The sequence below is a fragment of the Onychostoma macrolepis genome, chromosome 22, assembly GCF_012432095.1.
Source record: "Onychostoma macrolepis isolate SWU-2019 chromosome 22, ASM1243209v1, whole genome shotgun sequence".
In the NCBI taxonomy this organism is placed as follows: domain Eukaryota; kingdom Metazoa; phylum Chordata; class Actinopteri; order Cypriniformes; family Cyprinidae; genus Onychostoma; species Onychostoma macrolepis.
This window is the reverse complement of record NC_081176.1, coordinates 10610373-10667298: the sequence shown is the minus strand read 5'-3', so window position 1 is coordinate 10667298 and position 56926 is coordinate 10610373. Positions and strand designations below refer to the sequence as shown.

At 36.7% G+C, this 56926-nt stretch overlaps 4 protein-coding genes across 6 annotated transcripts; 2 read left to right on the top strand and 2 right to left on the bottom strand.

Annotated features, from left to right (window-relative positions):
- Nucleotides 1-3028: 3028 nt before the first annotated feature.
- LOC131529936 (hepatic and glial cell adhesion molecule-like) lies at nt 3029-7610 on the bottom strand. The gene is made up of 6 exons (XM_058759948.1): nt 7487-7610; nt 6898-7209; nt 6151-6453; nt 4948-5058; nt 4787-4860; nt 3029-3442 (listed from the first exon to the last, which is right to left on the bottom strand). Exons 1-6 carry the CDS (start codon nt 7524-7526, stop codon nt 3392-3394), a joined length of 891 nt encoding a protein of 296 aa, XP_058615931.1. The 5' UTR covers nt 7527-7610; the 3' UTR covers nt 3029-3391.
- Nucleotides 7611-8092: 482 nt separating this feature from the next.
- LOC131530982 (SLAM family member 9-like) lies at nt 8093-16215 on the top strand. Its single transcript, XM_058761534.1, has 5 exons — nt 8093-8096; nt 8488-8683; nt 12952-13070; nt 13814-14110; nt 16070-16215. The coding sequence occupies exons 1-5, from the start codon at nt 8093-8095 to the stop codon at nt 16213-16215; spliced, it is 762 nt and encodes a 253-aa protein (XP_058617517.1).
- A 6877-nt stretch (nt 16216-23092) lies between these two features.
- Nucleotides 23093-29557, top strand: LOC131529934 (uncharacterized). 3 transcript variants are annotated; one of them, XM_058759943.1, is made up of 7 exons: nt 23093-25257; nt 25477-25797; nt 26049-26390; nt 26802-26915; nt 27259-27564; nt 28405-28716; nt 29156-29557. In XM_058759943.1, the coding sequence occupies exons 1-7, from the start codon at nt 25179-25181 to the stop codon at nt 29218-29220; spliced, it is 1539 nt and encodes a 512-aa protein (XP_058615926.1). In that variant the 5' UTR covers nt 23093-25178; the 3' UTR covers nt 29221-29557. The 3 variants fall into 3 exon arrangements, with proteins under 3 accessions (XP_058615926.1, XP_058615925.1, XP_058615927.1); XM_058759942.1 differs by having other exon boundaries at nt 23095-23346; XM_058759944.1 differs by having other exon boundaries at nt 23172-23190.
- A 6319-nt stretch (nt 29558-35876) lies between these two features.
- Nucleotides 35877-42078, bottom strand: LOC131530980 (uncharacterized). Its single transcript, XM_058761533.1, has 6 exons — nt 42019-42078; nt 37665-37791; nt 36773-37084; nt 36232-36456; nt 36037-36156; nt 35877-35908 (listed from the first exon to the last, which is right to left on the bottom strand). The coding sequence occupies exons 1-6, from the start codon at nt 42076-42078 to the stop codon at nt 35877-35879; spliced, it is 876 nt and encodes a 291-aa protein (XP_058617516.1).
- Between the last annotated feature and the right edge of the window lie 14848 nt (nt 42079-56926).

Sequence of the window (56926 nt, the reverse complement as noted above, 5' to 3'; positions counted from 1 at the left end):
TTGTGGGATATGAGAGTGTAGAACAAAAAATGAGATTATAAAGCTGCAGCAAAGTAATATTTTAAGAAAATAACCACTTATGTGCAGTTAAAGTAGTTGTATGTGTTCAGAAGACTCATGTACAAGTGATATGGAGTAATTTTATGATGCATTTCTGTTGTCTTCCACATTTTTTGCTCTTTGTGATAGTCATGACAATATTTAATATGTCAATATGTCAAATAATGACAGATTTATATAGTGATATGATATGTGTCATGGTTTTTAGACAGATCTCCACCTCTTATATATAATATTTGAGTTACATACATTTATGTGTTTTCCTATGTTAACATTGTTGTAAATTGTTACAGCTCTTTAAGAAAAAGAGATGACGGACTGATTATTAGAAGCACACTTGAAGAATCACACAGCATCTTCTCAGTGTTTCTGACGTGTTCATCTGTTCATTCACTAATAATCTCATTTCTGTCTCTAAGGCAGCCCGGAAATTAACTGAAAAAATGTAAGTACTAATAGTTTAATTTGTATCTTGTTATTGTTTGTGCTATTGATTGTAATTAATTTATGTGTTCTTATTTTATTATTTACTATTTACTTAGTGTTTTTTAGTTAAAATAAATTCATTTGTAAGTGCGCGTGAATCTTGGGTGGGGAGGGGACGTGGTCCATGGCAAACAGTCCTGCCACCACAGCTAGCAAATATCCTAGAGGAAACACTGCATATATTTAATAAAATTAGAAAAATGCATTTACAAAGGTAAAAAGAAAATGCCCCTGTAAATCACTTTGAGTCAAATGTCACCTCATATTAAGAAGGCAATTTTTTTTTTTTTTTATCAGAATTGTTTTATTATTGATTAGAAGGTGCTCCTAAATTTCTTAAATTAGGAGGAAAAGCGCTTCTAATTACAAGAAGAAAAACACGGCTCTTAAACTGGGTGTGTGACAGGTATGGCATTTTATAACATATAACATTTTCAGTCAGAAGATTTTTTTTTTTTTGCTTTAATCCATGTAGGCCTGTTATGTTACACTTAAAATAGTGTTTTCTATTTAGGATGTTTTAAAATGTAAATTATTTCTGTGATCAAAGCTGAATTTTCAGCATCATTACTCCAGTCTTCAGTGTCCCTTCAGAAATCATTCTAATGCTGCCTAATTTGCTGCTTAATTATCAGTTATTATTTGTGATCAATTATTAATAATGGTTTTATTATTGGTATAATGGTTATCCATTAAAGAACAGCATTTATTTGAAATATAAGTACTTTGTAATAAGTGAAAATATCTTTACTGTCACTTAAATCAATTTAATCAAATGTTTGTATTCAATAATCTTTGTTTTAATGCAACATTGTTGAAGAAAAATATTAATTTATATTTTTTAATCTTACCCAAGACTGGTATGAATGGTATCACATTTTTCTCAAAAATATGAAGCAGCACAACAGTTTTCAACATTGATAATAATCAGAAATGTTTCTTGAGCAGCAATCAGCATATTATAATGATTTCTGAAGGATCATGTGACACTGAAGACTGGAGTAATGATGCTGAAAATTCAGCTTTGATCACAACAATCAATTATATTTTACTATTTAGTCGCAAGACAGCTGTTTTAAATTGAAACATTATATATTTCACAGTACTGTTTACTGTATTTTTCATCATCAAAATAATTTTTTATACTCTTTTCCACAATTGGAGCTCTATTCCTTAAAATGACAGATGTCAAGCTCCTGCAAAAGGACAAATACTGTATATGACCGTTAGAAAGGCACCATAAAAACAGTCCGCATTCTGCACTATTCAAGTCTTAGACGATACCAGAGCATTGTGTCACATGGACTGATAATATCGGTATTTAACTATTGATATTAAACTGTCCTCCGTAAAAAATTCTTTAAAATTATTTACTATTTGCCATATACACCAGAAAAGACAAATTATAACGTCAAGAATATGCCACTCATTTATGGTGTGGTGAGGTTTGGTGGGCTGCTCTGTGCTAAAAAGTTCAGGGCCACTTTTTTTTATTTAAATGTATGTCAATCAGATTTTAAGATTTCATGATTTCCCCATTCAAATAGGCTAGATAGGAATTGGTGTTGGATACCCAAAATATCTGCCCGGATGCTTTTCAAATATTGCTGCAGAGGGAAGACTTTCGTTGAAAAGGTCTTGGATTGATTAATATACAAACAATTCAAATAATTTATTATTGACAAATTTCCATATATCAGTGTTTAAAGACCTAAAAATATGTGAGAGTTGTTAAAACGTAATATGTTTTCATATTCACCAGGCAAACATAACAAAAAAAAAAAAAAAAAACTTTTCATGTTGTGAAAAGGTTGTGATAACGTTTTTATCCAACGTATTTAATACGACAGATGTCGGGGTTTTTTATAAATATGTTTTTTTCACAACGTTGCAGAAACGTATTTATAACGTTTTTTTATCACGTTATCATGTCTCCTTGCAACGTTTTAGAAACGTACTCACCACGTCCAAACTGGTAGCTATTTCACGTGCTGTCATCAAAATGCAGTCACAAGAGGGAGCTAAAGCAACATCACCTGCATTAGGAGAGCTCCTAGTGATGATTATCAGATCAAATCTTAATTCAGATCAAAAACAGGATCAGGCAGTGATCACATAACTCATAAAATAGTTTAGGAAAATATATTTGAACTGATTATTGAAATAGAATATTTAATATACACTTTATAAAAAAAAAATATAAAAAAACTGAAGTCTCCACATATCAGTTTTTATTTCAGTTTTAAGACCTTTGTCCCTATAAAATAACGCACTGTTTTTCCATGTTCGGTCACAGCAGGGTCTTAAATAGAGAGGTCTGTACACCATTAAACTGAGTTCAAATGAAACAAACGACACACCTGAATCTGATTTTAACATTTGAAAAAAAGACTGTGGAGATACTTGATCAGGCCAAACATCTGTAGATCACGAGGTTGAACAGACGTGAATAAATCAATGGGTTAAAATAGTGATGAGAGATCAAAGATCAAACTAAGAGCAGAATGGAATATGAGCTGAAAGAACTAAGGTTCACACTTTTGTTTTTGCGACCATGTGATTGTTGCAAAAATGCTACAAAATGCATGAAGTGATACAGTGGGACATGCTAGAGTCAAAAATTAGCAAATTTTTGGGTAAGAATGCAATCTATATATAACTATGCCTCAATGAAATGTGTAAACTTGGAAAACCCTTCAAATGATGGTGAGAAATGCATCACTTTTATAAATTTTTTAATGTGCATATGTTTGAATAGAAGCATGTGATTTCACCTCCTGCCCCGTAGTTGGGGTGTAAAAAGTTACTAACCCCAAAACAGAATCACAGTTTGATCAAGAGTTGGTCAGTGTTTTGAGAATCCAGCGTACACTACATTGTCCTGCTCTTGACGCCTCTGAAAGAAAACACAAAAGCATTTTCACTGACGTATATTTTTCCATGAAGACTTTAAAATGTAACCCATGTCCATACATTCGTTCTTGTTAAAATGCAGTTTTTAGCACTCTTACTAATTTCATTTCATTTCATTTAATACAGGCAGCAGCTTTCTAGTTTTTTGAGTTTTTGTGAAGGTTGGAGCAAAACTCTGCAGGACTGTGGCCACCCTGTTCTAGTGCGTAACCTGTACACACACAGTTCAGTAATTTACAGGAGTGACAACCGCATTCTAAAACCGAATTAACTTACCAAATTAACTTAAGATGACCTTAAAAATTCTATGCAGTGTATACGGGACCGAACAACTAGTTGTTAATGATTAAAACGCGTGTTTAAATGCGTATCAGAGTCGCATCTCTCTCTGTATCTGGGGCGCAAGAAATAACAGGGAACGTGGTAGCCTACGTCTTGACTCATGTTGCCAGATCTTGCTATCAAAATAAGCACAAATAAGAGCAAGCCTATAAAAAACTTTAACCCAAATGCTTTATTTTGGAAATAAGCAATATATGAAAGTACTGAGCATTTTAATACATGTCGGTTATTTATAAAAAGTGGACTTTGCACCCCTTCAAGAATGCGCTCTGCTAAGCAGCCGTCTAAACATTACCCCATTACAAATAATAAACATTATTTGACAGACAAGGCTTAAGGCTAGTCCCAGACTAAAATGCATATTTGAATTGTCTCAACTGAAAATATCTTGCTCTGACATATCCTAAAATATATCAGTGCCATAGCAACCCCCCTTATGAAAATTAACCATGTAATGTGAAGTAAGCATGTTTTTTTTGGTGTATTGATTACTATTTGAATAACCACAGTTTTACTACAAATACCATGGTTAAACTATGGTTAGTGTAGCAAAATCATGGTTAATTTGTGGTTACCATGGTTTAACTAGTGAACATGTTTTATTAGTTTTGTTTGTAGTAAAACTATGGTTAAGTTTTCATAAGGGCAAATGCGCAAGATGCCAGAATTGCTATATGAGTGAGCTGTGTTCCCTACAGACATACAACGATAATTTAGAGGATTCACTCCCTTGTATACATGCGGATGTAACTCCTGAAACTTTACAGTGTGTATGTGGCTTAAATGTATTCCTCAACATGATGGTCTTCAGTGACCCTACAATATAAAACCCATCAGAGCAAAAGACAAAGGGACAGTGGAATACATCTGCGGCTTTTATACGCTAAATGTCATTTGTGGTGCTGTTGTGTTTGTAAATCATTAAAAACACCCCTAAATCTAAATAATACAGGCACACACCATACACAGAAATAAATTCACCTACCGATTTCTGTGCTTTTCTTTTGTAGAGTGTTGGATCAGCGTAAGCGATCTCTGCATCAGTCTCAACTGTTTCTCCAATAATTATAGAAACAAAACACTAAATTAAATGATGTCTGAGAGTTAGATATATATATATAAAAGAGGTAGGTATATAATACTTGCTTTCTTGGTCTGTTTTTCTGTGTTTCCTGCAGATGCAGACGATCCCAACTGCAGCTATGATCAACAGAGATCCAGCAGCAGCAGCAGAAATCAGTGCTATCAGAGACACATCTGGAGGATGAGAAGCAGTGTTCATTTTGACAGCGAATTTTGATTTAGTTTTAGTCTAAAATGCCATTTAGTTTTAGTCATATTTTAGTTATCTGAATTGTTTTTAGTTTTAGTCAACTAAATATCATATGATTTTAGTCGACAAAATCTACAGTAAATTTAGTCGGCTAAAATCTAATGGGTTTAGTTACAGTGCATTTATTAAGCATTTCTCTAAAATTTCCAAACTCGGTTTTATCATGATAGACTGCGATTTAACTGCGGTGACACAAAACACGCTTTGTTTAACAAGACATATTTATTTCTATAAATAAATTTAGATTAATCTTTAGGGCTACTAAAGTGATTCAGTCAAGAGCAGTGAGTGACTTTCTGTCTTTCTTTTGTTGCTTGATTAACATCAATGACTTGGACAATAGTGACTAAATTAGGCTGCTGTCCCTTTAAAACCGAATGCACGGATGCAATGTACTGATACACGTTCTCCATACTGTTTACGTTCACTTAAGACGTAATCAACTGTGTTTACGTGAATGCTCATCAAAACGGACATTTCAACATCATTTTGTGTGTATTTCTCCATTCATGCGATGTGAAAGAGTACTCACGCGCTGTGAGACGCTTTCTGTGTGTGTATACTTCAGTGTCTGCGCTCAGAAAACCAGACCGAATCTCTTGCGTCATCAGATTTATCCATATGCCTGCTCTCCTCTTACTTCCACATATTTGCATTTTTGAACATTTTATGCACCGTGCAGCAAGTGTATGTTAGCTTATGTCCAGCCGGTTCATATGTTCACATCTAACCTCCTACCAGCAGATTCGTTTTGAATGAATCTCTTCCCAAATCGTCCCTCCCTAAGATTTTCGTCTCGTTTTTATTCGTTGACGTAAGTGTCAATAGATTTATGTCATAAATTTTGTCATTAAAAAAGAGTTTTCGTTCGTTATCATCTCCTTGTAGTCGGTGAAGATAATGTCGTTGACGAAAATTATTCGTCAACAAAATTAACGCTGATGTGAAGGAGACATTGAGTCATTGGTGCAAATTAATGTGTACATTAAAAAATATATATAATTTCACAGACATACCTGAACATGGCTGACAGAGCTCAGTGTTGTTGAGATGTCTCGTCTGGTTGCTGATGGGATTGTTCAGCACACAGCTGTAGGAATCATCCAGACACTCCAGAGATAAAGAAAGACTTCTGCTGAGATCAGACACACTGATGCTGGACGATAAACTGTTTCCTTTGTACCAGGAGAGAGTCGCATCACTCACATTCAACACTGAACACATCAGTGAACATCTGGACGTTGATAATCCTGATGATGATGATGATGGTGGTGGATTTTGTGAAGAGGTACTGCTGATGACAGGAACAGGCAGATGAGCTGGAAAAAAAGAGAATAAATGTAATTAACAGATGTTTATATTTGTTAGAATTTGATTGTTCAGTCAAAGTTCATCACATACAGAGGTCAGTGCTGGTGCTGACAGTATTGATCCTGATCTAAACCCCTCTCTCAACAGAAGGATGTTAAAAATTTTAAAATTAAAATAAATGCATTTTATGTTATGGAAATGTTCATGAATTTAAAAGAAAATAAAAAAAGACATATGCACGATGAACAGTGGGTCTCACTAATTCACTGATAATTCACCATTAGTTTTTCATAAATTTTGAATATATTTTAGTATGAAAGTTTTTTTGTTTGTGAAAACACTCACACTCAGATTTCACGCAAAGATTTGTGTGTATGCATGAGACTCATTGTGTTTTAAGTAGAGAAATTAAATTAATGAGAGTGTGAAAAGTAGGCCTATTTTTAACTCACCATAGACGGTAAGATTGAATGTGTTGAGCGGCGACTCTCTTCTGCTGCTGGTGACTTTATAAAGTCCAGAGTCTGTGGTTCTGGTGTTTGTGATGCTCAGAGATCCAGTCTGATCCAGCTTCAGTCTGTCTCTGAATCTCTCATCATAAAACTCTCTCTTATTGTCCTTTCTGTTGATTTTAGCTATGAGAACGAGTCCACATGTCCACATTATCAGATCATCTCTCTGCATTTCAGTAAGACCGGTATTTAGAGTGACAGAATCTCTCTCCGTCACTGACACTGACTTCACTTCATCAACACCAAACACACCTGAAGAACAAACAGGAATATTTACTCAATAAAATACTTTTTAGTCATGTTTAAGTTATTTAAAATGGTCATGGCAAAACAATCCTTCACCTGCACTAATACTTACTGAAAGGGACAGCAGCATTAATGCTAAGTATTTGCGTACATTAGTCTGATACAGTATTAGAAATATATATATAGGTAAAATATTAGAGTCAACACGAATGATGGAAATATCAGAATTATGTTTGAGGACAAATGATAATATAAACAGAACTGAAGCCATAAAACTACTCACCAACCAGACTCCATGAGAACAGACAGATGGAAATAAACATTTTCTTCAGTAGTTCGCAAAACAGTATCACAACAAAACTGATAATAATCGGGCCTCGCTGACACTCTTGAAACGAATGAAGCTGTTGGTCTGTTATGAAGAGGTTTAGTGAAGCTCTGCAGCGAGTGTTGAATAAACTCCTCCAGCAGCTCCTCCCTTCACAGACTCAAAATGACACTGTTTGATCTACAGAAAGAACAGAACGAAAAAAGAGTATTTATTATTACTGTTTTGTTGTTGTTAATATTAATAATAATAGTAATCACTGTAATTTAAAATCAGTATCACATTTACAGTCTTGCTGCCTGACAATCAGGGAAAAAACACTCCTGATATTGCTTAACTAATATTATCGGTGTAAACATCAGAAACTCGTTATTGTTTTATTTATTTATTTGCTCCCCTTAAACTTGAATTATGGAGGCACTTTTTGGCCTAAGCCCTTGTTCATTTCAGACCTTGGAGTGCATCAATCCAGATCCAAAATGAATTAAACAACAGAAAGGAAAGGAAACATTGTATAATTTTTTAAATGTCAGCAGGACATAAGCTTAAATAATTGCTGAAATGGGTCTGTCTGTGTGGGAGGAGCTACTGGAGGAGTTTGTTCATTGACTGCAGTGTTTCACTAAACCACTTTACACTTTACGCATTCGACTTTTATAAGAGTGCCAGGGCGCAATTATTATAACAATTCTGTTGGGAAACTAGTTGGAGAACTGCTGAAGAAAATGTTTATTTTCATTTGTTTGTGCTCATGGAGTCTGGCTGGTAAGTGTTTTTTTTTTTTTTTTTCAGTTCTCTTTATATTATAATTTGCTTACCTGCACATGATTCTGTTCTTTATTGATTCCATCAATAATCTTGCCTCTAATATCATCCCCTTGGGGACACAGTAAAATAACAAAAATTCCAAATGTGAATGTAAATCTCCAATAAGTAAATATTTGTTTGTTCTTCAGGTGTGTTTGGTGTTGATGAAGTGAAGTCAGTGTCAGTGACGGAGAGAGATTCTGTCACTCTAAACTCTGATGATACTGAAATGCAGAGAGATGATCTGATAATGTGGACATTTGGACTCGTTCTCATAGCTAAAATCAACGGAAAGGACAATAAGAGAGAGTTTTATGATGAGAGATTCAGAGACAGACTGAAGCTGCACTGTAAAAAAAAATCGGTTAAATTTACGGAAAAATACCGGCAGCTGTGGTTGCCAGAATTTTACCGTGAAAAATACGGTAGCTAAATTTTGGGATTTACAGACCTGTTTAAATTTACAGTGAAAAACCGTATCTCATTAACTGATACAATGTTAATACACAAACCTTTCAGTTAACTCCCTTTATTTGCAGAAACCGACTACGCTTAAATTATCCAACTGCCATTTGTTTATAAACTAATATTTATAATGTTTATATAATGTGAGCATAAGAGTATTGAGAACTATTTTGTTTAAGTCCTTGAAGAAAATCTTACTGATTTATGCAAAGTCATCAATTCAACTCAAATCTCTTGCAAATAACAGCAGCACACATACGTGATCAAAACTAGCAAATATATTCTCATTACATCAGTAACTACACAGTTACTGCCTTTAAATAAAGCAACATGCAGCATAACATCAGTGTCCCTCTCTCCATCCTTGACTTCAACACAGGCTCTACTCTCCAGCACAATGGTGACCCACAAAACACAACAGGAAGTTGACTGTTAGGTTTCACAGTATTTTGCTGTTTTTTTGTCTTGATTTTACGGTGAAACACCGGCAGCTGTGGTTGCCAGTAATCTACTGTTTTTTTCAGTTTGCTTCCGTAAATTAAATTTACGGTATATTTCTGTTAAAATTACATTTCACAGTATGTTTTGTCATCTCACACATTTAACCCCTTTAATCCCACAGCAAAATCCTCAGTTTTAAAGAGCACTTCTATGTGTCCACACTACAGAGTGTTGAAGTAACACTGAAGCAGTGATGAATTAATGAGAGAATTAAGTGACTAATTAAATTAGGATTGAGTTTATTGATGAACACCTGCTGTTAACAAGTAGAATCATTGAAGGAACGAGAAACAAGAGCAGAGAAACAAAACTTACAGCTAAAGCCACGATGAAATCAACTGAAATAAAAACATGAAATCTCTCAAGATGTCAGAAGAGGGTGATTAAACAACTCCACACCAGCATCTTATTACTAACCACTTTTACTTTATTTCTGTCATGTGTACAAAAGCTCTTATTGAGATTTTAGTTGTTGTACTTTCATTTGAAGTCACCATACTGGCGATCAGTGGGTGCTTTAGTTGGGATCTTGAATCGTGACTCTTTAACGTTGGTTTTTGTTTGGTTGCTTTAATTGGCTGTGTTTATTAAGCACAGTTTTAAAGCGAAAACACCAAACGAATCTATCATCATTGTAGACTGATGTTTATGATGTCAAAACCAACATGATCTAGTTTAATTCACTGATTGTCCCGTGTTAAGTCTGTTGTTAAACATGTAATATGTTAATTGCACCATTGATACTACAGTAATCAAATGTTGTGAAACAGCTCTAACCAGAATATGCACAAATGAATGTATTGAACTACGGCAGAACTTAAACACACACAGACATCAGCAATCGGCATATGAATCTCAAAATTGGTGACAATCAAAAATGATATAAAAAATAAAAACAAAACAGTTCAAATCTGAATATCACAAAACAGTCTACTGAAAAGTATCAACAAAAACAACACCAAAATAAAAGCAAATAAAGAAAATATTAAGAACATTCAGCTGCATAATTTATTCATGCTGCAGTGCATGCTGGGAGTTTTGTATTGGCACCCAGCATGCTTTGTTTTGTTTTTTTTATTATTAATAGTCACCATTGTTGAGGTTCATGTGCTGATGCTTGATGTCTGTGTGTTTCTAAATGGTGCTGTAACTCTGAAGGTTTTGTGCATAAAAGCTTTTAAATTCTTTCATGTTTTGTCGGCTTAATTTGTGGAGTAATATTACTACCATAAACAATGTGAAATTAATTACAGATCCCCATATTGTTTGACACTAACTGATGATGACCACCGCTTTTAAGTTTTAACCAAAACTACTTAACTACAATTCCTCTTGGCTTTTCTTGTCATAACGAATGTGTTTTACAAACACAGTTACAACAACCAAAGAAAAACTAACTTTAAAGAGTCAAGGGTCAAGAGCATAACTAAAGCAAACACCGATCACCAAGATGGTGAGGTCAAACAAAACATTTGAAATAAAATATAAACCTCTGTTAACTCGTAGATATATAACAGAAATGAAGTCAAACTGGTTAGTAATGAGTGGAGCTGGTGATGCTGTTTCTGGAGTTGTTTAATCATCCTCTGCTGTTTTATTTCAGTTGATTGCATTTAAGGCTGTGGCTGTATGTCAGTTGTTTTGTTTCTTGTTCTTTCCTTCAGTGATTGTGTTTGTTAACAGCAGGTGTTCATCAGTGTCTGAATTCACTCATATGTTCTCAATCACTCTGTCTAGTGGACTATATAGTGCAGTAATGTAGGACTAGTGAATGAGGGTGTAGGGAGTGGTTTCAGACACAGTCTATGAGTGTCGACTCTGAGGCTACTTTCTCGAAAACAAAGGTTAGTGTTGAAGTAACACTGAAGCAGTGATGAATTAATGAGAGAATTAAGTGACTAATTAAATTAGGATTGAGTTTATTGATGAACACCTGCTGTTAACAAGTAGAATCATTGAAGGAACGAGAAACAAGAGCAGAGAAACAAAACTTACAGCTAAAGCCACGATGAAATCAACTGAAATAAAAACATGAAATCTCTCAAGATGTCAGAAGAGGGTGATTAAACAACTCCACACCAGCATCTTATTACTAACCACTTTTACTTTATTTCTGTCATGTGTACAAAAGCTCTTATTGAGATTTTAGTTGTTGTACTTTCATTTGAAGTCACCATACTGGCGATCAGTGGGTGCTTTAGTTGGGATCTTGAATCGTGACTCTTTAACGTTGGTTTTTGTTTGGTTGCTTTAATTGGCTGTGTTTATTAAGCACAGTTTTTAAAGCGAAAACACCAAACGAATCTATCATCATTGTAGACTGATGTTTATGATGTCAAAACCAACATGATCTAGTTTAATTCACTGATTGTCCCGTGTTAAGTCTGTTGTTAAACATGTAATATGTTAATTGCACCATTGATACTACAGTAATCAAATGTTGTGAAACAGCTCTAACCAGAATATGCACAAATGAATGTATTGAACTACGGCAGAACTTAAACACACACAGACATCAGCAATCGGCATATGAATCTCAAAATTGGTGACAATCAAAAATGATATAAAAAATAAAAACAAAACGGTTCAAATCTGAATATCACAAAACAGTCTACTGAAAAGTATCAACAAAAACAACACCAAAATAAAAGCAAATAAAGAAAATATTAAGAACATTCAGCTGCATAATTTATTCATGCTGCAGTGCATGCTGGGAGTTTTGTATTGGCACCCAGCATGCTTTGTTTTGTTTTTTTTATTATTAATAGTCACCATTGTTGAGGTTCATGTGCTGATGCTTGATGTCTGTGTGTTTCTAAATGGTGCTGTAACTCTGAAGGTTTTGTGCATAAAAAGCTTTTAAATTCTTTCATGTTTTGTCGGCTTAATTTGTGGAGTAATATTACTACCATAAACAATGTGAAATTAATTACAGATCCCCATATTGTTTGACACTAACTGATGATGACCACCGCTTTTAAGTTTTAACCAAAACTACTTAACTACAATTCCTCTTGGCTTTTCTTGTCATAACGAATGTGTTTTACAAACACAGTTACGACAGCCAAAGAAAAACTAACTTTAAAGAGTCAAGGGTCAAGAGCATAACTAAAGCAAACACCGATCACCAAGATGGTGAGGTCAAACAAAACATTTGAAATAAAATATAAACCTCTGTTAACTCGTAGATATATAACAGAAATGAAGTCAAACTGGTTAGTAATGAGTGGAGCTGGTGATGCTGTTTCTGGAGTTGTTTAATCATCCTCTGCTGTTTTATTTCAGTTGATTGCATTTAAGGCTGTGGCTGTATGTCAGTTGTTTTGTTTCTTGTTCTTTCCTTCAGTGATTGTGTTTGTTAACAGCAGGTGTTCATCAGTGTCTGAATTCACTCATATGTTCTCAATCACTCTGTCTAGTGGACTATATAGTGCAGTAATGTAGGACTAGTGAATGAGGGTGTAGGGAGTGGTTTCAGACACAGTCTATGAGTGTCGACTCTGAGGCTACTTTCTCGAAAACAAAGGTTAGATCTATTACAGTTATTCACTGTATATAGTAAGGAAACTTACTCTTAATCATTTAACAGGTTATTACTGTGGTATTTTACAGTTTTTTACTGTTAAAATCACAATCATTTTTTACAGTGTGGATCAGACTGGATCTCTGAGCATCACAAACACCAGAACCACAGACTCTGGACTTTATAAAGTCACCAGCAGCAGAAGAGAGACGCCGCTCAACACATTCAGTCTTACCGTCTATGGTGAGAATTACCCTTTTTTACACACATCTTTTGACAAAAAACACTATCAGAATTATTGACAGTATTAATGATACGCAATTATGTAATTCACTTGTGCATTTTATGCATTCTTGTATTTAAATATATTTATAATCACCATTTCCTAACGTTTGCTTCTCTGCTACTTTCATTCAATTTTAAATATTAATGAATATATGAAGATGCAAAAGCCTCTAAGTGCCATCTGAAATTTTCGGTAACACTTTATTTTAGGGTCTCTTAACTAGTTGCTTATTAGCATGCGTATTACTAGAATATTAGCCATTTATTAGTAGCAATTAAGCACATATTAATGCCTTATTCTACATGACCTTATTCTACATCCCTAATCCTACCCAATACCTAAACTTAACAACTACCTTACTAACTATTAATAAGCAGCAAATTAGGAATTTATTGAGGGAAAAGTCGTAGTTAATAGTGAATAAGTGTTCCCTATTCTAAAGTGTTACCTAATTTTCTTCTAAAATTAGCATTTTTATCAGGCTCCTACATTTATGTTCAGTTATTTCACTTTAATTGCAAAGAAAAGCATCTATACATTGCCATTAGAGTAAAATTACTGAACCTTCACATAGGAGCCTGATAAAAAATGCTCATTTTAGAAGAAAATTAAAAAAAAAAAAAAATTTTATATTACTCTTCATATAAATATCACAGCTCTCTTGTTTACTGAATTAGCTTTATTCTCCAATATCTTCCAGCTCGTTTACCTGTTCCTGTCATCAGCAGAGACTGTTCTTTATCATCTTCAGGAACATCTTCCAATCAGAGTTGTTCATTGCTGTGTTCAGTGTTGAATGTGAGTGATGTGACTCTCTCCTGGTACAAAGGAAACAGTTTATTGTCCAGCATCAGTGTGTCTGATCTCAGCATCAGTCTCTCTCTACCTCTGGAGGTGGAATATCAGGATAACAACACCTACAGCTGTGTGATCAACAATCCCATGAGCAACCAGACCACACATCTGGACATCAGAAAACTCTGTCACACATGCCCAGGTTTGTCAGGAGCACTATATATATATATATATACAGTGGGTATGGAAAGTATTCAGACCCCCTTAAATTTTTCACTCTTTGTTATATTGCAGCCATTTGCTAAAATCATTAAAATCAAGTAAATTTTTCCCCTCATTAATGTGCACACAGCACCCCATATTGACAGAAAAACACAGAATTGTTGACATTTTTGCAGATTTATTAAAAAAGAAAAACTGAAATATCACATGGTCCTAAGTATTCAGACCCTTTGCTGTGACACTCATATGTTTAACTCAGGTGCTGTCCATTTCTTCTGATCATCCTCGAAATGGTTCTACACCTTCATTTGAGTCCAGATGTGTTTGATTATACTGATTGGACTTGATTAGGTAAGCCACACACCTGTCTATATAAGACCTTACAGCTCACAGTGCATGTCAGAGCAAATGAGAATCATGAGGTCAAAGGAACTGCCTGAAGAGCTCAGAGACAGAATTGTGGCAAGGCACAGATCTGGCCAAGGTTACAAAAATATTTCTGCTGCACTTTAGGTTCCTAAGAGCACAGTGGCCTCCATAATCCTTAAGTGGAATACGTTTGGGACGACCAGAACCCTTCCTAGAACTGAGCTATCGGGGGAGAAGAGCCTTGGTGAGAGAGGTACAGAAGAACCCAAAGATCACTGTGGCTGAGCTCCAAAGATGCAGTCGGGAGATGGGAGAAAGTTGTAGAAAGTCAACCATCACTGCAGCCCTCCACCAGTCGGGGCTTAATGGCAGAGTGGCCCGATGGAAGCCTCTCCTCAGTGCAACACACATGAAAGCCCGCATGGAGTTTGCTAAAAAAACACCTGAAGGACTCCAAGATGGTGAGAAATAAGATTCTCTGGTCTGATGAGACCAAGATAGAACTTTTTGGCCTTAATTCTAAGCGGTATGTGTGGAGAAAACCAGGCACTGCTCATCACCTGTCCAATACAGTCCCAACAGTGAAGCATGGTGGTGGCAGTATCATGCTGTGGGGGTGTTTTTCAGCTGCAGGGACAGGACGACTGGTTGCAATCGAGGGAAAGATTAATGCAGCCAAGTACAGGGATATCCTGGACGAAAACCTTCTCCAGAGTGCTCAGGACCTCAGACTGGGCCGAAGGTTTACCTTCCAACAAGACAATGACCCTAAGCACACAGCTAAAATAACGAAGGAGTGGCTTCACAACAACTCCGTGACTGTTCTTGAATGGCCCAGCCAGAGCCCTGACTTAAACCCAATTGAGCATCTCTGGAGAGACCTAAAAATGGCTGTCCACCAACGTTTACCATCCAACCTGACAGAACTGGAGAGGATCTGCAAGGAGGAATGGCAGAGGATCCCCAAATCCAGGTGTGAAAAACTTGTTGGATCTTTCTCAAAAAGACTCATGGCTGTATTAGATCAAAAGGGTGCTTCTACTAAATACTGAGCAAAGAGTCTGAATACTTAGGACCATGTGATATTTCAGTTTTCTTTTTAATAAATCTGCAAAATGTCAACAATTCTGTGTTTTTCTGTCAATATGGGGTGCTGTGTGTACATTAATGAGGAAAAAAAAAAGAACTTAAATGATTTTAGCAAATCGCTGCAATATAACAAAGAGTGAAAAATTTAAGGGGGTCTGAATACTTTCCGTACCCACTGTATATACACTGTAAAAAGTGATGAGTTGACTTAACTTAAAAAAATTGAGGAAACCCGTTGCCTTAAAATTTTTAAGTAAATGATAATTTAAAACAATAAGTTAATTGAATTGTCAAGTTCACTGAACTTTTTTTTTAAAAATTATTATGTACTTACTAATTTTAAGGCAACGGGTTTCCTAAATTTTTTAAGTTTAGTCAACTTTCACTTTTTACAGTGTATATATATATATATATATATATATATATATAAATGAACCACATTTCACATTTTACAAGTGTTGCTCATTTCTTCTCTCAGAAGTCTGTATCTACTGCTGTGGTTCTACTGAAGCTGTGATCCGATTGGTTCTCTCTGCTCTGGTGGGTGTGGCTACTGTTGCTGTGCTGGTTTATGACATCAGATCCAGAAGTCTTCAGCAGCAGAAATCACAATCAAATGCTGATTAATCAGATAGTCAGGAAGGGGTAGATGTTTTTGAACTACTTTGAGTATAGGCCTATATATCACCCATTCTAAAAATATATATGAATAAATGTAATTTAAGTGATTACTAATTCATTTTATGTAATGCAAATGCTCTAATAAAATTAGTTCCCTTTCAGGAACTCGAGCTGCGTCGAGACGATATGGGAACGCCTTCAGCGTGACCACGCTCTGAATCACATGTGTAATCAGTCCAATGGAAGGGCGAGACGTCACGGGCGGGTGACGTAATCGGCCAGGAAGCATAAAAGCATGTGCGGTGGAACCGGCGTCAGCTATTAGGTGCGTTTGACAAAAGCAATGCATTCTGGTTAGAACATTTGTCTGACTTTGATCGGCGCTGCAGCTGCTTTACGTCACATGTGCCATCAAAGTACCGCGAGAGCAAGTGTGGCGTGTTTATTCTATCAATTCAGTTCCAATAATGCTCACAAATCTGTGTTTTTTTTAACAGTAAAAGCATTGTTAGTGTAGTTGCACTGTTATATTGAATCACGTTTATCGATAAAACACTGATAAAAGCATATATACCCCCACTTTATTGGTATTTAAATAGTATATGGTAATGTTGAACTTTATTCATGAACAGATGGTGCTGTATTTGAAAAACATAGCATTTAATTCACTTCATCTGTGATAACAGTATGCAAACACCGTGAGAGCGTCACTACCTGGAGCAGAAAGTGTCCGACTTGATGTCTCGACTTTTAATTCCGCCTCGACTGCAAGCGGAGAGCAGCCGGCCGAGGAGCAAGCTGAGCCGCAGACAAGCAGACTGGATGAATGCTTTCTGCGAGCGAAGTGATCACCTCCAACACGGAGCCTGCTGTTCTTCCCCGATCTCCACACCGAGGTGTCGAGATCGTGGGCAAGACCTTTTTCTGCCCGCATCTTCATTCCCACCTCAGATTACTAGGGTAATGTGGTGGGATTGAACGATTGCAGTTATAGAGCGATGCCTTGGGTAGAACGGACGCTCGCGAGCTATCTGTCCCCTGATGCTGCGTCGTCTATAAAGGCTCTGTCCTTGCCCTCCAAGCCGCTGCGTACAACATCAGCACTGGTGGGCAAGGGCAACGCGGCTGCAGGTCAGGCTGGTGCGTGTCTGCACACCATGGCAGTGCTACAGGCGTACCAAGCCGACCTGCTCAGAGAGCTGGACGAGGGAGAGGAGCTCTGTTCCGATGATATCTCTGAGCTCCATAGGACCACTGATTTGTCTCTCCGCACCACCAAGGAGACCGCCCGCGCTATCAGCAGGTCCATGGCAGCTATGGTGGCAGCGGAGAGGCATTTATGGTTGACCCTGTCTGATATGAAGGATAAGGACAAGGTCTTCCTCTTGGATGCCCCGCTTGCGCCTTCTGACCTGTTCGGCAACACCGTCTATTCCGTTGTCGACAGGTACCAGGTGGCCCGTAAACAAACGACGGTATTCCGGCGGTATTCCAGCGGTTCCTCCCTCGCCGATCGCCAGCTCAGGGGGCTGCTGGGCGGGAGCTGCCCTCACCGCGTACCAGCTCCTCATACAGGGAGGCTCAAAAAGAGAGTGTTGCCACCTATGTTCCCCCGCGCCGGGACTGGGGTGCCAGGCGACGCTCTAGGTCGGGGGCTTCGAAGTCTAAGCCGGATCTGCGGACCGTCCTTCAGGCTAAGAGGTTCTCGACCAAGTAGCCCTCACGCCCATGGCCCAGGGCTTATGAGGGTAGGCCCGTCTGGGGAAGCGCGGCATTCACCACAGTGCACGGTGCCTGTTCCTCCTCAGTGCCCTCAGGGGATCGGTCTGCTAACCCTGCCACGTACAGTGTTCCAGGGTGCAGTGATCTCCAGCCAGCACACATCTCAGTTTCTTCTGCCCGAAAACGTAGCGGGGCTGAGATGCTGACCACCCTTTCGGGGGTCTCTAGAACAGCAGCTCTAAGTATACCAGAGGTCAGTTCAGGGGGTGGCTTGCTTTGGGGGCAAAGCATACCAATATAAATTCTTCCCCTTGAAACGGTCACTGCAGGCGTTGTAGGCCTCCTCTTGCTGCTGAGAGTTTTTAGAGGCCTCCGCTCGCCAGAGCTCCACTAGGACAGTTGTGTGAGTGGTAGGCTCTAAGTGAGTCTCCTTACAGGATGTCCAGCCTGTGGGGCGTAGTAGACCTCCTCTCAATTAGAGAGTTGGTATGCAGAGGTCTCTGCTCTGAGAGCTCGACTGTTTCGGTGAGTGTTGTCAGGTCTCCTTTCGCTCAGAGAGTTTTAGAGGCCTCCACTCGCCGGAGCACGAGGAAACTGTGCGCATTTTCCTCCACAGCTCTGCAGGCAGTATGTCTAGTGTAAGGAGTGTGGTAGGCCTCCTCTCAATTCAGAGAGTCGTCATGCAGAGGTCTCCGCTCCAAGAACTCAGCTGTCTCGGCAAGTGTTGTTAGGCTTTCTCTCGCTCAGAGAGTTTTAGAGGCCTCTGTTCGCCAGAGTCTGCGAGCGTCGTAGGTCTCCTCTCGCTCAGAGAGTTGCTAAGGCCTGCACTCGCCAGAGCTCCGCTAGGAAATGCCCAGTGTACGGAGTGTAGTAGGCCTCCTCTCAATTCAAGAGTCGTCATGCTGAGGCCTCCGCTCCAAGAGCTCGGCTGTCTCGGCGAGTGTTGGTAGGCCTCCTCTCGCTCAGAGAGTTTTAGAGACCCCCGCTTGCCAGAGCTCCGCTAGGACAGTCATGTGAGTGGTAGGCTCTGGGTGAGTCTCCTTACAGGATGTCCAGCATGTGGAGCGTAGTAGACCTCCTCACGATTAGAGAGTCGGTATGCAGAGGTCTCCACTCTGAGAGCTTGACTGTCTCGGCGAATGTCGTCAGGTCTCCTCTCGCTTAGAGAGTTTTAGAGGCCTCCGCTTGCCTGTGGTGGATGAGGATGCTTTCTATAGCCTCGAGTCATCTGCTCTCCCCTCTCTTGGGGACCAAGACTCACTTTCAGAAGTTGGCCTTTGGGACGCAGGCCCCGCCTACTTGGCCACTTGTGGCCCCTTTTTTCTCTCGCCCTAGCTGTGCTCTGTCCACACTGGGCAGGGATTTGGAAGTCCGGCGGCATGGGCATCTCGTTCCCATAGCGTCTCGACGGAGCTCAAGTTCCTAAAGGGGAACGTCTCAGGTTACGTATGTAACTATGGTTCCCTGAAGGGAACGAGACGCTGCGTCTCGGGGCCATACTTCCGGCATCCCTCAGAGCGGCTGCTTCATTCCTGAAGCTAACGCCGGTTCCACCGCACATGCTTCTATGCTTCCTGGCTGATTATGTCACCCGCCCGTGATGTCTCACCCTTCCATTGGACTGATTACACATGTGATTCAGAGTCTCGACGCAGCTCGAATTCCTGAAGGGGAACCATGGTTACATACGTAACCTGAGACGTTTTCCCTTAAAAACCCCCTATGATTAATAAGACAATAAAGAAAGCTAATGTTTTTCTGTGTATTCTGTTGTATTATTGTAAGATGAGTTGAAGGCTCAAAGACTCCCACTCAGTGAGAAAATGATCTGTACACCTGTAAATATCTTAGAGGGATCTGGAATTGTACAAAAGGCACATAAGTCATGTTTAAAACAGTAAAAATGCAGAAGAAAGTCATAGACCTGTTGATTTATTAGAATTCAACTGACTATTCAGTATTCTCCAATTATTATTATTATTTTTTTGAAACAGCGTGATTCTAACAAGCACTCAATATTTTTCAACAACAAAGTTCGATAACCTTCAAAAAGTTTCAAAGAAGCAAACTCGAATGCCATTGCTCAGTATAAAAAGCAAACTTTCCAATGCACTGGTCAGTTTCTGCTTTGGTTTTCACACTTTATTATTCTCACACACATCTGCATGCAAAAAAAAGCAGAGGTAACTGCAGCTTTTTGACACTTTTGGCTCCTGCGAGCTTTAGCTTCTGTAGGAAAGCTTATCAGCATTTACTTTAGCAGAAGCACATTTAAACCGCAACGCGTTTACAGTTAAAGTGTTTCTACACTTCTGTTCTTCTCTCCGCTCTCTATCTTCTGTCTGCTTTCAATTGATCACTTTCTATATTTGCACAAATATACACAGCAAAACCACATGTTAAATGAACACTGTTCAGTGTTTATATAATCCACTCAGAGTGTTAAAACCTAACACTAAGTAGTGCTAACGTTCATGAGATATACCCCTGGTTTCACAGACATGGCTTAAGCCTAGTCCTAGACTAAAATGTAAATCTGATGTTTCAACTGAAAGAAACTTAAACTGTCTGCTCTTAAAACATGTCAGTGCCTTTGTTCTGTCTTAAGATGCACATCAGTAATGCTTTTTTTTCTAAGGCATGTTTATAAAAATGATTTAAATGTCCTAATTAAACTATGGCCGAATCCTGGTTTAGGCTAAACCCTGTCTATGAACCCGGGCTATAGTGATTAATTATAAGTGATGATTGAGCATTAATGATGAACTCCTGCTGTTAACAAGCAAAACAAAAGAAAGAGAAACAAGAAAAACAGAAAAAGACAAGAACAGAAACAACAACCAACTGACTTCCAGTCACAGCCTTTTGCAAATAAAAGAAGAGGTTTAGCTATAGTCAGTGTTGATGTTTTATTGAAAATGTTTCCTATAGTTGGGCTCTCGACTTATGTTAGGATTTTTTGGTTGCTTATACAGTGTGTTTATAAGGCATATGTATTGTGGAAAAATGGAGCCAAAGTAAATTGAAATCAGATGATTTTGCCTACGTTATTGGTACAACAGTCTGATCCACTGATCGAAATTAATACTCTGTATTTTTCAGTATTAACCCTGTGATGACAGCATGTCTCATTGTTTATAGAGATATTAGTGTGATGCACTTTTGTCATATAGATAAACGATTTAGATTCATAGATCCTTGTACGTCTCACCTCTTGTTTTTTTTTCTGTTCTTTTTTTTTTTTCCTTCAATGATGATCTCATGAATTTATAATTATCTCATGAATTTCAACACTGAATTCAGTCTTACTTCTTGACACTCTGAGTTTGGTTAAACGCTGAGCAGTGCTCATCATGTTGTTGTATTATCTGTGGTTATCTTGCTGAAAAGCTTTTCGTTTGGTGATTTAAAACCTGCCCGTTCCGGGAAAATATTCAAAGCTTTGAGAGTGGAGAAAACAGCTCCATCTGGTGGATAGTAAATAAATAAATAAATAAATAATCCTCATAAACCAAATGGCTTAAAAAACATACTAAACTGTGTTTTTCGAAATTCAAAAAACTGCCTGTAGTTATGTTTAGACCCATGTCTAGGGTGGATTAGGGTAATGTGGGACACTTTCTGAAATTTTGACTTGTGCATCATATTTCCATATGAAGCCAAAACAATATATCAAAATGTTATATCATTATGAAATCTCCAAGATGTTCTCTATCTAAATCAGAATAAATGTATCAGTTATTGTATTTAAAGGAGAAATGGCACATATATTAGTGCTCCTTGTGCCAAATCGTTCAAGAATTTGTGGATTTTCTAATGTGGGACAGCTCATGCTCAAATCTGGGACACTATGTTTTGGGTTATAAACAGTCAAATTTTTACAAAGTAAACTTTACACTCATGGTTAAATGTGCATACCCATGTTTGCTTAATTAATTTAGTAGGTCTACAGTGTGTTTGCTGTCTTCATAAGTCTAAACAACTAGTAACCTATCTGTTCATGGAATGTTAAAAACAGTTATATAACACAGAATTGTATAACACATTTTTTATTTATTTTAAAAATGTCAGATGGCAGCAACAATAATAATAACCATGTAATAAAGTCAAAAATGTCAAATTGAACTTAATAAAGATAGCAAGATAATTTAATAATTGAAAAAAATATATATGAAAAGTGTGGAACATGGAATACCTTTAAAACTGTTATTAAACTTCTATCAACTTCTAATATTAAACTTTTTATTTATTTATTTATTTTTTTTTTCAGAAGCTTGTGTTAAGCAAATTGTAATGGTCAAAACACTTCATAACAGAAATAAGCAGCTCTAGCCAGTCATGAACTCATCACGGTCCAGGATCCCATTGTCCTCTCGTCTCTAAATTTTGAATCTGGATCTTAAAACAAATAATATTGCTGCATTATAAGCTCAAAAATACATGTATGATATTTAACTTTCTTAATGCACATTTTATCAATTGAATAACATAGTATATTTGACTGTCCCACATTAGTCAAAACATGCTGTCCCACTTTTGAAAACATCCTTTTCTAAAGTGGGACGACAAAGATTGCTTCAAATAGAAAATATTCTTAACACATTTTAACAATATTATTGCAAAATTTGATGTACAGCACAAATTTAATTTGATAACAATTTATAACATTGTTTTATTTATAACAGATTTATATCCTTAACATTAATTTTGTCTAAATCCTATGTCACTGTCATTTCAGTAAACTTTGCAAGAGGTACTTCCTGTTTGATGATTTTCATGACCACATTTCTGACATAATTTCCAGAAAGTCAAGCGATTTCAATAACTACTTGAATTCAACACCAAGCATGTTCACTATAATGTTGTAAAAGAAGAGATAAATGCACTGAAGCTTAGGTGTCCCACATTACACTAATCCACCCTATATATGTTGATTTTCTTTCTATAATAAATTAATTTGCACATTATAAATGCCAATGATGTAATAGGATAATGTAGCCTACAAGAGTTGCATATAGTATTTAGCTTTCTTGAATTAATTTATATTCTTCGTATTGCCTGTATGATTGTGTGTTGAAAATGTAACTGAATAAGATTTAGGGTTCGAATATTCGACACGCAAAGCGAACAGCTCTTTGGACAGAAAGACACGCTTCGTTTGCTGACTCTGAAGCCAAACACACCCAGATACTGGGCTTCACTGGAGATTGTGCTGCGTGCCTCGAAGCTTCAGTGTCATATGAAGCACTACTTTTGTGGGTAGCTATTTAGAGGTTTTGTTAACAGTCGTTGCTGTCCATCGATTGGGTGAGATGTAGAAACTAACAATGAGTAATATCCATCGAATTCAGATTTTGCTGGTATCTAATATGAAGAGCACTTTCAAATTCTTTGAAGTTTTACTGCTAATGTGCGGTAAGTGCGCGATTTCTGTTTAACTTTTTCGGTTTCACTTTGACACTGGAAACTGTGCTCTTTGGATGATGTTCTTTCATTCCTTAAGTTCATTACCTTATTAACAGAGATCGCATTCATCCATGAATTTGGACCACTTTGTTAGACGCTCGTTTTAATAATCCTTATTTGAAGGTGCAGGTAAATGTATGTTATGTAAGAATAAATTAATCGAAACCAGGTAAAGCAGTTTATGCTTTCCGAGCATGCGATTCTGAAGCAAAACTATAAATAAAGATGAGGTAATGGGCTTCAGTTGCCCCCCAGGCAGGGTGGGAAATTAACACACCACCAGCCTGGCAGTAGCTGATAATTTTGTCTTATCTGTAGGCCACAGTGGTGGACTCTTAAACAGCCCTTAATAAATAAATAAATAATAAACACGCACACTTGATTAATACTCTGCATTTCATTTAGATTTCAAAGTGTTATTTAAGTTTTGTTTAAATTTAAATAAAACCTATTTTTGTGCGCTTATTAGTAACATTAATGAATGACAGACATACTTCTTAACGTTAAGTTTTCTTTCCTGGTATGCAAACAGAACTTTGAAGATTTTTTACACAGCTCTTTTCCATACAGCAATAACTTGAATAAGCTGAAATGTACCTATTCATAAAAATCAGTCTATATAATGGTGTCAGAAGACTGTGGACTGTCTTTGCTTCCTTTGTATTTGTCCTTTTTGGATCCTGTCTCCTGTCATTTTATAAAATGGAGCTTCAGGTTTGGAACGGAGTGGATAAATTCTTATGTTTATGAAACACACTAGTCAGCTACAAATTTCTTGTTTAAATGTTGTGACGCAACTCCCTGATGTATTTTAATACGTGACACTCTTCTGAAAGTGAAAATCACCAGTTTTATGTTCAAGTGTACGTCTGAAGATGTGGGGCCCAAAGGGGTTGCATCTGGGCTCATATTTGGGGCCCAGCCATAATTGCCCTCAGTATGGGGGCCCCAATTGGGGTAGACAGATCGGTTAATGACGGGCTTTAATGGGCTCCAAATAGGGCGCATATGGGTAACCATAGATTTTTTCCATTACAGCCTGTAAACATTTGGAAACTTGATTTCTAAAAAAAAAAAAAAAAAAAAAAAAGAGAAAAATGCTGTTAAGCTACTGCAAGATTTTAGCTGGAATAACTTTTAACTTTTATTGTTTATATATGAAAACTCTAAAATAATGTAAATGTGAGCTAAATGTGACTGTTCCACAATGTGCATGTGCGATAATTGTTTATGGTTAATTGAAAAAGAATGGAAAAACATTGTTCCCTTTCCAATAAAGATCTGTAAAGTTTATTTGGACTTTACAAAATTATCTTTAAAATACATTATCATGACATTTCTTTTTTGCTGAGTTTATTATAGTTTTGTCAAGTAAACTGTTGTTGTGTATTACGTTTGATCTGTTTTATATTTTTGTTGTTAGTGTACATTAATATGATATTAACAATATTAATTTAAAGAGTTCTCTCTTATTTATTTAACGTTGACACAGTATTTGAATTCTGTTTCTCGTGACTTTTCCCTCTTTATAATTATATGTATTGGCAACAACTAAGCGATTGTGTACTGATTTTCAACGTAATGTCATCTAAACTGGACTAACTTGGGCAGTCATGCTAAAAGTGTGTTGTCTTAATATTTAAGGTGTTTTGGAAAAAAAGAGATTACATTTAATGTGTGACAGCCTATAACGACTGCAATCTTGTAATTATTCTTATTGTTGACCCTGTAAGTAAAAGTCGAGGAGTCGATTCCATCAACGTCTACAGCGGGAGTTGAGAATGAGAGTTAATGCTAAAATGAAGCATTATGCCCAACTTTTTTCTCGGTCCGCTGTCAATCCCTCGAACCACTGTGCAGGTGTGAAGCTCAACTCAATGAACTGAAATTGCCCTCTGCTCTACTCGATCCGTGCCAGCGGACCAACAGAGCATGTTGTTTCTCTGCTTTCTTTATTTACACCTTAATAAGTCAAATTTGTTTCTACCACCATTCATTTCAGTTTAATTTGTTTATTAACATTACCAGCAGTCTTACATTAGTTTAATCTCTGAGAAACTGTTTCTGTTTGTTCTGCAGGTGTGTTTGGTGCTGATGAAGGTGAAGTGAAGCCAGTGTCAGTGATGGAGGGAGATTCTGTCACTCTAAACCCTGATCCTACTAAAATACAGGGATTTAAGCTGATACTATGGAGGTTTGGAGATCCAGCCATTGCTCAAATCGATGGAAAAGAGATCTCATATCCCAGTCACATTGAGATATTCAGAGGCAGACTGCAGCTGGATCAGACTGGATCTCTGACCATCAAGAACATGAGAATTAAACACTCTGGACTCTATAAAATAGAGATCATTCAAAGTGCTGGTTCCTCAGATATGAAATTCACAGTTACTGTCTATGGTGAGGATATATTTATTTTTGAATATCTCTGAGTTTTTGAAAATAAATAGACGTTTCTTTTTGTTTTATTTATTAAACTAAATTAAACTGATATTCAAAGTACAGCCAAATATTACTTGTATTGTGTTCAGCAGTCCTACGGAATTTTAGTATGACAATATCACAGTTGCGATTACTTTTATTAATCTGCATATGCCTTGTGTTGTAACCAGAAGATGAACTAATCGTGTAACTTAATGTGATTTTTGCAGAGTCTCCATCTGTTATGGATGCTGGTGTAGCTGAAATGAAGCTCATGTCAGTGAAGGAGGGAGATCCTGTCATTCTTCAGACTGACGTTCCTCAACTAACCAGAGATGAGCTGATAGTGTGGAGGTCTGGAGATGAAGGAAAACTCATAGCTAAACATGATACAGAGGCCAAGAGCTCACCATTATATGATACTGATGAGAGATTCAGAGACAGACTGGCGCTGGATCAGACTGGATCTCTGATCATCACAAACACCAGAACCACAGACTCTGGACTTTATAAAGTGAAGATCAACAGCAACAAACAGACCTTAAACCAGAAATACATTGTTACTGTCAGTGGTGAGTAACTCAATTGAAGTAATGATTGTTTATCAGTTGTCTGAGAATAATTCAGATGATGTGACATTTCGAGGAATCAAACCTTCCTTTAAAATAAGAAACTTCAGTTTACATCGACGTCATACAGTAACTTCAAGAGCTCATAACTTCTTCTTCAGACCTTTTATTATTTAAAACAATTTGTTGTGAATTATAGAAAATTACTTACACTTGTAAACATAGAACTGTAATAATAACAGCTGCTGTCCAGCATTTGATAATTTAAAATGTTTTCATTGTTTATATGTACTATAAGTATCATAATCATTAACATAAAGGCTTACCTAACAGATCTACAGGTTATATAGTGCTGATGTTTGTATAGATCAGACACACATTCACACTAATGACTGTCTCTCTTTATCATTACAGTATCAGATCTGTCTCCAGGTGTTGTAGCAGGGATTGTTATTGTTGTTGTCGTTCCGCTGATGGCTGCAGCAGCTGCTAGTGTGATTTACTCTCGCCACAATATCGCTAAAACACGTAAGTATTACAGCTGATACAGCGACAGAAAAAAATTGTTTTATTGTGTGAAAGAATGAGATTAAACAGCTGCAGCAAAGTGGAATATTTGAAGGACTACGGACTGATTTATTTAGTGGTATGATATATGTGTAATGGTGTTTAGACAGATTTTCACCTTGCATACATTTATGTGTTTTCTTATGTTAACATTATTGTAAATTGTTACAGCTCTTTAAGAAAAAGAGATGACGAACTGATTGTTGGAAGCACATGTGAAGAATCACAGCATCTTCTCAGTGTTTCTGTCATGTTCATCTGATCACTCCTCATTTGTGTTTCTATGTGCTGCTGTGACATGAAGCGGAGGCAGTGTCAGAGATGGAGGGAGACGAAGTCAAACTAAACACTGGTGTTACTAAACTACAGACAGGTGACTTGATAAAGTGGCATTCTGGAAATAAAGACAATATCATAGCTCGAATCATCGGAGGGACCGGTGAGATCACAACATATGATGATGTTCTTCATGGGATATTCAGAGGCAGACTGAAGCTGGACAAGAAGACTGGATCTCTGACCATCACAAACACCAGAATTGAACACACTGGACCCTATAAGTTACTGATCAACGAGAAATACAAGAAGAAATTTATTGTTTATATCAGAGGTGAGTATCTCCAGACTTTCTGTGTAATAATAATCACAGTTCTTCATTCATTCTGTCTGTTTCTGTGGTTAGTTCAGCTCAAGGCCCTATAGAGTTTGTTCTGAAGTCTTCAGTGTGATGTCTCTTGTTAGATTTTAGAAACTTTATGCTTTAAAAATAATAAAAAAATATATAAATATATATAAAATAATAAAAAAAAAATTAGAAATAGCACCAGAGATACAGGTTCAGTTCTGGCCAGTGTCATGTTCCTTCTCTCTTCTACGATTTCCATAAATTTAGAAAGTGACAAAATTGTTGTAACTTGACATACATTTTTGTAGGACATCTGACGTTAATTGTAATCAGCGCTGCTATATGAACACATGAACGTCATCTCCATAAGAGCTAAAAGAGTTCACATCATGAGCATTTCACCATTTCATTTGATGAAACTCTCATCATATCATATACACACTGAAACTCAAACGTCTTCACAACAACCCCAAAATAACAGTTCAGTATAACTTAAAGAAATTATAACAGAAATATGTGTATTATTGCACAGTGGAATGTGCATCTTAAAGTAATAATAATAATAATAATAATAGTAATAATAATTTTTGAAAGTAAATGACTGAAAAAAATACTGTGAAAATACATTATTAATAACAATATTGCATTATTAATTAATATGACATATTTAAGGTACATGTGTAGTTCATTCTTACTAATGTTTGCTTTCATATATGTACAAACACACACACACACACCTTTAATGAAGCTTTACTCACTTACCATTGCTCCTCATTTCTCTTCTTTCTTCTTTCTCCTCGTTCTGTGTGCTGCTGTGATATGCAGGGAAGTCACTGTCAGAGAAGAAGGGAAATAAAGTAAAACTAAAGACTAATACTGAAATACAGACAGCTGATGAGATACGGTGGCTGTTTGGATCTGAAGACGCTCTCATAGCTGAAATCAAAGCAGAGACCAGAGAGATCTCTATATATGAAGATGTTCCTGATGGGAGATTCAAAGACAGACTGGAGCTGGACAAAGTGACTGGATCACTGACCATCAAAAACCTCACAGCTGATCATGATGGACTCTATAAACTCCTGATCCTCAGCAGAGGAAGGACTTCTTGCAGAAAATTCTTTGTTTATGTCGAAGGCGAGTATCTGAAATCTGTGAATGTAATAATTCTTCTTCATACGTTCTGCAGTTAATTCAGCTCAAACTGCTTAATATACAAAATTAAAATGTGTATGCGTGGACGTGAAATCGTAGAAATCAAGAAGAGAGTAGAGACAGCTGTGAGACAATGAACATCTGGAGCGTGAGGAAAATGAAAACAAAAGGACTAGAGCAGAGAAGAGAGAGAGACGTCCTGACTACTACTGAACATCTACTTATGTTTCTGTGCTTAGTGTGACCTTTTCAGCAAATGAGCTGCTGACAATATGGCACTGAAATGATTTCGCACATTATTTCTAATGGTAGTTTGATAGTAAGTTGTTGGCATTAGTTTTAGCTCAGCTACGACTGCAGATTTGACTTCCAGATCTTGTCGCTTTTTATTTTCTCTCATTGTCTCTGTATTTTCTTTCAGATACCGCAGTGAATGAATCAGTACCTGCAGAGATACCGCTGTTGAATGGAGAGGATGTGGAGTGAATGAGGAGGAGGGGACGAGTTCACTTTAATAACATAAGACCCGCCCACAAGTGTCAATCACTCTGACGTCATCATTTCAGCTCCAGCTACAACAACAATTATATATTATATTGTATTATTTACTATATTACATAAATTAAATGTGTTATCCAGTCTAATGTAAATAATTAAATTAATTTAAATTAAATATGTTATCCAAAGATATGTTCATGTTAATGTTTCTCATCCTCTAATCAGATCTGAATGTCAGATTGTATATGCAACCCGAATAGTGTCTTTGTATTCATGCTGAAGCTTGAATATGTTGTTTTATTCATTTTCACTAAAGCTTGATGAATACATATTCACATAGGATACTGATATGCCGCTGATCTTAATGTCTGATCATTTCTGTCCTCTATAGTGGACAAACACCGATACAGCTTTTGCCTCCTAACAACTGTTTTCATATGAAACGCATAAAAATGTACCTAAATTTTGTATGTGAGCGTTATGATATGAATAATGAATAAAAATTAAAATGTGTGTTGCTGCATACTGTATGTTCTATGATGATCGATGTACAAAATCAAATCTACAGAATATAATCAGATATAGTTGTGTCACAAGAAGTAGTCTGAAGATCCAAGTGTGAGTGCAAATAAAGAGTTTATTAAATGACAGCAAAAGACAGAGATGACAGCAGTCGAGGACTCCAGCCGTGAACACACACACACACACACACACACACACACACCCATGAACCGTGATAAGTTGAGGGGGACACCATAAAATAAAATGATTTTCTAGTTGTGTTAGTTGTAATCACACATTTTTTAATTAATTTACAGTTTACGTTTTAATATTATAATTTTCAGTTCGAAAGTAGGATTTCATTGTGATTGAAGTGCTGCCATGAAAAGGCTTTTAAATGCACTTCATCTATTTCAGCACACGATGGCAGTACAAGAAAACAGAAATGTATAATGTTAGCGGGATATGATCACTGTCTTGAACTGTAAATGTGTAAATTGTGCAATAAAAATACTAAAAAGACAGTAAAGACATTTATAATGTTAACAAACAGTACTATTTTAAATCATTTTAAATAATTCAGATTTCTGTTTGATTTTTTTATATTTCTATTCTGTTCTTTATGTTCATCATTTAAAAAATGATTAAAACAATGATTATTACAGATTTCACTAAGCAGCACAACCGTTTTCAGCGAAGAAGAAGAAGAAGAAGAAGAAGGGTATATTTGGGTAATATTGCGAAAACACAAACATTACAAGAGAAACATATCAACATTATTCTCAATTAATATAAAAACGATAAAAGAAGCAAAGTGATAATTAACAAATTATCCACATATCAGCTCCTAATGGGCTAAAATATCAGAATAAGGAGCGATTTTCATATTCAGTCACAAGAGGGAGCTACAGCAGCTTCATTAGCATCAACGCATCCAAAAAAGAAATAGTAAAAAATAACATATAATGAAATATTTGCAATTTCATATGTTGCTTGCAAATACTTTTCTTTAATCAAACTACACATATTTTAAAAAGGAAGTTCCCCTGCGTCCACAAGATGTAATTATAACGTCTACCATTATTTTATTTGCATATTTAAAGACACACTCATACAGTATATATTTAGAATTATATATATTAAATATATTTAATATATAAGCATAACATACATTTCTTAAATATATGCATGTGTATGTATTTACAAAAACTTTTATTTTGGATGTGATTAATCGTTGCCCAGCACTAATATATATATATATCATGAATCCATCTCTGGAAATAAAGAGGATTTTAATGACGTTCACTATGATCGTCACTTAATCAGAGTTTAGAGAGGAAATTGAATATCTGTTGATATTTCCTGATCAAACACACAGATACTGAGGTTTTCACAGCAGCTTCTGCTGATGGTCATCTGGATCAGGCAGTGATCACATGACTCATAAAATAATGTAGGAAAAAATACATTTTAAACAGATTACAGAAATATTGAATAGTTAGGGTTCACTTCATGCACTTCAAAAAAGAGTTAGTGTGAAAATGTTTTTATAAGTATTCACGACCTATGACTGTAAAATAATGTTGTTTTTCCATGTTCGGTCACTAGTTGTCGCTCCAGCAGGGTCTTTAGGAGAGATGTACTGTCTGTACACCGTTAAACTGAGTCGAAATGACTGAATCTGAAGATTAAAAAACATTCTGACATGTAGATTGGTCAAAAAAAAAAAAAAAAAAATTATAATAATTTATTTAATATCCCATAATGATCAACTCTCTGAGTGTGATGTTTGACCTTTTGACCTTTAGTCTAAATCAGCCACATAGTGACATTCAGAATCACAATAAACTGTCAAAAATCAATTGTAAATAGTTCAAAATTGACATAAAATTGTTCAAAACAGTAATCCTGCAGAAGTGAGTCAACACAGATGTGTAGATCCTGTACAGGGTTTCATTATCTGTGCACTGTTCTGTAATTTCTTTCTTTTGTTTTTTTTTTTCCTTTTTTAAATGTGATATATCAACATGATTTGATTGTGCTATATAAAGCAGATCTGAATGCTATTGTTTAGTATTAAAAACAAAATTTCCAATGTGCTGGTCAGTTTCTTTTCTGGTTTCTCTCTTTCACATGTTCACATCCATAAAAGTAGAAGTATGAGGATCTGAGGATGAGGATCTCTCCTGAGAGCTTCAGTTTCTTAAAGGACTGTTTATCAGCATTGGTTCTAGCAGAAGCTCATTAAACCACAGTGTGTTTAAAGATTAAAGTGTCTCTATGCTGGCAGTTCTTCTCTCTCATCTGCTCTCAATTGATCACTTGCTACTATATTCACACAAAATACATGTTTTGTTGATGTGAATCATTCAGATTGTTGTACTGAACTCATCTCTTGCTGAAATCTTTTCATGGTGATTCAGTGACTGATGCTGCTGGTGTCGGTGGTTTAGCTGATGTGGAGTTTGATTATAGTTTGTGGAGAGTAGAAAACCACTGGACCAAAACTGAACAAAAGTGAAGAAAAAAACAAACAAACAACAAAACTGAAGGACAAGCTGCAGAGATACTTGAGAAGGCCAAACATCTGTGCATCATGGGGTTGAGGGGCATGAAGGGAAAAAATGTGCTAAAATAGTCATAATGAGAGATAAAGATCAAACTAGAGCAGAGTGGAATTTGTGACTGATATTCACACATGTATTTTTGCGACCGTGTGACTGCGGTCAGTTGTTTTTCTTCTCAGATTCTCATTTCACTCTCACATTTTTTTTTCTTCACTCCAGTGGTCAACATCTTCCTAGAACTGATTAACAGTAATTTTTCAGCAGAAACATAATGACAAAGCAAATAACAGGTTTTTAACATCTTTGCAAATTTATTAAAGATAAAAACTTAAATGATTCGATTGCATAAATATTCATACCCTTATCTGGGACAGTTGAAATTTAGCTCAGGAGCATTAATATTGCTTGTAAGTGTTTCCACACCTTGAGTGACATTAACCAGTGGCAAATTCAATTGAATGGGTATGATTTGGAAAGGCACACATGTTTTAATAAAAGGCCTAACAGCTGAAAATGCATATTAGAGCAAAGACCAAGAGTTCAGAAAAAATTCTGCTGCATTGGAGGTTCACAGAAGAATGTAGCCTCCATTAGCCATAATGGAAGATGTTTGGAACAACCAGGACTCTTCCTAGAGCTGGCCTCCTGGACAAACTGAGCAAGTGATGGAGAAGGGCTTTGGTTTGAGTGGTGACCAAGAAGCTGATGGTCACTCTAGTTGAGCTCCATGATCATATGTGGAGATGGGAGAAACCTACAGAAGGACAAACATCGCTGCAACACTCCACCGATCTGGGCTTTATGCTGGTGTGGCCAAACTCAATCCTCTCCTCAGTGAAGACACATGAAAACACACTTGAAATTTGCAAAACAGCACCTGAAAGACCCTCAGACTGTGAGAAACAAAATTCTATGGTCTGATAAACCTCAATTCCAAGCGAAGGAAACCAGCCCTCATCCCACTTCTGACACAGGAATGAATTAAATTTGAAATTTCTATATTAATTTGAAAATATTCCGATAGAAAGCAGTTGTTTCAATAGTAAAAATAGTTCACAATATTACTGCTTTTGCTGGATCAAATAAATGCAGGCTTGGTGAACAGAAGAAAACTCTTTAAAAACATTAAAAAATCTTACTGTTCAAAAACTTTTGACTGATAGTGCATTTTAAAATGATAATTTGACAAAAGAGCTTTAAAGCCTGGATTCCATGTAAAATGCTCTCTTCTCTTTAAATATGTTTAGTTCTATAAATTTGAATTGATGTTAACCTTTCAACATTAACATTTTGCTTCAGTGTCTTACATAAATTAGAAATTAACTTGTTATTAAGGAGTTTAGTTTAGTTTGTTGTTCTTTTGGAAGTTCTTTTTTCTTTTTTTTATCTTTATCAACTCTTCATCAACTCTTTATCAACAACAAACAACAACTGACAAATACAAACAAACATCAAGATTTAATTTACTTACTGCATCCTATAGCTAAAAATCTATTTTACTGTCAAATATGCATTTGATAAAATGCAGTATGTTCAATAATATCCATTATTATTATTATTATTATTATTTATTTATTTATTTTATTTATGTATTTTGTTTCTGTCCTATTTTAAGGCCCTAACCCCAGCGAAACATTCATAGGGAAATCGTAGTCCGAATGCGCTGGATTTTTCCAGGGCTGAATCTTATCTCCAGTCCAGCCCTGTCTGTGTAACAGAGCGAACGACATGTGAGGCATGCGGATCCATACGCAAAGCTTTATTCACAGACATGGTCATACACAGGCAGGGTCGAGCATCAGCAAACAGATATGCACAAGGCAAGACAGAGTATTCCTAGGGCTGGCGTAGGTCATCGATCGGCAAAAAAAAGGGAGTCCAGAGGGATTGACATCCAGCAACATGCGCAATAGTTGAGTCCGAGCGGCGAGACCAGGGTTAATCCAAGATGGAAGTCCATGAACCAGATTCATGAGTCTGACACTCTTTAAAATAATAGTTCTTTGGCATCACTGTGAAAACTCCCTTTTGCAATCTTTATTTTTTTCAAATGTATATGTAACTATGACATAATGACATTTAACGGGCATATATTTGTATTCACAAAGAGCATGTGATTCTGTCTCCTGTCTCTGTATTTGGGATGTAGAAAGTAAATAATCCAAAAACAGAATCATGTTTTGATCAAGAGTCGAGCAATGACTTGAGACTCCTGTGTACACCACACAGACTTCTGTAGCACTCTGAAAGAAAATGCAAATGCACATTCACTGACTTATTTATCAATTTCATCAGCTTATTTATGTCCTCTTCCTGACAAGAATACTCTAAAATGTATGGGACCCTGGACCACAAAACCAGTCATAAGTGTCAATTTTTCATATATAAGCTTAAAATAATAAATAAATAAATAAATAAATAAGCTTTCCATTGATGTATGGTTTGTTATGATAGCACAATATTTGGCTGAGATACAACTATTAGAAAATCTGGAATCTGAGGGTGCAAAAAAAATCTAAATATTGAGAAAATCGCCTTTAAAGTTGTCCAAATGAAGTTCTTAGCAATGCATATTACTAATAAAAAATGAAGTTTTAATATATTTACAGTAGTAAATTTACAAAATATCTTCATGGAACATGATCTTTACTTAATATACTAATGATTTTTGGCATAAAAGAAATATCGATAATTTTGACCCATACTATGTATTTTTGGCTACTGCTACAAATATACTCCAGCGACTTAAGACTGGTTTTGTGGTCCAGAGTCACATATTTCTTCTTGTTTTTTTTTTTTTTTTTTTAATATAGGCTAAAAGACGGATTTTTAAATAAAAAGCTGTTTGTTTTATATTTGCTGATTTACAAACGGACCAGTCTTTATGCATTTTTGCACATACAGTAACACTCATATCAGCAGAAATCTGTGATTTCACACCAGGCTCATAGTTTGGAGAACAGACAATCTGATCTCACAGGAAAATGTAACTATGTTATGACATGGCGAATTTGTATGAATTTGTATGGTTTGAATCGTACAAAAACTTACCATTATTACAAAAATGTGAGCATGAAGGTCCACGAGTAAACATGGGGTGTAAGCAGATAAATTAGATTGTAAATATATGCAAATTACCAACCAATTCACCAGAACATAATTTTCTTATGAATTGGCATGAGATTGTGTTGCCACAGATGGAGGGAATATTTCAGTATTTATCTCTTTCTTTGTTTGATTAAATATTTTCATTAAGTCATTTTAATTTGCCTATAATAGCAATTTCACATTTTTAGGGGAATAGATGTGTCTTAGATGACATATAAGAGTTTGTGATGCGGTAGTATTGTAATGCCTCTGAATGATGGTCTTGTGCGACCCAATATGAATGTATCAGAGTAGAAGACAAAAAGACACTAAAATACATCTGCTGCTTTTACAAATGTCTGTTGTGGTGCTTGTGTTTGTAAATCATTAAACACACATCTAAATCTGAATCACTGCTGAAATAATACAGAAACATCAAAGACAGAAATATGTTCTCTTACCGATTTATGTCTTTTGTAAAATGTGGGATCAGTGTAAGTGATCTCTCTCACGGGTCTGAACTGTAACAAAATATAACAGAAACAAAAAACTCAATGAACTGATGTTTGAGTATTGTTTTACATTACACACACACACACACACACACACACACACACACATGCAGTAGGTAAAAGTAGGCAGTGCTTGCCTTCTTGGTCAGTTTTTCTGTGTTTCCTGCCGATGCAGAAGATCCCGACAGCAGCTACGATCAACAGAGATCCAGCATCAGCAGCAGCAGCAGAGATCAACACTATCAGAGATACAGAGTCTGGAGGATGCGAAGGAGACGGTCGTTAGTGTGAGTGAATGTGTACATAAACACTAAATATTATCACAGACAAACCTGAACATGGCTGACAGATCTCAGTGTTGTTGAGATGTCTCGTCTGGTTGCTGATGGGATTGTTCAGCACACAGCTGTAGGAATCATCCAGACACTCCAGAGATAAAGAAAGACTTCTGCTGAGATCAGACACACTGATGCTGGATGATAAACTGTTTCCTTTGTACCAGGAGAGAGTCACATGACTCACATTCACCACTGAACACAGAAACACACAACTGGACACTTATGACCCTGATGAAGATGAATTACTGCTGATGACAGGAACAGGCAGATGAGCTGAAAACATGAGGGGATAAATTGAATTCATTAATAAAAATGATGTGATAATTATCTGTTGATTGATATTTAAAATTTAAATAAAGTTGCAGGGAACATAAAGTTATTAGAAAAAATATATATAAAAATTATAAGAACAAAATGCACATGAATATGAATGTATCATAATAGAATTGTCATTTAACAATATTCTCAATAATTCAGAAAGTTATTATTGTCAAAAGATGTTTATAAAAACCCGGGTAAGTAATTCTCTGCTCACCGTAGACAGTAAGATTGAATGTGTTGAGCGGCGACTCTCTTCTGCTGCTGGTGACTTTATAAAGTCCAGAGTCTGTGGTTCTGGTGTTTGTGATGCTCAGAGATCCAGTCTGATCCAGCTGCAGTCTGTCTCTGAATCTCTCATCATAAAACTCTCTCTTATTGTTCTTACCCTTGATTTTAGCTATGAGAACGAGTCCAAATGTCCACATTATCAGATCATCTCTCTGTATTTCAGTATCATCAGAGTTTAGAGTGACAGAATCTCCCTCCGTCACTGACACTGACTTCACTGCATCAACACCAAACACACCTGGAGAACAAACAGACATAATTACTTAGTAAAATAATTTCTGAAAGTTTTCCTTTTGAAACAATTAAAAAATTATCACGGCAAAACATTTCTTCACTCTGGACTAATTTCAATGTATATTCAATGAAAGAGTTGAGAGCATCAACAAAAAGTATTTAAGTACAGCGGTCTGGAAAGCAGGAAAATATTAGAGGCAAAATAAATGATGGAATAATAAATAACAGAATTATATTTGTGGACAAATTGTAATATAAACAAAACTGAAGCCAAACAAACACTCACCAGCCAGACTCCATGAGAACAAATGAAGAGTTCAGATGCAAAAGTGCAGTCTGAAATTTTCATCTAAAATGAGCATTTTTATCAGGCTGCTATATTTACGTTCAGTAATTTTACTCTAATGGCAACGTATAAGTCCTTTTCTATGCAATTAAAGTGAAATAACTGAACAAAAATATAGGAGAGTGAGTAAAAATGCTCATTTTAGAAGAAAATTTCAGACGGCACTTAGAGGCTTTTGCATCTGAACTCTTCAAATGTATGTAAATAAACATTTTCTTCAGCAGCTTCACAACAGAACTGTGATGGTAAACCTTGAATTTTTCATAAAGTGAATGAAGCTGTCTGTAGTGAAGTGGTTTAGTGAAGCTCTGCACTGACTGTGAATAAACTCCTCCAGTAGCTCCACCCTTCACAATGACACTGATCTACAGAAACAAGAACAGAGAATGTGAACTCTTTTTAACTTTTTTAATTTAAACTTTCTCTATTATTAAAGCAAAAAATGAACCTCTAGGCCAGTACCCCTAAATAACATTCATGAACTAAACTGAGTGTGTCAGATTCAAGACACACAGACGAGCAGTGGGTCGTGCAGGGAACGATATGAAACCACTGTAATTACATAAATTTCAAAATAATCTTCAGCTTCTATATTTAGAAAGTGGTTCTTTGACTACACTGAGGGATTTCTGTAGTGACCCATGCATTCTCTGTAGTACTTCTATGTAGGGTCACAGAAGAGCTAAAGCAGGAAACATCCTGGACAGTCCATCATATCAACACAGCAAACGCAAAACGCCTCTCGAACCAAAATCTCAATTCCAAAATCATATTTCTTCTTCTTCTCGTAGTTCACTTCATTGGATGTTTTCCTTTTTTCGAATATTGTGGTTGTTTAATTAAGTTATTAACCATTTTACACTTGTTTTTATGAATTGCTAATAAAAACATGTCAACCAAGGTTTATATCACAGTTGTCTATGTACCACTCTAGATGATTAACTAGTAGATTAAGCTATATAATTTTGCTCTCATTAAATAATAATAATAATAATGATAATATACTCAGATCAACTAAGTTTAATTGAGCAAAGGTAACTAAATAAAATAATAGATTCAATTTCTTTCTTTTTTTCAGTGTAGTTTATAAATATGAAAAACAAAAACTCACACAGGGATATGTTTTGCTTTAATTATTGGGTCATTAACTGCATTCTAATCACATGCATCATATCACAGTGAATGCTTTTGGGCTCTCGAAATACCAACATGTTTTGAGTGACTAAACAGAGTCAGCCGGCACATCTTTAAAACAACAATTGATATCAAAGATGATAAATATCGCACATCCCTATAGTAAAGTATTTTATTCCATTGATAGTGTTTATTCATGTGATTTTTTTAAGGTTTTCAAGGAAAGATTTCAGCAGATTTATATTGTAAAAATGTTATCTTTGTTTTATTTTCAGCGTGGATAGGGACTCTTGAGTGAAGCTGTAACATCATACATGTGTAGATGTAAACAATTTACAAATTAGCATCAGCAGATGGCGCTAATATATTATTATAGTTTCAGATCATGTGCTAAAAGGGAAAAAAAGTTAAAGTAGGCTAATCTTAGAATCCTCAGTATCTATTTTTAACAAATGTCATATAGTTGTAGTCAAACAGTCCACCAGAGAAAATAATAGCTGAACGTATAAAAGTGAACACATTCAAACGTTTACACGCTTGATTCTTACTACTCTGGATGATCCACAGCTGTTTTATTTATTTTAATTAATTAATGTGTTTATTTCATTATTTCTCATGCTTTCTTGTCCACTGTGATGGCCAAAACACCCAAAGCTTGCCACCTTCTGAGAAATGTGAAAAATCTAGAACTATACACAATTTTAGACATAAAAAGACAACACACTTTGGCAAAGTCGACTGCAGGATGTTTTATGAGCGTAATCCACCATTTTAGATTTTAGTATTTCCTCATTCAAATAGATACGCTTGGTCTTGGACACCCAAAATATCTGCCCGGACGCTTTTCAAATATTGCTGCTGAATGAACAGACTTTACTTGAAATAGACTTGGATATTAATTAATATACAAACACTTCAAATAAGTTATTATTGACATTTCCATATATCTGTGTTTAAAGGCCTAAAATATCATGGAGTATCAGTTAAAACGTAATGTGTTTTCATGTTCAGTCACAAGAAGCTAAAGCAACATCATCTGCATTAGGCAGCATCACCCTGAAAGCAGTCACTGATCAAATATTACATATTAAAATATTTGCAGTTGTATATGTTGCTAGAAAATTCCTTTATTGCACCAAACACATATTTGCTGAATGCTCTTCAAAGAAGAAGGCCATGCCTTGTGTTCCTTGATAAGTGTAGTTACAGCATCTACCAGCAGGGGCGAACAGGCCATGCAGTACTAACCAAGAGACAATACCATGAGCAATTACATATAACATGAAGAAAAATCTAAAAAAAAAAAAAAAAAAAAAAAAAGTAAGTATAATGATTGTATTTTATGTACATGTATTTAAAAGCACAGTTACTGGGAGGAGACCATTTCATGAACCCATCTCAGATGAACAAACAAATTATTTCAATCACTATGATTACCATTAAAGACATTTAATCAGAGTTCAGTGGGAAAAATGAGCTGTTATAAGTCTGTTGATATTTGCTGATCAAACACAGATCACTGCGTAATATACTGAGGTTTTCACAGGAGCTTCTAGTGATGATGGTCAGGTCAAATCTTAAAGGGATAGTTCACCCAAAAATGAAAATTCAGTCATCATTTACTCACCCTCAAGTAGCTCCAAACCTGTATGATCGTCTTTGTTCTGTTGAACACAAAGGAAGATATTCTGAAGAATGTGGGAAACGAAGCAGTTCTGTATTTAGTATTGTTTTCCTACTATGGAAGTCAATGGTGCCCCAAAACAGCCTGGTTACAAACTTTCTTCAAAATGTCTTCCTTTGTGTTCGGCAGAACAAAGACATTCATACAGGTTTGGAACTACTTGTGGGTGAGTAAATGATGACAGAATTTTCATTTTTTTCAACTATCCCTTTAATTAAAATCAAAAACAGAACCAGGCAGTGATCACTGATCACATAACTCTATAATAACAATTTAGGAAAATATATTTTAACTGATTATTAAAATATTAAATGTTTAATATACACATGTAACACTGTTTTTCCATGTTTGGTCACAGCAGGGTCTTAATGAGAGGTCTGTACATGATTAAACTGAGTTCAGATGAAATAAATAACACACCTGAATCAGATTTTAATGGCTGAAAAAAGACTGTGGAGATACTTGATCAGGCCAAACATCTGTAGATCATGGGGTTCAACAGCCATGAATGGGTTGAAATAGTGACGAGAGATCAAAGGTCCAACTAAGAGCAGAATGAAAAGGTTCACATATTTATTTTTGCAACCATGTGATTGTCTGATTTATTTCTTCTTAGCTTCTCAATTCACACTCAGTGATTTTTTTTTTTTTCACACTCCAGGACAGAACTACTTCATCTTACAAATGGTTGTCCAAAGCAAAAAAAAAAAATGCTACAAAATGTCATTAAGTGGGACATGCTGGTGCTATTTTTGCCATCATCACTCCAAAATTAGTAAGAAACAAGTGCAATCTATATATGCCTTAAAAACCCTTGGAAACCCCTTCAAAAGATGGAAAAATGCACCACTTTTATGAAATTTTTAATGTGCATATATTTGTATTCACATAAAATGTGTGATTTCATTTCCTGCCCCTTATTTGGGTGTAAAAAGTTACTAACCCCCAAACAGAATCACAGTTTGATCAAGAGTCGGTCAGTGTCTTGAGAATCCAGTGTATGCCACATTATCCTGCTTTATGCCTCTGAAAGAAAATATAAAGGCATGGTCACCGATGTATTTTTTTCCATGAACATAAATTGTAGCCTACAGTCGTGGCCAAAAGTTTTGAGAATTACATAAATATTAGTTTTCACAAAGTTTGCTGCTAAACTGCTTTTAGATATTTGTTTCAGTTGTTTCTGTGATGTACTGAAATATAATTACAAGCACTTCATACGTTTCAAAGGCTTTTATCGACAATTACATGACATTTATACAAAGAGTCAGTATTTGCAGTGTTGGCCGTTCTTATTCAGGACCTCTGCAATTCGACTGGGCATGCTCTCAATCAACTTCTGGGCCAAATCCTGACTGATAGCAACCCATTCTTTCATAATCACTTCTTGGAGTTTGTCAGAATTAGTGGGTTTTGTTTGTCCACCGCCTCTTGAGGATTGACCACAAGTTCTCAATGGGATTAAGATCTGGGGAGTTTCCAGGCCATGGACCAAAAATTTCAACGTTCTGGTCCCCGAGCCACTTAGTTATCACTTTTGCCTTATGGCACGGTGCACCATCGTGCTGGAAAATGCATTGTTCTTCACCAAACTGTTGTTGGATTGTTGGAAGAAGTTGCTGTTGGAGGGTGTTTTGGTACCATTCTTTATTCATGGCTGTGTTTTGGGCAGAATTGTGAGTGAGCCCACTCCTTGGATGAGAAGCAACCCACACATGAATGGTCTCAGGATGCTTTACTGTTGGCATGACACAGGACTGATGGTAGCGCTCACCTTTTCTTCTCCTGACAAGCCTTTTTCCAGATGCCCCAAACAATCGGAAAGGGGCTTCATCGGAGAATATGACTTTGCCCCAGTCCTCAGCAGTCCATTCACGATACTTTCTGCAGAAGATCAATCTGTCCCTGATGTTTTCCTGGAGAAGTGGCTTCTTTGCTGCCCTTCTTGACACCAGGCCATCATCCAAAAGTCCTCACCTCACTGTGCACGCAGATGCTCTCACACCTGCCTGCTGCCATTCCTGAGCAAGCTCTGCACTGCAGGTGCCTCGATCCCACAGCTGAATCAACTTTAGAAGACAAAAATTTTGAGAATGACACAAAAACATTCTCCAAGAGCAACTTCTCCCAACCATCCAAGAACAGTTTAATGATGAACAATGCCTTTTCCAACATGAAGGAGCACCTTGCCATAAGGCAAAAGTGATAACTAAGTGGCTCGGGGAACAAAACATCAAAATTTTTGGTCCATGGCCAGGAAATTCCCCAGACCTTAATCCCATTGAGAATTTGTGGTCAATCCTCAAGAGGAGGGTGGACAAACAAAAACCTACAAATTCTGACAAACTCGAAGCATTGATTATCCAAGAATGGGCTGCCATCAGTCAGGATGTGGCCCAGAAGTTGATTGACAGCATGCCAGGGCGGAGTGCAGAGGTCTTGAAAAAGAAGGATCAACACTGCAAACATTGAGTCTTTGCATAAACCTAATGTAATTGTCAATAAAAGCCTTTGACACTTATGAAATACAAATAATTATACTTTAGTATACCATAGTAACATCTGCCAAAAAGATCTAAAAACACTGAAGCAGCAGACTTTGTGAAAATGTATATTTGTGTCATTCTCAAAACTTTTGGCCACGACTGCATATTTATACATTCATTCTTTTAACCTTTTGAGCGGTACGGTCCCACATATGGGATTTAGAACGTTCGGTGACGTCGCATAACTGCCAAATTCAAACTGCGTTTTCGCGCTTTGTCTGACACTGAGATGCCGCTGCACTTGTCATATAATCGCACCTATGCAGTGTTTTTAACCACATAATGTTTATTTCATGCTTTAGACATTTAAATACACATAAGTACTAGTAAAACAATACATTTAGAGTTCGTAAAATACACTCAGATGTTTATGGAAGCAGCAATAACAATCCATTCAAATATAACTTTCAGAAGTGTTTTATTAATATCAAATACACATAGTGTAAGTAACTATAAAGTTAACTCTATTCTTCTCCCATTTCACCCGCCACTTACTTACATGTATTTCGCGAGAAATGGATGAATTTACGTGATGTAAATCTGACTGACAGGACTCTCTGAACTGCCGCGCGAACAAACATGGCGGCGCCCATATCACATTACAGATCACGATCAAGATCATTTAGAACTGTTTTTAAACGATAAAACACACTCATTTGCACATGTTTGTGAATCGGAATATCAGATAGTTGATTATATGGTAAGCAAGTTTATGAATATTTTGAATAAAAAAGGAAAAACGAAATAAAAGCCATCCATCTGCCCCTCAGACAGCCTGCCGGATGACCTCAACATATTCTATGCCCGCTTCGAGACCTCCAACGTCAACACAGAGAGGAGGCACACACACACTCAGACCACCCAACCCCCCCTCCCCCCTCCTACCGTCTCATCAGCTGTGGTACACAAAGCACTGAGGAAGATCAACCCCCGTAAGGCAGCAGGGCCAGACAACATACCTGGGCGGGCCCTCAGAGCTTGTGCTACAGAGCTGGTCGACGTACTCACGTGCATCTTTAACCTCTCCCTCAGTCAAAGCATTGTCCCAACCTGCTTCAAAACCTCAACCATCGTCCCCCTTCCCAAGAAGAGCCCCCCAACCTGTCTGAATGACTACAGGCCAGTAGCACTCACTTCAATCATCGCAAAGTGTTTTGAGAGAGTGGTGCTGGCCCAAATTCAGAGCAGCGTGCCAGACACTTTGGACCCCCTGCAGTATGCATACCGGACCAACAGGTCCACCTCAGACGCCATTGCTGCTGCTCTCCATATTTCCCTCTCTCACCTGGAAGATAAAGACACTTACATCAGGATGCTCTTTATTGACTACAGTTCTGCTTTCAACACGGTCATCCCCCATAAACTCACCCACAAACTGCTTGCACTTGGACTACACCCCACACTCTGCGACTGGCTCCTAGATTTCCTGACTGGTAGACCGCAGTCTGTCAGGATTGGAAATAGGACCTCAGACACCATCATAACAAACATTGGCACCCCACAGGGGTGTGTTCTCAGTCCCATCCTCTACACACTGTTCACACATGACTGCGTCGCCTTTCACAAGGACAACATCATTGTGAAGTTCGCTGACGACACTGCAGTGATAGGACGGATCACTGGTGGAGATGAAGCAGCCTACAGGAAGGAGGTGGCCAGACTTATGACATGGTGTGAGGACAACAACCTCGCCCTCAACACGGACAAGACAAAGGAGATGATAGTGGACATGAGGAAGGAGAGGAAAACTCACCAGCCACTGTTTATCCGAGATCTTGAAGTGGAGAGGGTGAGCAGCTTTAAATACTTGGGGGTCCACATCAGCGAGGACCTCACCTGGACACTCAACACCACCCAGCTGGTTAAGAAAGCACAACAGCGGCTGTACTTCCTAAGGAGGCTGAGGAAGTTTGGCATGTCACCTAAGATCCTCAGCAACTTCTACAGCTGTGTTGTTGAGAGCGTTCTGACCAGCTGCATCACCGTGTGGTATGGCAGCATTACAGTGAGGACATAGCGTCTGCAGAGAGTGGTGAAGACTGCTGAGAAGATCATCAGGACTCCACTGCCCTCCCTGCAGACCATTTACCATCGCAGAGTTCACAGGAGAGCTGCCTCCATCCTTAAGGACCCCACCCACCCACAACATGGACTGTTCACACTCCTACCCTCAGGACGGAGGTACAGGAGTGTGAAATGTAGGACTTCAGATTAAGGAACTCCTTCTTCCCTCAGCCATTAGACTGTTAAACGGGTAGCCAGTGAACACAGACTAGTCTCACATATCTCATAGAATATGTGGACTAAACTGCTACAGCAAAAATTTTGCACATTGCTAATGTTACTGCTGCTATTTCATATCAAGTATCTTCATCTTGATTTGCACATTATTAATGTTAAAGCTGCTATTGTTATTATGTAGTTGCACTCAGTTGTTACAGACTACTGCACTACTGTTTTCTTTTCTTATTTATGTGTATTTTTCTATTTATTTTTATTCTATTTAGGTGTATGTCTGTTTTTATTTTTACATAATTTGCACTTGTCTTGGCATTCAGTGTGGACTGCAAAGAAAGAATTTCATTGTACAGGGAAACTTGCTTTTCCTCACTGTGCATATGACAATAAACGTTTTGAATCCTTGAATACAGTGTTATTGTGGCCGCGGTGTGTCACGTGACAATCATGACGCATCGCCATGGAAACATTAAGGGGAAACGTTCTAAAATAACGGTCGCCTAAAAAAAAAACTCACTCTGGGGGGACCGCTGGAATATTTTAAACTCACCACTGAAAAGGTTAAAGACCAGGTATGTGGTAGCCGCACTGAAACTCAAACATCTTCACAACAACACAAGAATAAAAGTTCAGTATTACTTAAAGAAATGATATATATTTATTATTGCACAGTGGAATTACTTAAAGTAATAATAATAATAATAATACTATTTTTAAAAGTAAATATATGCTGATGGGAGAGATATATATATGCCCATGGGGCAGCTGTGGCTCTTCCTTACATTCTGTTATGTTTCTGCAGTTAACTCAGCTCAAACTGATTAATATACAAATTTAAAACGTGTATGTGTGAACTGAGAATGTGAGTTGAATGCGGATGATCTGGATGAAGTGAATGAGGAGGAGGGGACGAGTTCACTTTAATAACATAAGACCCGCCCACAAGTGTCAATCACTCTGACATCATCAACATTTCAGCTCCAGCTACAACAACAAAACATGTTTCTGCTTTTATGAGCCTCTAAAATTTGTCCAGTGAAAGTGAGAAATAAATCTCTGTGTGTTGAGCTTTTTAAATTGCATTTAAATAGCTTCTTTGTTTTTAGATGAAGCAAAAACATGCATTTATTATATTATTAGTATTTTACATAATACATGTGTTATCCGGTTTAATTTAAATATTTAAATTAATTTAAATTAGATATGTTTTCCAAAGATATGTTCTGGAGTTAAAATGTTCCTCATCTAAGTCCCACATAAAATAAAAGTATTTTCTAATTGTGTTTGTTGAAATCACAAACACCCAGGGACTGAAAATGTGCCTATAAAATCAGATTTAGTTTAACTATTCACTGAATAATTACAATGGTTGTGTGTTAATTGAAATATGACGTTTTAAATTATATTTATTACATTTTGTTTTTATTGTTTAAAATTACCATCTAGACAGGCTTTTAATTGCTTTTCAAGTGCTGCCATGAAATTACTTTAAATGCACTTCATCTTTTTCAGCACATGATGGCAGTACAAGAAAAAGGAAATTTGAAATGTTAGAAAGTGGGATATGATCTCTGTCTTGCATTGTAATCTGCAAATTCTGCAATAAAATGATGAAGAAAAAAAACAGTTTACATAATAATAATAATAAGTTTTATTTATATAGCGCCTTTCCAGAGCTCAAGGACACTTTACAATAAACATCAGAAATGGGAGGAAAACATCGAACAATAAACAGAAAGAAAACAACATCAGAAATCCAAAGAGTAATATACAACATAAAACAAAGTAAACAGAGGTTAACTAAGAAAGATAACATTCTGAAAACAAGTGAGTTTTGAGCAGCGATTTAAATTCAGACAGGCTATTGGCAAGACACAGTGATCTGGGTAGAGAGTTCCATAATTTAGGGGCAACAACACTGAACGATCTGCCCCCCATGGAAGAGAGGCGATATCGAGGGATGGTGAGAAGGCGAGAATCAGAGGACCGCAATGAACGTGGTGGAGAATAGGGGTGGAGCAGATTGCAGAGATAGTAAGGAGCCAGACCATTCAAGGCTTTAAAAGTAAGCAGGATAATTTTAAACTTGATGCGATAGGCCACTGGTAGCCAGTGCAGATCAGCTAGAATAGGGGTGATGTGGGCTGAACGCTTGGTGCAGTGAGAATCTGACGGCTGAGTTTTGAATATACTGTAATCTAGCAATAGTGGTAGCTGGCAAGCCAATGAAGAGGGCATTACAGTAATCGAGGCGAGATGAGACAAAAGCGTGAATGAGAGTTTCTGCATCTTTGGTACTTATGAAAGGACGGAGCTGGACAATTCGTCGTAAGTGAAAAATGCCAATTTAGAGAGAGTTAATATGATACTGAAATGAAAGAGATGGGTCAAACATAACACCGAGATTTCTGACGATACTAGATGGAGTGTTTAGAGTGCCAGTAATATCACAAGTAAAGTCAGCGGGAACTTTGGTGGTAAGTGCAGGAGTACCAATGATGATGATCTCGGTTTTTCCATATTTAGTTTCAGAAAATTAGAGTTAAGCCAAGTTTTAATATCCTGCATGCAAACAGAAATTTTGTCGATTTGGGTGGATAGGGAAGGCCTGCATGACGTGTAGATTTGGATGTCATCAGCATAAAAATGATAGCTAAAGCCGTGACGCTGTAGTATCTGACCCAGTGGTAAAATGTAAATAATAAACAGCAAAGGCCCCAGAACGGAACCCTGGGGGACGCCTTGTTTCAGGGGGGCAGTAGGGGATCTGAAATCCCGAGCAGAAATGTAAAAGTGTCTATCATATAGATATGAAGAGAACCAGGAAAGAGCAGTACCAGATATACCCACAGCCGAAAGTCGAGAGATGAGTAAATCATGAGAGATAGTGTCAAAGGCAGAACTGAGGTCTAGTAACAGAAGTAACGATAGAGAGCCGGTATCGCAAGAGAGTAATAAATCATTAACTACCTTTACAAGGGCAGTTTCTGTACTATGTTTTGGACGGAAGCCTGACTGAAATGGATCAAAGAAATTATTTGCCACTAGGAAGGACGAAGCTGGGCTGCTACAGTACTTTCCAGTAATTTAGCAACAAATGGCAAGTTTGAAATGGGACGATAATTGGATAAAACTGACGGATCGAGATTGGGTTTTTTGAGAACCGGGGTAACTGCAGCGATTTTAAGTGACTGAGGAAAAGTAGTAGTGACAAGCGAAGCATTTATGAAATGAGAGATAGGTGCAGAAATTACCGAATGACACTGTTTTAAGAGAGAAGTAGGAGCTGGGTCTAGTCGACAGGTAGAGGAGTTGGATTTCGAAATAAGCTGAGAGACAGAGGAAGGATTAGTAAGAGAGAAGTAGGATAGGGAATGACCAGAGGATTAGGCTCAAAGTTAAAGTTGATAGTGCTGTTCGAAAAGCCCTGGTGGACGGCAGCCGTCTTGTCTAGAAGATGATTTAGAAAGGAGTAGCAGAATTCAGCTGAACCTGCAGTATCATTAGGTGGGAGTTTGGTAAGTTTATTTACTGTGTCGAATAGTGCTTTTGGTCTGTTACTAGCTTTATTAATCATGGCAGAAACAAAACTAGAGCGTGCTAAGTGTAAGGCAGATTTGTAATTTTGAGATGTTCAAGAAAGGCTTGGTGATGAACAGTGAGGCCAGTTTTCCTATAGAGACGTTCAAGCCGTCGACCGGAGCTCTTGAGGATGTGAAGGTCGGGGGTAAACCAGGGAGAAGTATGAGTAGAAGGAACAGTTCTAGTCTTAACAGGAGCATGTACAGACAAAATATCAGATAATATGGAGTTAAAATTTGAAAGAAACAGTGAAGGAGAAGATAAATCAAAAACATCAGAAAGATTAGAGGAAGCAATAGAGGAACAAAATGATGTGACGTCAACATTATTACAATTACGGTAGGATATAACAGTCTTTGCAGATTTATCATGTATAGGCAAACTAAAGTGAAAGTCTATGAGTTTATGATCAGAGATACCAGTATCAGAGGAAGAGATGGAACAAATACCAACACCTGAGGTACAGATCAAATCAATGATATGACCATGAGAATGAGTAGGAAAATTAACATGCTGAGACAAACTAAAACAATCAAAAACAGACAGTAGTTGAGTGGTGTTAGAGCAAACAACATCAACATGTATATTAAAGTCACCAAGCAGGAGAACAGGAGAAGACATGGAGCAGGCAAGGGTTAACAGTTCACTAAGTTGGGAAAAAAAGTTTGAAAATGCTTTGGGAGGACGATAGAGTAGAATGATAGTAAGAGAGTCAGCCTTCAGAACCATATATTCAAATGTATCGGTGTCGTGGAAGTCGAGTTGTGTGATACGGAGATTATCACGGTAGATGACAGCGAGACCACCCCCTTTACCATGCAGTCGTGGCCTGGACAACTGCTTATATCCATATGGCGTGAGTATGTTTAACTGCAGGAAGTCATCAGGAACTTGCCAAGTTTCCGTGAGAAACAAAAAGTCAAGCTTATTGTCAGTTATGAGTTCGTTGAGGTAAGGGGCTTTATCCGAGATGGACCGACAGTTCAAAAGAGCAGCATGACAGTACGAGGCAGATGAATTTGACGACGATGTTAGCTGACAGTTGTTACCAGTGAGATGAATTAGAGAGCATGTTTACAATTAATAAACATTGCTATTTTAAATCATTTTAAATAATTCAAATGTGTATTTTCTATTTTAATCTGTTCTAAACTTTTGGTTCATCATCATCAAAAAAATAAATAAATAAATAAAAATAACTTTCAGATTTCAGACTTTTCAGATTTCAGTAAGAGCAAGATATCAACATAATTGTCAATCTGTATAAAAATGATCAAAGAAGCAATGTGATAATTAACACATTTTCCACATATGAGCTCCTAAAGCACTACAATATCAGAGTGATGAGCGATTTTCATATTCAGTCACAAGAGGGAGCTACAGCAGCTTCAGCAGGAGAGAGAAAGTGAAAGTGACCGAGTATGAGCTCTGCATTTATCACATCCAAGTGAACACACACAGCAATGAGTAATGAACACACACACACACACACACACACACACACACACACACACACACAGGCAGCAGTTGGGGGTTCTGTGCTCAAGTTGTCTCACCTCAGTGGTATTGAGGGTGGAAGAGAGTGCTGGTCATTCACTCCCCTCACTTACAATCCCTGTTACAAATAAAATATAATATAATGAAATATTTACATTTTCATATGTTGTTTGAAAATACAACTACACATATTCGTTTGAATGGCCTTCAAAGAAGAAGAGCTCTGTGTCTCCAGATAGTGTAGTTACAGCATCTACCAGCAGAGGCGATCTGCTCTGAGAAGAGAGAAAACAATACACACAATAAAGCCATGACAATACATATACTGTGAAAATCCTCCGAATATTATATTTCATCTCTGGAAACAGAGGATTTTAATGACTTTTACTATGATAGAGATTTAATCAGAGTTCAGTGAGGAAACTGAGCTGCTATATAACAAGTCTGTTAATATTTCCTCATCAAACTCACAGATCACTGAATAATATACTGAGATTTTCACAGGAGCGTCTAGTGATGATGATCAGATCAAATCTTAATTAAAATCAAATACAGGATCAGGTGGTGATCACATAACTCATAACATAATTTAGACATGACACGTTCTGTCACTAGTTGGCGCTCCAACAGGATCTTTAGGAGAGATGCACTGTCTGTACACCATTAAACTGAGTTATAATGACTGAATATGAAGATTAAAAACATTCTGACATTTAGATTGGTAATTTAGAATAATTAATTTAATATCATATAATGATCAACTATCTGTGTGTGATGTTTGACCTTTTGACCTTTAGTCTAAATCATTCACACAGTGACATTAACCTGTAAAAAATCAATTGTAAATGGTTCAGAATGTATGTAATATTGTTCCAAAGAGTAATACTGGACAAGTGAGTCATATTGAGTCATCAGAACTCGTTTATCTCTTCAGTTCACACAGACGTGTAGATCCTGATCCTGTACAAGCTCTCATTATCTGTGCACTGTTCTGTACAGTTCTGTAATTTTAAACAAATGTGATATCAACCAGATTTGATTCTGTTATATGAAGCACATCTGAATGCTATTGTTTAGTATTAAAAAACAAAACAAAATGTCCAATGCAATGTCAGTTTTCACACTCCATCTCTCTCTCACATGTTCACATGTATAAAAGTAGAAGTATAAGGATATTTTTGGCTCCTGAGAGCTTCAGTTTCTTAATGGACTGTTTATCAGCATTTGTTTTAGCAGAAGCTCATTAAACCACAGTGTGTTTAAAGGCTGGAGTGTCTCTGCACTTGCAGTTCTTCTCTCTCATCTGCTCTCAATTGATCACTTGCTACTATATTCACACAAAATACATGTTTTGTTGACGTGAATCATTCAGATTGTACTTAACTCATCTCTTGCTAAAATAAATTTCCTGTGGTGATTCAGTGACTGATGCTGCTGATGTCTGTGGTTTAGTTGGTCTGGAGTTTGATTATGGTTTGTGGGAAGAAGAAAACCACTGGATCAAACAATGATTATAACAGCTGGAGGACGATGGAGATACTTGATCAGTCCAACATCTGTAGATCATGGGCTTCAACAGACATGAAAAACAATGCTAAAATAGTCATGATGAGAGATAAAGATCAAACTAGAGCAGAGTGGAATATAAACCAAAGAAATGACTAATGTTCACACATTTATTTTTGCGACCGAGTGTCTGTGGTCAGTTGTTTTTCTTCTGAGCTTCTCATTTCACACTCACACTTTTTTTTCACTCCAGCGGTTAACATCTTCCTAGAACTGATTAACAGTGTGTTTTCAGCAGAAACACCCGCAGACATGATGAGGTTAATGTTTGTCACCTTTTAAAAGTCATTTTAAAGGTTTGAATGTGTATTCACTAAAAGTTTTCTCTCTCTTGATCATTCTTTTCATGTAGTAGTTGTATTTAAGTCATTCTTATTTATTTATTGTATTTTATTTCTGCAATAAAAGGCCTAGTGTCTGTTGTATTTTCTTATTAAAAGTGTGTGCTAAATGAACAAGTATAATAGAATGAAAAAAAAAATAATGCAGATGCAGAAGAATTTATTTTGTATCACATAATGAAGTGGAGAGGATGTCATTAGTGATTCTGATGGCGAGTAGAATATTGTATTTTGGGATGCAGTATATTTGATCAACCATCAGGCAAACGTGACCATGCAAGATGCACTGATTTAATCTTCAAGACTAAAGAAGATATAAGATATGAGTCACATGTAAGTCACTTTGGGAAAAAGTATCTGTTAAATGCATCAGTGTAGATGAAAACCAAATCAATGAGTAACTGAAGGCCAGAGCAGAACAAAAGCATGTTGTGTTGGGCTGGTGTTTGCAAACCTAATGTTCTTTTGCACCAGATCACAACAATGAGGCTGCAGAGTTAATATCTGCATGTTTATTTGAATCTGTATTTGCACACAATGCATGTATTGTTCATGTAAAGCATTCAGATTCAGATCTCTTGCTGAACTCTTTTCATGTGGTGATTCAGTGACTAGTTAGGGGAGTTTCATTGTGGTTTGTGGAGAGCAGAAAACCACTGGACCAAAACTGAACTAAACCAACCAACAGTTTTACAAGCTGCAGGGCAATGGAGATACTTGATCAGGCCAAACATCTGTGCATCACGGGGTTAAACAGACATGAATGTGAAAATGTGTTAAAATAGTTGTGATGAGAGATAAAGATCAAACTAAAAGCAGTGGAACATAAACTGAAGAAGTGACTGATATTCACACATGTATTTTTGTTACCGTGTGACTGCGGTCAGTTGTTTTTCTTCTCAGATTCTCATTTCACACTCATTGTTTTTTGTTTTTTTTTCTTCACTCCAGCGGTCAACATCTTCCTAGAACTGATTAACAGTGTGTTTTCAGCTGAAACACCCACAGACATGATGAGAACAATGTCTGTCACCTTTTAAAAAAATAAAAATAAAATAAAATTATATATATATATATATATATATATATATATATATATGCAAATTCACTAAATACGCCAATCCTTTATTTTCATCTAACATTTTTTAACAGCTTGGTAGTGTCTCTGTCATGTATTCTCTAGATAGATAAAATTATTTTCTAAATAAAAGTGTCTGTTTAATGAATACATGTAATTAAATGCAGAATCCAGGAGTAATATGAAGTGATTTTGTTGTATATCATAAAATCCAGAGGATCGTATTGTCAGTGGGACATCATGTATAGATCTGCTATTCTTAACATGGCCGTCCTTTGGGCCCTGCTTTGAGGGGGCCCCGCTCTCTACCTCGCACCGGGCCCTGATTCTCAATTGTTGTATTAGTCTTTTTGGGTGCTCATGTTGACACCATGAGTCTGAAACCTTTTTTTTTTTTTTTACTTTTTATACTCAAGGTTTCAATAAATTTGAACAGATTTTATATCAGATTTCAGTATTAATGAAGCAAGATAATAGGGGCAGTCGAGGCCTAATGGTTAGAGAGTCGGACTCGTAACCAGCATAAATGGCTGCCCACTGCTCCGGCTGTGTGTTCACAGTGTGTGTGTGTTCACTGCTGTGTGTGTGCACTTTGGATGGGTTAAATGCAGAGCTCAAATTCCGAGTATGGGTCACCATACTTGGCCACATGTCACGTCACTTTCAAGAGATGAAGGATGGCACAAATGCATGTTGTGATGTTTGCTACTCTTTATTTCAGAGGACAGAAAAGAGGCCTGAAGAATATACTTTAAGAATATATCAAAGCATGTTTATTTAATATTGTACAGAAAGAGGATAAAATAATTAAAAATATACATTAAATACAGATGCATATCAGCTTTTTAAGAACTTTTACAAAATAAAATAGAATATATGATAGAGGAGCTATTAGTGAAATATCATGTTTATCCACCAGGTGGAGCTCCAGCAGATTCATCTGTATCAGCAAAGACACAGAGGACTGACAAAAACATTGAAATGAACACAAACATATAAGACAAAAACACTGCTCAAAAGCCATGAATTATAATCCATTAATATTTCATTTTTAACTGGGATGTTATAATGTTTGACCTTTTGACCTTGTTTTGTTATCACATTAACATTCACAAACTCAGAAACTTTAAATGTAACAAAACACAAATAGAAGTACATTTGAAACACCAGTGATACTTAAATAGTCACAGGGGCAAATCATTTTAAATCAAATTAAGAGGCCAGGTGATTTTATTATTATTATTATTATTATTATTATATACAGTGATGGGCAGTAGCGTCGCTGCAAGTACTGACGCTACTAGTTTAACTACATTTCTCAGTAGCGTGGCGGTAGCGTCACTGCTTTCTGAATCAAATAGCTTTTCGGTAGTTAAGCTCTTTTTTTGATCAAGTAGCGCGGTAGCGTCAACAAAAGCTAACGTTACATTTTCCAAAGAAAGCATTCTGAAACTCGAGCTCAAATCAGAAATATAACAGCTACGGATCACTGATCCTGGATCAGTAAGTGACGCCACAGACACTAAAGCTCGTAACGCCATTGGCTCCTCAAACTGTCAGTCAAACTCCCGCCTCTTTCGTCAATGAATGAAGTGCGGCGCACATTTTGGAGCATCTCAGCTTATTTGCAGTCTGAAGGTAAATAAAGAACTGTTGATTGAATAAGTACAGCGGTTTCTTTACTCAAAAAACACTATTTATAAAGGCTAATGCTTTTTTGTTTGTTTGTTTTTTGTTTTTGAGGAGCGGAGAAGAGTTTCTCTAGCATTTGTTGTCGAGTCACAGCCAAATATCTCGTGCGAAGCGCTGAATCTTTCATAATATCATACTTTGGCCAAATAACAGAAAAAACTGAACGCCCACATAATGACAGAAAACTGGGGAAAACGTGACACGAGTCAGGGGGTGAAAAAAACATTCGCTGGTCAAAAGCTTCGTATTTGAACTTGATTTTGGTGAAATGTTTATATTAATATCTAATGACACATGCAACGATGCAAATAAACATAGCCTATCTGTAGGCCTAAACACATGGTAACACTATACAATACGATTTCATTAAAATACATTTGTTAAAGTATTTATTAATCTTTGTTGATGTTAGTTAATGAAAATACAGCCGTTCATTGGTAGTTCATGTTAGTTCACAATCAGTGGCTGCTCCAGGATTTTTTTGTTGGGGGTGCTAAGGGGTGGGGGGGCTTAACAGTTCAGAGGGGGTGATAAAAAACTAATTAAATTGAGAGAAAGTAATGAACGCCTAACTTTAGCTATCAGTTTTTTATATACAACAGCTTCGAAAAAGGCATATTTAACTTTTTTCCTGCTGTTATTAGTAATAACTTCTAATGCCAACTGCCAAATATGACACTTACAAAGTAATATAATTTATGAATGAATACAGAAAAGAAAGAAAGTTAGGATTTTTTTTTGTTTGTTTTGTTTTATTTTATTTATTTAAGTTATCTTTATTTTTATTTTTTATTTTACACATATCTAGTCATTTCGACACGGGCACACATTGCGGGTGATAACCTCCCCGTTCTGATTTGCATTGTATCATGCATGTGTAGATAGCCAGAGACATTGTCAAAAGCATAAATTAAGAGGATTTAGCATTTCCAATTAATGCAGGCCTGTTACATTCTTCTTATTATTAGGCCTATTATTATTATTATTATTATTATTATTAGATTACTTTTATTATTAAATTAGATTAAATTATTGCTCCGCAATGCGCTGTGATAGGCTATTAGCTTACTCCTCATTGAAAAAGTTTTTTTTTTTTTTTAAACAGGTCTATTAATTTATACAATTAATTATAGGCCTATAATTATTATTATTAACACTGCAGTCATCAATGAAAATTTAGAGCAGCTTTATTTCATGCACCGATTTTCAAAAACAACCTGTTTAACGCGAAATACGTTTCGTCTCATGTTTTTCACTTTACGAGCCACAAGAGAAATATTAAGGGAATAATTTAAGACAGTTATATACCGTTATCAGCATATGTTAAAGTAGATTAGTCTCTCGTTGTCTCAGAGAATATGCGCCGTTACTGCAGCGTTAACCGTCAGTTTTTTTACTTTCACTTTCTCTATAGTGAATTGACGTTCACCGTCTTGCGCAAACTTTGCCCGTTGCTTGCTTGAGTTGCTTGACCCCTCCCTCATATTATTAATTGTTTATAGGCCACATATTGGGCACCTTTTTTTTTAGGTTTTTAATATTTATTTTTCAATGTTAATGAGAGTGACACCACAGTTAAAAAAACAGGAAAATCTTTTGGAAATCCTTGGTGGGGCTGTGCCGGGGCTAAGCAAGTTTCTGATGAGGCTATAGCCCCGTCAAGCCCCGCCCTGGCGCCGCCACTGTTCACAGTGCATTAATAAATGTTAACAAACAACTTTTGATTTTAATAATGCGTTAGTAAATGTTGAAATTAACATTAAGATAAATGCTGCAGAAGTATTGTTCATTCTTAGTTCATGTTAACTACACTAGTTAACTAATGTTAACAACTGAACCTTATTGTGAAGTGTTACCATTTATATAAATGTATCTGTATACAATAAAGCCACAATACCAACTAATCAACTAACCAATAGGAGGTTTCCGGCCGACAGCAAAAATTTATTTTGCCTATGTCACAATATGAGGTCAATCCGGCCTGTATTTGATACTGATGTTGCCAAATTGGTTTGGAACAGCTGTTGAATAAACGATTAAACTGAACATGCCTGTCTATCTGCTTGACTGACAGTTTTATTGATCACTGAGAGAGCATTGACTTGGTATGATGTTGGTTCAATAGAATTGTTTTTTGTTTTT

What these genes read in the sequence shown, in the direction of transcription:
- LOC131530982 (XM_058761534.1), top strand. An exon ending in TTCAGAGACAGACTGAAGCT is followed by an intron (nt 8,684 to 12,951) that starts GCACTGTAAAAA and finishes CATTTTTTACAG; the next exon opens with TGTGGATCAGACTGGATCTC. An exon ending in ATTCAGTCTTACCGTCTATG is followed by an intron (nt 13,071 to 13,813) that starts GTGAGAATTACC and finishes AATATCTTCCAG; the next exon opens with CTCGTTTACCTGTTCCTGTC.
- LOC131529936 (XM_058759948.1), bottom strand. Translation starts at nt 7,526, where the DNA reads ATGTTTATTTCCATCTGTCTGTTCTCATGGAGTCTGGTTG. An exon ending in ATTCAATCTTACCGTCTATG is followed by an intron (nt 6,454 to 6,897) that starts GTGAGTTAAAAA and finishes CTTTTTTTCCAG; the next exon opens with CTCATCTGCCTGTTCCTGTC. An exon ending in AAAGAAAAGCACAGAAATCG is followed by an intron (nt 3,443 to 4,786) that starts GTAGGTGAATTT and finishes GTTTTCTTTCAG; the next exon opens with AGGCGTCAAGAGCAGGACAA.
- LOC131530980 (XM_058761533.1), bottom strand. Translation starts at nt 42,078, where the DNA reads ATGAAGCCCCTTTCCGATTGTTTGGGGCATCTGGAAAAAGGCTTGTCA. An exon ending in GCTTGTCAGGAGAAGAAAAG is followed by an intron (nt 37,792 to 42,018) that starts GTGAGCGCTACC and finishes TTGTTTCTGTAG; the next exon opens with ATCAGTGTCATTGTGAAGGG. An exon ending in GATCTGTCAGCCATGTTCAG is followed by an intron (nt 36,157 to 36,231) that starts GTTTGTCTGTGA and finishes CGCATCCTCCAG; the next exon opens with ACTCTGTATCTCTGATAGTG.
- LOC131529934 (XM_058759942.1), top strand. Translation starts at nt 23,259, where the DNA reads ATGAGTAATATCCATCGAATTCAGATTTTGCTGGTATCTAATATGAAG. An exon ending in AGTTTTACTGCTAATGTGCG is followed by an intron (nt 23,347 to 25,476) that starts GTAAGTGCGCGA and finishes TTTGTTCTGCAG; the next exon opens with GTGTGTTTGGTGCTGATGAA. An exon ending in ATTTATTGTTTATATCAGAG is followed by an intron (nt 27,565 to 28,404) that starts GTGAGTATCTCC and finishes TGTGATATGCAG; the next exon opens with GGAAGTCACTGTCAGAGAAG.